The sequence below is a fragment of the Hermetia illucens genome, chromosome 5, assembly GCF_905115235.1.
Source record: "Hermetia illucens chromosome 5, iHerIll2.2.curated.20191125, whole genome shotgun sequence".
NCBI lineage: Eukaryota > Metazoa > Arthropoda > Insecta > Diptera > Stratiomyidae > Hermetia > Hermetia illucens.
Genome location: NC_051853.1, coordinates 98,593,048 through 98,665,136, shown reverse-complemented (window position 1 = coordinate 98,665,136; position 72,089 = coordinate 98,593,048). Strand labels below are relative to the sequence as shown.

The 72,089-nt window shown below is 44.1% G+C and overlaps 2 protein-coding genes across 2 annotated transcripts; both read left to right on the top strand.

Annotated features, from left to right (window-relative positions):
* Positions 1-35,866: 35,866 nt before the first annotated feature.
* LOC119658175 lies at positions 35,867-37,077 on the top strand. Its single transcript, XM_038065442.1, has 5 exons — positions 35,867-36,222; positions 36,282-36,450; positions 36,507-36,731; positions 36,863-36,987; positions 37,032-37,077. The coding sequence occupies exons 1-5, from the start codon at positions 35,867-35,869 to the stop codon at positions 37,075-37,077; spliced, it is 921 nt and encodes a 306-aa protein (XP_037921370.1).
* A 14,776-nt stretch (positions 37,078-51,853) lies between these two features.
* Positions 51,854-64,741, top strand: LOC119658414. Its single transcript, XM_038065810.1, has 4 exons — positions 51,854-52,330; positions 52,389-52,557; positions 63,893-64,201; positions 64,266-64,741. Exons 1-4 carry the CDS (start codon positions 51,975-51,977, stop codon positions 64,686-64,688), a joined length of 1,257 nt encoding a protein of 418 aa, XP_037921738.1. The 5' UTR covers positions 51,854-51,974; the 3' UTR covers positions 64,689-64,741.
* Positions 64,742-72,089: the final 7,348 nt, after the last annotated feature.

Below are 72,089 nucleotides of genomic sequence, written 5' to 3'. Positions count from 1 at the left end.
CTTTTCTTATAACTCTTCCGGCTCCGGACAAAGTTGAAGGGGTCCTCATCGATGATGACCTCAGGGAAGGCTTCAGGCGATCCCACGATGTCCATTGCGAGGGCTTCTTGTTGCTCCTGTTGTTGTTGTTGATGCTGTTCTTGATGTTGTTGATGCTGTTCTTGATGTTGCTGATGCTGTTCTTGCGGTTGTTGTTGTTGCTGCTGGTGTCTCCGTTGCTGCTGTACTGCTGGCGGCCCAGCGCGGACCGTCTCCTCCAGCGACGCTAGCTTCTGCTGCAGTTGCTTGATGAGCAGCTGCTGGCACTCCAATTGCTGTGCCATGGCCGCTCTTTCGCACTTCAGGTCTGCAATTTCCTTTTGCAGACCCAAAGCAACCTCGTTGACCTCGGGGCCCGTGCTCCCCTCTTCCTCGGAGGACATCTCGCCAGGGAGTATCACCTTACTCCTCTTGGCGGACATTCTGCCCCCAAGCCCGTCCTGCGTGGCTGTATATCGGTTGCTCTTGCTATCTGAAATAACAAAAGAATTTTGTAGTTAACTTTTCAGTTTTCTGTACAGTGTCTCACGATACTTCCTTTAGGTATCTTCCTCCACTCTGATAAATCACTTTTCACTTTTTCGTTTTTTCTTTTTTCCGAACACTCGGTGCAGTGATTTTATCACCGCGCACTGTAATTCACTTTTCTTCTCTTTGTTCTCTTCGTCACGTCTGTTCGCTTCGAAGTTTCGGAGCGAACTCAAACGACGGAACCTATGGCGCTCCTTTTATAAGTCGGCAATTTCCGCCGCCCACCAATACATAGAACGCTTATCACGGCTGGTTGCCATCCCCCTCCCCCCGGCTGGTGCGTACCGACAAATAGCGTCAACGAGTTCGAACGCAATGTGGTTGCCAGAACTCGCCAGCTCAAAAATTTCGTCGCAGATAGAGTGGTTAAAACTACGAACCTAATTCTTGCTATCTTTCCAGGATTCGCTTACCTCTGGAATCTGACTGATGCGTGTCCCATAGAAAGGCTCTAGCATTGAAATTACCCCTTACCAAGATGCACCCCTCCGTGCCTGAAACGGCGTTCCCTAGAGCATCAATCCTGCACCGAAAGACCGGTATAGCCTCATTCGGGGTTAAGGAAAGGCTAGCGAACGTTATCCCTAAACAGCAAATCCAGAAAAGCCATCCCCAAAACAAGATAGCAGCAGCATTCGATAAACCGAGATACCCTGAAGCTGACTCCTTGGATGGGTATTGCGGTGAACTGCCCTAATAACTCATGAGCGGTGCCAATCATGCCAGCCGTGTCATAACGCTTTTGAGTTCCCACCTGAAGACATGATACCGTCCGAGCCCTCAGTATGGGTAATGCTCTCACCAGACGCACCAAGAGAACAGAGAACGCAATCCTCTTTTTAGTTGCAGGTCTTAGCTTGATAACTTACATGACTACTTTTACGGAATGCTGTCTTCCTGTCGGGTCGCTGACATCTATATTTCAAGCACTGGCAATACCTGGTAGAGTTATCCGCATTCGTACCCTGCATACTACCTATTCATCTTTGATTATTCCGCTGTTAAGCAGTTTCCTCATATATTGCTTGGGAAGTTTCACCACAACGAGTTTTTTGCCTCGAGAATTCACAGAAATGATACCTATCCCGGCATTGGTTCCCTCCGGATATTCAGGCTTAGTGGCCTACTCCACTTCGACCTTTTATGGGAAAGAGTGAAGATCACAAATTTCCAAAATTGACATAGGCTCTAGAGAAAGCCCGGCAGACCTTTCTCCCAGTAGCCTCCTGACCACCCCAGGGACTTTGCCACGCTCCATTTCCGTATGGATGACACTTCCGCTCGACCGTTTTCTGGCTTCATCTTAAACGAATTTTATTAAGAACTTCCGAAAGTATCTTCTTCGTTTCCTCGTCTTTTCCGTTGATGATTTACCTTTCATAACCGCTTTGACCTTGGGCAGACGCTTTTGTGACTACTTGACTACTGACATGTCTTCATCTTTCCGCTTTTCCCCGATCCGTTTTCAGTGGGAAGTTGGCTTTTTCTGCTTTTCCCACGTCTTCCGATGCTCTCCATATACGCCAGCGGAAGAAAATGTGGTCCATGGGTTCCTCAAGTTCTTTCAGACCGTTTTCACGCGTTTGCTGACGTTTTTCTTAAGAAACGCTGCCGACAGCATGTGCTTTACCACTGTAGTGCATTCTTTAATAAGCATTTCGTCTTTAGTTCTGGCAAGGACAGTCGACTGAACTCTGGCTTGTATTCCAATCTATCTGCTAAGGTCTTGCGATTTTGTCTGGCTTTTTTGCCTCCCTTTCGATGAACGCTGCTGTGCACGACGCATTTTCGTGCTACACCCGAATGCACTCAATTCTTCCTCCTTCCTTGTGATGTCGTCGATTTTCTGAATTTCACTGCTTTTATTCTCCATGCAAACGAGCGGTAGGCAATAGTTAGGAACTCTTATACCCTCGGAACTCACCAATGGATCGGCTCTAACGACGAGAAGGCGAGAAGGTCTACCAATACCGATTTAATGCACACTACCCTACCAATGTCCCGGAGGGGCTGATTCATGATACATGCTACATAGGTTCACTTCACCCCATCAACGTCCGATGTGTCATACGCGGTTCATTCTTTACCGAGAAGCTTTCCCAAGGCTACTACCTTGAACGAATCCCTGCTAGCCAAGAGGTCAGGACTAATATTTCGCATAGCTTAGAAAGGCCGCTACTCATATCATGACGGATCTGTTAAAGATTGGAAACGACTATTTAGCGCATACGTCTATACGGAGGGTGCTTCAATTTTTTTTGTTAAATAGCTTTTGAGAATGGGTCCATGAGGTCCATCGGACAATATCCGACGAATCCCGCGTGATAACATGCCCATCCCAATCAATACTTTAGTTAGAGAAGGATAACTTTTTCGTGATCGAGCTTCTTAAGATTCCCGCGCGGAAAGTGGAAGAAGAAGAAGGCGGTTTTCGTGGGTAAGAACCCCATACCATTCAAAATTTTGAATTTCCAAAGAAGTGACAACTTTGACCTATTATAACCTTGTTAGTAATAGTGTTATTAACGTTTTAAATACTTCTTTATTTTTATCTTCTCTATGATCTAACGTACGAATGCGAAACTATGTTACTTTATTTTTATAATAATAATAAAAATGATAAAACAACAACACTATGTAGCAGCGCTCTAAAATCTAATCAGACGAGGAGTTGGTAGTTTTCTTTTCTTTTTTTACATCTTAATTTTTTAAATATGACATCTGTCATCACCTACTCTGCTCTTCACTCCTGTAGCGAGGTCTAACTTGAGTGGAGAGCGCCGGTGACGTCATCTGTCCGCCGGCATTCGCAACATTCGAAATAAATTTCGAATGCCACGCCACATCACGTCAAAGCTAAAACCAGCTTCGGAAAGTACTAACCGAGACCTTTTATTTTTATTTGCATGTGTATTGGACGTAACAGGATGTATAATAACTCACTGTATGCGTGAGCATTTACAGTTCCCACCTTTCCATCAAACTTACTGTCAATCGCTATTACAGTCTCCGAGAAAAATGCGTGTGACGGACAGACAGACAGACAGTTAACCGATTTTGTTTTACACAAAACCTTAAAAATAAAAGACAGACGTGCAGACAGACAATGAACCTATTTGAAGTTTTACACAAAACTTTAAAAATAAAAGGTAATGTATGGTTCATCTGTTGTGTATCAGCAAACTCGGAATTCAGTAAGTGGACCCTCCACCCTCAGTTCATTCAATATCAATTAATTTCTCATTAATTTTTAATGTATGTGTTTGGCCATTTTTCCAATCATATTTAATTGTTTACTAATTGTATGTGGTTAGTATCGGTTCAATTCAAGCCTGAAAAGCTGATAACAGAAGCCATATAGGCTGTGGTGAAGTGCTAATATCATACTCCACAGCAGAAGCAATTAATCTCATCTCAAACAGTTGGAAGAATCTTATCATATTGCGAGTATTTCAAATAGTACTGATTCCAGTGAAACAACAAAGCGGTAGAACTCAATCAATGTTTACAATATTTAAGCCAACATCAATGCTTCTTCACAATTTTCTAGTATTTGCCCAGCAGCTCAAATTATAATAGTATTCGTTTCGTTATTAAAATACGCCACAAGAATTGAGCTGATACCGATAATTTTATTTGCATTGTTTCAGTTTGCGTAGATAAATAACAATGGAGTCAAAAAAAATTCCTATTTCTAAATTAGAGATGAACGCTTTTGGGTAGATTGTTCGCTAGGAAATCGTATATTAAAAAAGTGTTTAGTCATTCATTTATTACATTTATTGAAACTTTTATAAGGTGCTGTATATGTATTGTCTAAAACTATCAATTTGACGAAACAATCAGATTGATAGATTACTGATTTCTCATATTCCAACGGTGTGTATGTGTATGAGGAGGGGCAAAGCCTCTGAGCACGCGGATTCTCGTGATCCATTGTAGACCCCCTGTCTAATGGAATATCCCGGATTCGTTTTTGTAAGGCAACCGGATGTGATACAACCCGCTACAGGTGGAATGCATCAGCACCAAAAATCTTATGTATGATGCTTCCATAGGCGAGGCACTCCCATCGAAAATATTCCGTCGATCGCGCTACAGGATGAGTACGTATCATCTTGAAGAAGCCCTATTCTGAACATATGCCCAGCAATTCAACTATGGCCACTCAGAATACCTGCGGTACTCCTGCAAGTCTTCCTGTTTTTCGACAGGATGCACTGTGTTTGTTTGGTTCTGACAATACAAGTTTGATGTGTTTAGCAGCATTGAGGCTCTGCTACCTACCATTATGGAAGGCCAATCGCATCATTAGCCAATTCTGCTGCCACCTTAATTGCTGGCTCCGGTCCGGCCATAAGACGATTTTCGATGTGATCAAGAACTTGGTCTCATTTTTATTCGAGAGGTAGATTCCTGGTCCAGAACCCTGTTCTGTTTTTGAGCTGTCGGTGTAGAAGACTTGAGTATATCCTCACACTGGTTTGTCCCAATTTTCTCTACGTACTAAACAGTTATATGAGGACGCGAGAATCTGAAAGTATTACGAAAGCTGGATTCAGTTCTCCTAATAACTCGTCCAATGCTTTGTGCCTCCACCTCGATTGTTTCTCCATAGATCCAGTCGAGTTCGTAATGAGCTGCTCTCATTGTAGTGCACTGAATAAATATGTAAGTCCAAGGTCTGCAAATTGAATAATGCATTTAGAGTTGCGCCGCATGTCATGCTCATGGCACCGTTAATACCCAAACACACTATTCTTTGCGACGTCGCTAGATTACAGCGAAAACTCTTTTGTTTCACTTTAACCCACCGGATAGCTGAGTGGTTAAAGCACAATGCATAGGGGAATATCGGCCTAACATATATCAACATCATATATCAACACCATGATCACAGAGCTTTTGGAAAACGCATACTCAAACGCCTCTTTAATGCCTACGAACACTCCCATCTCGCACTCTCCATTTAGAGTTGCGTCCCGTATCTGGTAAGAGTATTGGTTTTCATTTAATGGATGGAACCTTAGCGCCTCCTCGCGAATTCCGCCATGGAACTATTTTACCGCGTTGGTCTCGAGGAATTGGACAAGCCTCGTCAACGCACTCTAAAAGTGTACGATTTAGAGTTTCCAACTGAACTTCTATGGCCACCTTTCCCCAATCTGTTCTCCTAGGAGTCCTCCGCCTTTGTATTACAAACTGTTAGCCTGCAATAGTCAGACTAAATTCTAAGTAACGCTGAGCTGAGAATGAGACTTCATCTAGCACAAAGCAGTCTCTAATCAATTCTAACAACTTTGTAATGCAGATTATTAGGTCAAGAACTTCACTGCTTCTTGGCCACGCAAACATAGGAGCCATCTGAAGTGATATAATCAAATCGCTTTTTTCCGCTGGGATTGAATTTGTTAGTTCCGCTTGATTCGGCATACACTAACAGATTCCTTAGTTTAGTTTGGTTTACTGGGGGAAGCCGCAGCTCCGAGCACTCAGGCCATTGTTAGGCCCATTGAAGTATCCCTTTAAATCGCCTTTTCAATGGCTTCCCGCCGACGGTGTTCGCAGGCTAAAGCGAATCTGAGAACATTCTCCAGAGGCAGAGAGTGTGCAGATTCTTCATTGAAGAAAACCTTGCCAAGGTGTCACTCATCCAAACGGATTAAGTCACCCGCCCACCGTAACCTATTCAGCCGGATTTTATCCACAACAAGACGGTCATGGTATCGCTCATAGATTTCGTCATTGTGTAGGCTACGGAATCGTCCATCCTCATGTAGGGGGCCAAAAATTCTTCGGAAGATTCTTCTCTCGTACGCGGTCAAGAGTTCGCAATTTTTCTTGCTAAGAACCCAAGTTTCCAAGGAATACATAAGGACTGGCAAGATCATAGTCTTGTACAGTAAGAGCTTTGATCCTACGTCAGACGTTTCGAGTTGAAAAGTTTTTGTAAGCTGGAATAGGCTCTGTTGGCTGACAACAACCGTGCGCGGATTTCATCAACGTAGCTGTTATCGGTTGTGATTTTCGACCGCAGATAGGAGAAATTGTCAACGGTCTCAAAGTTGTATTCTCCTATCTTTCTTCTCCCCGTTTGACCAGTGCGGTTTCATGTTGTTGGTTGATTAGTTTGCGGTGCTAACGTTGCCACCATATATTTTGTTTTGCCTTCATTGATGTGCAGCCCAAGATCTCGCCCCAATTGCCGCCTGCTCGATCTGGATGACGGCAGTTTGTACGTCTTGGGTGGTTCTTCCCATGATGTCGATATCGTCAGCATAGGCCAGTAGCTGGGTGGACTTAAAGAGGATCGTACCTCTTGCATTTACCTCAGCATCTCGGATCACTTTCTCGAAGGCCAAGTTAAATAGGACGCATGATAGGGCATCCCCTTGTCGTAGACCGTTGTTGATGTCGAATGGTCTTGAGAGTGATCCTGCTGCTTTTATCTGACCTCGCATATTCAGGGTTAGCCTAGTCAGTCTTATTAATTTCGTCGGGATACCGGATTCTCTGGACCCTGGCAATGCTATCATAGGCGGCTTTAAAGTCGATGAATAGATGATGCAACTGTTGTCCATATTCCAACAGTTTTTCCATCGCTTGCCGCAGAGAGAAAATCTGATCCGTTGCTGATTTGGCTGGAGTAAAGCCTCTTTGGTATGGGCCAATGATGGCGTGGGCGTGAGCTATCCAGCCAAGCAAGATAGCAGAGAATATCTTATAGATGGTACTCAGCAACGTGATACCTTTATAATTGCTGCACTGTGTGATATCTACCTTTTTATGTATGAGACAGATAATGCCTCCTTGCAAATCGTCAGGCATTGATTCGTTGTCCCATAGCTTGAACCCAAGTTGATGAACCACTTGGTGTAACTGGTCGCCTCCATAATTGACCAATTCGGCTGTAATTCCATCGGCTCCTGGCGACTTATGATTTTTTAGCCGATGAATTGCACGGACTGTTTCTCCTAAACTTGGTGGTGACAGTATTTGTCCGTCATCTTCAGTTGGCGGGACCACCAACTCGCCGATGTTCTGGTTGTTCAGTAGTTCATCAAAGTACTCAACCCATCGCTCCAATATGCCCATTCGCTCGGAAATCAGATTTCCCTCTTTGTCTCGGCAGAATGAGCATCGAGGTATATAAGACTTCATCCTGCTGACTTGTTGGTAAAACTTCCGCGTCTGGTGCGATTGCTCCCTGTACTTTTCTAGTTCACATACCTGTTGGTTCTCCCAGGCTTCCTTTTTCCGTCTGTGAAGTCGCTTCTCCACTCGACGGAGTTCGTGATAAGTCTCTGCGCGTCCCCGCGTTCTTTGAGAATGCAACATTACTCGGTATGCGGCAATTTTCCGTTCCGTTGCTAGCTTACATTCATTGTCAAACCAGCCGTTCCGACTCCTTTGCGGCTGAGGCCAAGTATGATAACGTTCTTCAGGTGGCTGTGAAGATCATTTGTTGATGCTTCATCTCCAGAGCCTCTGTTCACTCTGGTGGTATATGGATGTATACATCCAGTATATCCGTTTTGGTAAAAGTCCCCAGGGTCATACCTAGCGCATTCCCGCAGCTGCAGAGCAATCTGCAGGATTTCTGATATTGTCCCTGGATATGGTGCTTCCACGTTAACTTGGAATCGAAATGTACTCCTAAGTACTTGACTTTTTGTGCCAGCTGGATTTCCGCCCCTGCTAAGGTGGGTAGCGTATAGCTGTCCCATCGGGCCTTCCTAATGAACATAACTAGTCCAGTCTTCCTAGCGTTCACCGTGAGTCCATTGCGGAGGCACCAACTCTGGATTTCATGCGGAGTTACAAGCGGTCACATACTGTATCCGCAAAGTTGGCGGTAGTTATTACTGCTGGGTCGTCCGCAAATGCTTGCGCGAAGGCTTTTTTGTCCTCCAGGAGCCACAGCAGGGTATCCTTTGCCAAGAGCCATAACAGTGGGGAGAGAACCCCTCCCTGTGGGCAAACCCTAAGATATCCTACTCCAATAGACTTCTGGCTATATGTGGATTTTTCTCCACTCTAGCTTGTGAAGGATCCAACTGATTAGCAGCGGTTGGATTCCATGCTGTCTTGCCGCATCACATGCTGTGAACGAGATATAATTGGAGTGCTATCTCCGTGGATTTGCCTTTCTGGTAGGCGTATATTAAATTACGCTACCGTGATCCGAAGAGTAAAGTTCGCGCTGTGACAGGTATATCAAATCCGGTTCTGCCACTGTCGGTGTTTTTTAATCAAACACCCTCTTATCACTTATCTTTGTTCTTGTACTTGAAATTATCACACGGGACACGCAAACGTTCAGCGCCCTACACACTGTTGTATTTAGATGATGCTTTCCTCTCATAAAAAAACTGGTCCCAATAAACTGATGAACTGCATTATGAAAGTAGTTCACGCATCAGTGAAACATGAGTGAAGTGTTCTCTGCGTCCACACCGTGATGCTGGGAATCAATATGTTTGTCCATCGCCTGTTCCCAGCCGCTGCTTAACGATTCCTCACTTTCGGCGTTTTTCATTTGCCGATCTGTCCGTCTGTCTGTCTATCACACCCGATTTGTTCGGAAACGACTACACTGATTGTCACGAAAATTGGTTAGAATCTGTGGTCTGTGCATCCCTTTATATACAGCAAGTGGCGCCATTTTGTGTTGAGTTTAAGGTGGGCTTTTTTTACAGAATATGCTGATGTGGGGTATCAAATCAAAGGGCTCAATTAGTACTTTTTGAAACTTTCCCATATTTGATCTCTGGACTGCAAATATGATCCTCGAAAAGTGTAAGAAGTTTCTTTTTTCTATTCGCTAGTGGAGAATTTTATTTTGCAAATACCGTCATTTGATGTCAAAGCTTTATTTCCCAGGACACCTGTAAAAGAGGCAATAACGTTTAAAGTTTGAAGAGTGGCTACTACGGTTTGGTTCGACACCAGAACAGAGGAGAAAGGCTAAACAATATGCTAGGTTGGCTTCCTTCTGCATGACTGAAAATTATTTCACATTCAGGGGAAAATATTTCAAGACAACCTCAGGTGTAGCGATGGGCAACCCTCTCTCCCTACTCGTCAGTTAAATCTTTATGACATCACTGGTGGAGAAAATGGAGCAGGATGCATTATTGCCAAGTATATGGTTGAGGTACGTGGATGACATTTTGGCAGTGCTCCCCCAAGTATCCACAATATGTTACATAACATCAACACGCTGCACCCTAAAATAACCTTCACTCATGAGATTGATGTTAATAACCAATTACCTTTCTTAGATATTTTGAATAAACGTGAAAACGGAAAATTCTCTTTTTCTATTTACAGGAAACCTACCAGCACCCAACGGATAATCCTAGTCACTTCGTCCCATAGTTACCAGCATAAAATGGCAGCTTATGGCACGATGATCCACCGTCTTCTAGCAATCCTACTCACAAAGAAAGACTACCAGAGCGAAAAACTCTACATTATGGACACTGCAAGGAAGAACGGGTACACCAGCACTACATAGTAATCTCACTACACTGTACACCCAACAATCGAGTGTCACCTTTTCAAATCTGTCCAACCATATAAAACGGACATTGGAAAGGTCCGATATACAACTGGTAGGGTCAAGTCGTATCTACCAGCTAAAATCCCAACTGGCTAGAGAAAAGGTATATAAAATCTCCTGCTCATATTGCCCGAAGGTGTATATCGGACAAACGAAAAGGCTGGTAACTACTAGATTTAGGGAGCATACAACCTACAAAATCTATGGTGGCTAAACATATGATGGAATGCGGCCATAAAATAAGCGCCGACGATTTGAAAGTGTTAAAATGTTAATTAAATATTTCTTCTTTTTCAGAATTTAGATATAAGTCCTTAAAAAACTAATAAAATTATTATAATTCAGCCATAATTAGAATAGTATTATAGATTTAGATTAGTATAAATATAGCTAATAAACCCACTGATAAGCAGACTTGTTAGCATTAATGATGGGAACAAGTGGTTCCCGAAATATCCGTATTTGCAAAATAAAATTCTCTACTAGCGCAAAACACGTTTTATTATTTCAAAATGTTATCACAGAGATTGTGTCACTTGTGCAGGAAGATAGTTCTCCTACTGCTCGACAGTAGCCAGATCGTGAAGAAATGAGGAAATGGATTGATGCTCCGTTTCCTCGCGACCAGGTACTGTCAGTAACATCATGAGACCGCTCCTTGCCGCAGTCGTCAAAAATACATAGAAATCAACGGTATCGAAGAGCGCAGGCAATTTCAGAAGCCAATTAGAAACCGCATTGAATAGTCAAAGGTCGTAGTCGAAATACTTATCCGTTGCGCGAAAGAAATTAAAAATATTTTTATTCAAAGATGTAACGAATACCACAGAGCAACAAGGCATATGTGTGGTAATGTAATAGATTTCTCCATGATATAATTTTTCTATTATAAATGTCATTTAAAAAATTTTAATTCTTCAATTAGCCACCTATTTTTCCTCCAGGCTTTTCCTATTGTATTTAACATAATATTTTTTTCTGAAAATATTTTCTTTTGAGGATGATGGGGTCCTAAGTCCGCATCCCTCGTTTGGGGTTTAGCACCCAAACAAAAAATGTCAGGCGATGACGGCTTTACGGTCTAGACCTGCCTTAACAAGGAACTCCAGACACCCCGGTTTTGCCCCGAGGTCCACTAATTCGATATCTCTAAAAGCTGTCTGGCGTCCTGATCTACGCCATAGCTCCATCTCAGGGAGGGTCTGCCTCGTTTTCTTTTTCAACCATAGATATTGCCCTTATAGACTTTCCGGGCTGGATCATCCACATCCCTACGGACCCGCCCATCGTAACCTGTTGAACCGGGCGGTATCGCTCATAGATTTCATCCTTAAGTCATGTAGGGGGCCAACAATTCTTCGGAGGATTCTTCTCTCGAGCGCGACCAAGAGTTCGCAACTTTTTTTGCTAAGAACCCAAGTCTCCAAGGAATACATAAGAACTGGCAATGTTTAAGCGATTTCGCCGGATTTTCTCCAGCAGCCGCATCTTTGGAGCTAGCCCCATGAAACCCAGTCTGCTTGCGCATTTAACCTCTTCCGTCGTTACATCACATGCTATGCAAATGGCCTGTTTGGACATAGCGAGATTCTTTTCCGCCATTGCATCAGCATGTTACTTACCAAATGGTATATTTGGCCTCGACATGACTTTCTTCCGTGTCATCAATTCGCAGCGCAACAGCAGGTGTCGATTTGTCGCCAGCAAGAAAATTTATAATAATAAACAAGTGTTATTGTGTTGTGTACAAGAACACTTTCAAACCAATGTGTAAACACGGAAGGGTCAAGCATAGGTGACTTAAAGAATAGCATTACTTTTAATTTTTAGTAGTCAAAAGGCCTCTGAACAGAGCTAAAGTGTTCTAACCGGGAACACTTTATTTCGCGCGGTAATTTCTTTAACTCACTTATAGAATTAATTAGTGAAATTGTTAAAAAGAAAAAAGTAGAATATTGTGTTTAGTAATAAAAGGTTTGTTGAAGTGGAAACGCAAGTGTTTTCTTTAACTAAATCCAAGCCAATCAACGTAAGTATAATTCCTAACCTTTTAACCTTTTCTGTTCCAGTAGTTTTTGATTACCCCATCGTTCCGAAGTTAAGTTTCGGCAGCCCGGAACGAGAGCAACCCCGGTCCTCTAATTAAAAATCCAGGAGCTAGTGCGCGAGCTTGGCCAACGCCCAAGCAGGGTAGCCCACTGGAAGAGGCCGTTTAGGATATCGCTGAAACAGCTGGTCCGTCGAGCCGGATTACGATCCAAAGTAAGTTTTTACATAAAATTAATATTATAAAAATAATTTCTCTTGTGAAAAAAAAATATATAAAGTGCGGGAAATTATAGTGATTGTGTTTCGTCTACACAATATAAAACAGTACTTGAACGTCATCGTTGGTGTGCATTGTTTTTTGTGTTGTTGATACGTGGGCGCGTTCAACCCGAGGCAAAGTCCTTATAGTGTTGCGCCTCCCACGTTTCTCAAACGACACTCTAACATCGTTGGTGTGCATTTTTATTATTGTTGTTGTTACGTGGGCGCGTTCAGACCAAAGGAAAGGTCCTTATAGTGTTGCGCCTCCCACGTTATCTGTGTGTCGTTCATACACACTGTCCGTGCCAAACGGAAATATTTAAATCAATTAATTGACCACCAGTTGAAATAGAACCAAAAAATGGAGATCCAGGAGATCATTGAAGCTCAGCAAAAGCGGGTTTTGAAAATTGAAGAGGTTCGCGAGACGCTATGCAAACTGCGGCAGGAGAAGCGAACTAAGGAACGCTTTGAAACCGCGTGGAGTGAGGTCCGTCAGATCTATTTAGGGTTCATTGCAGAACATAAACGGCTTCTATTATTGAATCCCTCGTCAGGTTTAATATATTTTCGAGAGAATAAGCTGGGACTCATGCAATCAGTTTTATTGAAAGCAAAGGAGTTCGTTGAGAGACAAACAGAGGTCGACCCGTTAACTTTGGGGCCAGTTAGGGAACAAGTCCCTAAACTACCGCCAGTGACTCAAAATTATATAGATCCCGGTGAAGGAAGTTCGAGTAGGGGGGCCGTCCCAAGACAAGTTGAAACAGAGTTATTAGAACGAGACTTGGGCCTAGACGTCAACGACAGACTTCAAGGTGAAGCGACAGCTAGGAATCTGCCCAGGAGTTCAAGCAGGTGTGAAGTTGCGTTCGGAGGGGCGTGGGGGGCCTGTTATAAGGATAGACAAAATTATCCAACGTGGAGAGACGAACCGCGTACATCTAATCTTGGGCCCTTCCCCACCCAACTACGACCGAACTATTTATTAGATATCAGTCAATACGAACCATTCAAAAGCCTCTTTAACTCTGTATACGATGGTTCTGAAATCGGTTTTGCGGAGAGCTTAATGATGCTTCAGAGCAAGTTAAGAGGCGATGCAAAACGTGTAATCGACCATTTAGGTATATACGGAGAGAATTACCAACAAGCATGGGTTCTTCTTGACCGAAGGTACAGTAATCGTCGGGCCTTAATAGAAAAGGAAATTCAGGCGTTAGTTGACTTACCTCAGATAAACCAAAGGGAGGCTAGATCGCTGGGAAGAGCATTGGATACCATGCGTTCCGCAGTTCAGAACCTACGGAAAGCAGGATTCAATGCAGATGAAGGTATTCCATTCATTCCGTTCGTCCTGACGAGGAAAATAGATATGACAACTCGGAGGGAGTTCGACTTAACGTTACGAGATCCAAAAATGCCCGTTACGATAAACGACATCGACCAATTCCTAGAAAATAGATATGTGGTCATGTCCCGCGGTTGGGATGGTCTAAGTGGGATATCCAAGGCGGAGGATCTTGGGAATAAGAGAAAAACCCAGAAGGAGATAGCCTTGCTCTCCAAGTCGGATGGTGAAAAGAGAAACTGGATTAAATGCTTCTTATGTATGGGGAAGCACTTCACAGCCCAGTGTTCTCAATTCATTGAAAGTGCTGACAAGGAGAAACTGCTCCGCCGTTATCATGTTTGCATTTACTGTCTCTCCCACAAATATATCAGGGGGGAAGCGTACAATAAACGCAAGAATCTCCAGTTAAGTTTCGGCAGCCCGGAACGAGAGCAACCCCGGTCCTCTAATTAAAAATCCAGGAGCTAGTGCGCGAGCTTGGCCAACGCCCAAGCAGTGTAGCCCACTGGAAGAGGCCGTTTAGGATATCGCCGAAACAGGCAAGATCACAGTCTTATACAGTAAGAGCTTTGACCCTATGGTGAGACGATTCGAGCGGAACAGCTTTTGTAGGCTGAAATAGGTTCTATTGGCTGTTAACAAACGTGCGCGGATTTCATCGTCATAGCTATTATCGGTTGTGATTTTCGACCCTAGATAGGAGAAATTATCAACGGTCTCAAAGTTGTAGTCTCCTATCTTTATTCTTCCCGTTTGACCAGTGTGGTTTGATGTTGTTGGTTGGTTGGTTTTCGGTGCTGACGTTTGCATCATATACTTTGTCTTACCTTCATTCATGTGCAGTCCGAAATTTCGCGCCGCCTGCTCAATCTGGATGAAGGCAGTTTGTACGTCTCGGGTGGTTCTTCCCATGATGTCGATATCGACAGCATAGGTCAGTAGTTGGGTGGACTTAAAGAGGATCGTAGCTCTTGCATTTACTCACTTTCACACTTCACTTGCATCACTTTCTCGAGGGCCAGGTCAAAGATGATACATGATAGGGCATTCCCTTGTCGTAGACCCTTGTTGATGTAGAATGCTCTTCAGAGTGATCCTGCTGCCTTCATCTGGCCTCGCATATTGGTCAAGGTCAGCCAGGTCAGTCTTATCAATTTCGTCGGGATACTGAATTCTCTCAGGGCCATGTACAGTTTTACCCTGGCTATGCTACCATAGGCGGATTTAAAGTCGATGAAGGGATGATGCAACTGATGTTCATATCCCAACAGTTTTTCCATCGCTTGTGTAGAGAGAAAATCTTATCTGTTGCTGAATCGCCTGGAGTGAACCCTCTTTGATATGGGCCAATGATGTTCTGGACGTAGGGGGCTATCCATCCTAGCAAAATAGCGGAGAATATATTATAGATGGTACTCAGCAAAGTGATACCTCTATAATTGCTGAATTGTGTGATATCTCCCTTTTTATGTATGAGACAGATAATGCCTCGTTACCAATCGTCAGGCATTGATTCGCTGTCCCATACCTTGAGCACAAGTTGATGAACCACTTGGTGTAACTGGTCGCCTCCATATTTAACCAATTCGGCTGTAATTCCAGCGGCTCCTGGCGACTTATAATTTTTAAGCCGATGAATTGCACGGACTGTTATTTCTATACTTGGTGGTGGCAGTATTTGTCCGTCGTCTTCAGTTGGCCGGATTTCCGACTCGCCGATGTTCTGGTTGTTCAATAGTTCATCAAAGTACTCAACCCATCGCTCCAATATGCCCATTCTGTCGGAAATAACATTTTCCTCTTTGCCTCGGTAGGATGAAAATCGAGGTGTGTAAGGCTTCATCCTGCAGACTTGTTTGTAAAACTTGCGCGCCTGGTGCGATTTGTCCCTGTACTTTTCGAGTTCGCACACCTGTTGATTCTCCCAGGCTTCCTTTTTCCGTCTGTGAAGTCACTTCTACGCTCGCCGGAATTCGTGATAAATCTTTAATGTTGTTTACTGTCACTTTTGTTTGATTGGATTTCAATCGCCAAACTTTCGCAATTGATAATGTTCTAGATTGACTTATATTTTTAACTTGTTTTCCGAATTCCGTTTCAACAACTTTAAGAAAATTTCAGTATCGTCTGGGCATTCACAGTTATTACGATTCTTTACACCCTTCTGATCAAACTCAGTAAATTCATATTTATGTGTATAAAAACAACTTGGAAATCACTTTTGTATATATGGGTTCTCAATATATTCCGTTATATTCATTTTCCACATTTCATGTTCCTAATATTAATTAACGCTACTTTATAACATTATCATTATTATTATTATTCAATTTAGAAACTTCAGTCGAAGGATTACACGTCTTACTTTTGCGAGTTTAACTATACGGTGAACAGTGAATGGTTTTTTAGTTGGCCGCGTGTGTCTCCCGGTGGTTGCGACAGAAGAGACCGGCTTATTTCCATGCGGTATTTTCCTGTCCCAATTAATGGCACTTTGTCACCGCTAGTCCTCCAGTTCCGTGGCGAGTTCTAAAAAGTAGAGAGTTCGGCGCGCCATCTATTTGTTCGCATTCGCAGCATTCGAAATAAATTTCGAATGCTGCGAATTCTGCCGCGCCACAAGTCTCCGCGGGGCCCGCGTTCTTTGGGATATGCAATATTACTTGGTACGCAACATCCTTCTGTTCCGTTGGTAGCTTAGATGTATCGTCAAACCAGCCGTTCCGACTCTTTTTGCAGCTGGGGCCAAGTATGTTTATGGCAGTATTTATGATAACGTTCTTGAGGTGGTTGTAAAGATCATTTGTTAATAATTTATCTCTAGGATGTCTGTTGTCCGGATAGCTCAGTGGTTAGAGCACTAGGTTATCATACGGAAAGCCGCGGTTCAAATCTCGCTGGTGGCAGCGGGATTGGTATCGTGACTTGACATCGGATAACCAGTCGACTCAGCTGTGAATGAGTACCTGAGTCAAATCAAATCTCGGGCGAGCGCAATGCTGACCACATTGACTATTTTTTTTTTATTTGGGGTAGGGTAGGTGAATGCATTTACGCACACCTCAACATCGTCAGAGAGCTAACCTGGAACCGTTTGTCATATTACTTCGGGCCAGCCCCCGAACTCTCCCGCCTTGCGGAGCCTTGAAATCAGGGAATTCCTTCCACCAACGGGAGGGAGGAGGAGGAAGGGAACTGTCAGTTCAAGGAGCCCCCTGCCATCCGGCTCCTCCAACGGTCGAGTTCTATCTTCTTAGCAACGAAAAGGGCCCGAACGTAATGGGCAACACGGTTCCACCTGTCAGCAGTCCTCAGCATCTCTTCCACAATGTTGTCTGTAGAGAGATCCCCTGTGTTTAAATAGAGCTGCTGACAAACCCCATCCCACCTTCCACAAGAAAAAAAAGTGTGGTAGGCATCGTCCACAACTCCATTGCAACACACAATCCGGAGAACGCGCCTTTCCAATCTTGTGCAGCACACAGCACACACAGCAAACTTCCATGCCCACTTAAAAATTGGGTAAGGAAATAATCAGTCTCACCATGCTTCCGATTCAGCCACACACCTAAGTTGCCGATGAGCCGCGCAGTCCATCCGCCTCTAGTTTCATTTTGCCAAGAGAGCTGCCAATCATCTAGAGTGTATTGCCGTTCTTCGCGAGCAACCACCTCCCTTGGCTCATTTCCCTTGCGCTTGTATATGGCCTGACGCTCCCTAGCAAGAAGGGCAACGGAGATAACTCCTGCGATCACCATCACAGCCGGTTCAGAAACTGTGCGGTACGCAGACGCCACCCGTAAAGCTCCCCGTCTCTGTACTTGCGCGAGGCGTCTACGATATACCTCCTTGTTAAGAGCGCCGTAGAGCAGGGCAGACTGCGTTGAGCTCATCAGGAGACGTCGCCTACTAGACGTAGGACCCCCAATGTTTGCCATTAGCCTACTTAACGCCGAAACTCCAGCCACAGCCTTGTTCGCTGCTGCTTGGATTTGCTCAGAAAAGCTCATCTTTGACCCAATAGTCAACCCGAGATACTTTACCGCTGATTTTGACTCGATTATCGACTCGCCGAACGATATGGGACGCAGGGTCGGAATTCTCTTTTTAGTCAGTATGACTACTTCGGTTTTTTCCAGTGCAAGGTTGAAACCATGAGTAGTCATCCATCCGCTCACCCGTCGCATCAATATGCCGAGTCTGCTTTGCGCCTGTTCGACAGTGCGTCCAGCAACCAGCGCCAACTCTTTTATAGAGAAAAGTGGACAGTCCTCTGCGCTCTCCGCACCGACGTCACCATCCCATACGGGGTGCGCAGGGAAGAGTGCCCTCACAATGCGGTCCATCTGCTCGGCCTTAAGTGACCAGGGTTTCCGCAGAGCCCCGATTTTTCGGGTTACAAGTTTGTAACCGAGTCCCCACGGATCCCCATTCACCTCGTCGATCAGATCTTGCCAGCAGCGAGCTTTGCTCTTGTTTATTGCGCTGCGGAGTTTCCTTTTGGCTGATTTGTACTCCATCATTATGGTACATGACTCCCCCCCGGTCGCCTAGACGTTGTGTTAAGCGGCGGAGCCTGTGACACTCCTTCCGGAGCTCTGCGATTTACACTGTCCACCAATACATGGAAGGTTTGCCGCGCCTCGATGTCTTCCTGGGCATGGAGGCTCCGCAGACCGCCGTTATCAGGTTCATAACTGAATTTACGACAGTTTCAGCCGCGGCGCCACCGCCCCCAGGAGTACCCTCTAGCGTGGCCCCACCTGTTCCCGCTCCGTTGTCTTCGGGTTTGATTTTGTAACGGATTTCGCTTAGTCTTAGTCGCAAAAGTCTTGCCTTCGTCGGCTTAATAAGCAAAGCTGGCGGTCTAGTCCTCCTTCGTCTCCCCACCTTTTCTTTTGGCACTCCGTCCTTCGTGTCCGCCTTAGTTTTAGGCAGAGGTTTTTCTCATGGCGCGACGTGTTGTTGTCTTTTGATCCTCTTCGCCTTGTTCTTTTCAGCCCTAGAGAGTACCTGAGCGAAGTCTCCTTCAGATGTCCCTTCCTCCTTTCGCTTTTTACCAAGTTCGCTCTGCAATGGGCTGTCAGCGATCCGTTTGTTACTCGTGGTGTTCCCCTCGGGAAGCGCGGTTGTTTCTGCTTCCTGCGGATTTTGTCTTACTTTCCATGTTCGCCTATAGTATGAAATTCTGTCCAGGAGCTCTTCCAGTTCCATTAGCCCGTTTTTCACCCCCTTACCGACGTTTTTCTGGAGGAACGTCGAAGATCGCATGTGCTTCACAACTGCCGTGCATTTTTTAATAAGTCTTTCCTCTTCAGCTTGCGCCAGAGTAATCGACAGTCCTCCCACTCGGCTTATATTCGAAACCATTTTATTACCACATTGCCTATTACAGTGTTATGTAGTGTACCGTTACGGTCTTGAATCAAGTGCTCTAACACACTTCAAGGCCCTGATCCAATATGGATTGTTGCGCCAACGATTATCATTATTATTATCTCTGTTGACTGCGGTTATTGCGGCATCCATTTCCCTCTTATAGGTGTTGCTTAGGGCTGTGTTTTGGATGGCTTCTGTATTCACTCTCACCTGATTGTCAGAGGGGATTGTAGGTGGTGTCGTAATTCGAGCTCGGAGCACCATGCCAACGAGATAGTGGTCCGAGTCTATATTGGCTCCTCTATATGTTCTGACATTCATCAAGGCTGAGAGGTGGCGGCGTTCAATCAACACGTGGTCAATTTGGTTGAAAGTGGTCCCGTCTGGAGAGGCCCACGTATGTTTGTGAACCGCTTTCCGCGCACACCAGGTACTTCCAACAACCATTTCGTGTGACACTGCTAATTGAATAATCCGCAGTCCGTTATCATTTGTGTTTTGGTGTAAGCCATGGGAGTCAACGTATCACCTGAATACGGGCTCCTTCCCTACTTGGCTGTTAAAATCCCCAAGTATGATTTTGATATCATATCTGGGATAGACTTCGAGGGTTTGTTCTACTGCCTCGTAGAAGGTATCCTTCTCCGACTCTGCAGTCTCCTCTGTAGGGGCGTGAACGTTTATGAGGCTTATATTTACAAATTTGCCTTGCAAACGTAGAGTGCATAGCCGTTCGCTTATGTTTTCAGGGTCAGTAACAGCAAGTTTCATTTTTTGACTGTCTAAGGAACCTACTTCGAGCACATGGTTTACTGGCTGGCCACTATAATATATGTTGACTCTTTTCCAGGAAACCGGTTCCTGTCCAACGCATCTCCTGTAACGCTGTTACATCAGCCCTATATTGGGACAGGGTATCGGCTACGTTCCATGAGAAAATGCGCAAATTGTTATTCCTTTGTCATTGCCGGGTTCTTCGTTATGTTTTCTGTCCAGTCCGAGGCGCTTGTTGTGGCTTCGTAACAAGTTGTTTTCCGTGTAGGGTTATCAATCCTACCCAACCCCCAACCTGAAGGACCAGTTGGTACAATTTGTTCCGTTTTTGGGCGCGAGAGACTCGCTTTCATCCTTCTCCGTCTGCAGCTTTTCGTTAGGAAAGAGCTCCCAGCGGTCACCACGTGGAAATGGAGATAGGGTTTGGTAGTAGAGCTGTTGGTGTTGGTTCAGCAGGCGTTTCCCCAGGTTTTATGCACCATCGTGGGTACCAATCCACGTTTCGCCCTGGGACCTATACTACCCTTTAACCAAAAAAAATCATGTAAACCCAATTCGATGAATTCAGCAATGCGTCCTAATGCGTTACTACAACCGGAGAAAAAAATTAGGTACTTATTGATTATTTCCAAATTCCTCAGGTAGTGGATTAATTTCCTTTACATATTTTCAATTATTATAATGTCAAATTTCTTCTACCTGAAATTCGAAAATTAGAAGCAACTGCAAATCCGAAATTTAATAATCATTATACTCATTTAAGTCAATGAAAGGAGCCTTAATTCGTTAGGTGCCGAATCACCCGAAGTTGATATATGTTCCAAATTATCCCACTTAAACACAATTAATACAACTCATCACTCCCTATAAGGCTCAAAATTCCTGTCACATCCAATCAGTTGCTCAAGTCATTACTAACTTGGAAGATACACAGAAACCTAAATTTCCATTATGATTCTGTGCAATACGTAGTCATAGTACTCAAACATCTGGTTAGTTCTTTTAGTTTATCTGCCATTCTAGATTGTTTAATAAAAGTCCACTCGGTTTATTCCAATCGTTAGTAAATGATGCAACGTGGAGAGTGGCAATCTAGAATTATTGAATTATTTAGACACACGCTTCCAACTGTTCGCCGGAATATATTATATGCAAATAGGGTGTATGCCTTCATGTATGCGTTTGACCGCTTATCACATCTCTGATCATCGCATTAACCATTTTCATATTAGGCAAATGTTGACTTCTAAAAAGTTTCCAACGCAGAGTATCTGAGCAGTTGACGTGAGCGCGAATATAGTATAACATTTAACATTTACAAGATATTAGATAATACTGAAGTTCATTATTAGAGGCTTGTTTTGTTTTGTTTTATTTGTTTGTGTTAAAATCATTTTTATTTTTAAGAAATAGGTAACAATAGTATATAGATTGGAAAAATGAACAATAAAAAACAATCTTTTAAAATAACAAAAATAACTTAAATCTAATGGCCACTGTGGGCTCTCAAAATTTTTGGATAACGATTTACAGACAGAGAAGAGAAACAGTAAGAAATGAAAATCTAATTTTACAATAAGTTGTCGGGAAGTGGTCAAAAACCCGACACAATTCACTTGGCCTTAGTGGCAAATAAAGAAATATAAAAGTAATAATAAATATTTGATCGCTTGAAAAGATACTTTTAACTTAAATTATTGTTCTTAAAACTATCATAATTATATATTTTATATTACACATTTTTTCTTTTTTTTACAATAACATACATACAAAAAAAAAAGAAAACAAAGAATAATAACGTATGTATTTATAAGTTACAACTGGAGACAAAATCAGCAACCGTTCAATGTATACATATTTACAAAGCCCCACCAAGAAACAAATGGCAGAACTGAGCACGGCCACCGCTAACCGGCATCCCGCAGCCACCAGTACCAAGATTTCTCTTTTTCATCCCGCTTAATGTCAATTGCTCTCGCTCTGGAGTATCTCCAGTCGAATCCCGGAGCCCCCACTGTCAAATTCGGGGGGTATTCTATCCTTTTGGCCGTGGCCCGTCTATGTATATGATACATAACCGGATCACCGGCAGAATCAAGAATTAGACCATTCCTGTCAAGATACACGAACGCTTCGGGAGGAATGAAGCCTGTCGTGAGAGTTTTCTCGAAATACCCATCATTTGGGTAGAACGGCTGCGAAACCCAAGGGTTCTCACCATGCGAAGCAGATCGCACTATATGATTCCGAATCAATCTGACGATAACTGTGTCGGTTCTTGGCACAGCAGCAGCTGCATACATCACTTCATTAGTTATATAGTGCTCATAGTTTGACGAAGCCGTCCTATTAAGCCCCGTGCAGGCACGCAGACATTTCCTTTCAAAGATCCTTATTTTCTCCATTTGGCTAGCACTCAAATTAAACCAGATAACACACCCGTAGGTAAGCACCGGTCTAACCAAAGTAAGATAGCAAATAATCTTAACCTTCCGGCTAAGATGTGGAGCATAAAAGAGACTTCGAAGAGACATGAATGCCTTACGAGCGCTTTCTAGCGCGACTTTAACGTGCTCGTTAAATTGGAAACGCTCGTCAAGACGCACACCCAGGTATCTAACGCACTTCTTATGAGGAATGCGCTCAGAACTATTCTCGTTCGCGACAATGTGGAAATCTCTCCAATTCCTTTTCAAGCATACGCCAAGGAATTCCGAAACAGAATCGTTTCACACTTTTGCGCATTGATTTTCATCCGCCAACTGTTCGTGAAGAACTTAATATCATTGAACATCTTCTGAAGTTCGACTTGCACCTCAGTTACCTTCTTGTGCGCCGTGTAGGCTATCAGATCGTCAGCAAAGGCAACCAACGACCTTTTAGGAGATTTATTAAAATCGAAAAAATTGAGCAATTCGTCGGCAAATACCGCAAAAGGTGTAGGCGCAGTCACTGTCCCTTCCATTCAGAACATGAAATTCTCTGCTAGTAGTGAAATTTCCGTCCGTAATGACAAAGCACTTGCCATACAGCATACTACACATCATCGCTACGAGGTGACTGGGAAACTCATTCTTCAGGAGCCTGAAAATCAGTCCATCCAACCAGACGGTATCAAAGGCTTTCTCCATGTCTATAAGGCAAGCGCCTACGCACTCACCATTGTTAATCCGCCAGCAAATATCAGACGTTACCTTCGTTATTGCATGTATTGTCGAATGTCCAGATCGAAATCCGAATTGCGCGTTCGGCAATAATTCCTTCTTCTTTATATGCCCGTTCAAGGCTTTCAATACCAAAACCTCAAACACCTTGCTGATGTTAGGCAGCAAACTGATTGGGCGGTAGCTTTGAGGGCTGGATGAATCCTTCCCTCTCTTTAAAATCGGGGATACTCGGGCTTTCTTCCATTGTCCTGGAAAGAAGGAATTGTTCAATAAATTATTGAACAAAATGCAATAATTACGAATGGCAATGTCTGGTAAATGCCTGAGGACCACGTTGGGAATGCCATCCATACCGGATGATCTCTTATTGTTTACTCTTCTGAATATGGAAGTTAACTCAACACATGAGACAAAGTAATCAAGCAGATTATCACTCGGTATGAGATCAGCGTGCAACGCAGAGCTAAATTGGAGAACTGTGGTGCCGTTCAGGCTATATTTGAAATTGTGGACATCTCGTTCTACAATTTCCGAAAGTCGCGTTGGCTCTAAGTCCGTTCTGGGCCGATGCACCGATTCAAAGTGCTCCCCTATAAGTTCGAGTTTCAGAGCATCATCCATCACGATGTAATTGCCTTGCGCATCAGCAGTTACACTATTCGTGTCTATACCTGAGTCAATGAGGTGTTGTATCTCGCTGCCACCGACTTTAATTCTCGGCACAGTTATTCGTGACTTCTTCCGGAATAACGTATTTATCTTAGTAAACATGGAATTTGGATCGCTTGGTGAGATACCCTTTAACTTCTCCCGCCACTGGGAGTTCACTTCATTTACGTAATGTTGACGGATAAGATCCCGCGCGATCTTTAGAAGTGATTTGAACTCAACCAATATGGGATTATGATAGTCCCCATATCTCCGATAGATTTTGTTGACGCGAGTGAGCTGAAGGCTTTTCACTTTTTTCAACCGTTTTATGGCTGCAGTTTCATATCCTTCCATATTATTGCGAGGTTTAATCTTAGGGACGACTTGTTCAATTGTTTCCAGCGTCAAGTTCTCCAGCTTGAGAAGATACTGAAGTATTTCCTCGTTGCTCAAGTGCCTGTCACCTGGTGCAATTGTACTATCGTGTTCCCCATCAAGAGGTGGGCATTCCTCTCGATATCCCCGAATTTCTGGAATTTCTTCCAATTTGTTTGTTTAAAGTTCAGCCTGTGGACGCCACTGTCCATCGGCAGAAGGCGAACTCTTCGTCCATCAAACAGAACTTCAATAAGAATAGCGTTATGATCGCTATCGTAAGGAAGAGTTTGTAGTTTCCGTTGAGAATTCCTAAAATTAAAGTTCAAGCGCGCGTCAGCAATGCACAAATCCAGATAGGAATTTGCCCTGGGCCAGGTTGGACTCTCTGACCCATATAATTCGCATTTATACTCTATCTGGTATTGCTCTATCCAAGATTTGAGGAATACCCCTCTGGGATTGTTTGTGGCGTTTAGCCACGAGGTATGCTTAGCATTCAAGTCGCCAGCTATAGTATAGTAATTATGCAGCCTATTCAGTTCCAGTATCGTAAACAGAGAATGGAATTCCTCCTTGAACTTGGCTCGGTTGTTTCCCACTGCGTAGACTGACAGAATGTATAAATTCCCTCCTCTAGGCAGTGAAAAAAGAATACATGAGACTTCGATACACTCAAAGGTTTCAAATTCAGGCCTATTAATATGCCTGAAACGATAATGGCGACCCACAAGTATTCCGGTACCACCTCCCCCATCACAATTTCGTCTATCGTTCCTCACGAATTCAAAATCCTTGTATGTTATCGAATGCCTCGGATTGAGGTGGGTTTCTGAAATCAAGACTATGTCAGGCTGTTGTCTGGCAGCGAAATCAAGGAGCTCCGCTCTTCGATGGATTCCTACGATGGAATTCACATTACTCGCGATGATCCGGAGACCATCCAGTGGTACCGCTGTGACTGCAGACCTAGCAGCGGACATGCTGTTTGTGTAAATATTCTGTTATGCTATTTATTTTTGTATTGTGTACGTGTAGCGTATGCTGCATGTTTTCACACATGGTTAGTATTTTATTGAGGATAGTGTTCATCCCGCCACTTGCGTCTTGTTGGGGCTTCTTAGTTCCCCCTTGTCGAACTACTTCTGCAAATGGGATCCCCGAGACGATTGGTGCCGAAGGGACGGTACCGTCCAACGCCGCTGACACCTTCGTTCTTTGGGCCGATCTCGGTGCTTGCTGCCTTGTGACCTTAACATTGCGGTATGCAGGACATCCACGGTACGAAGCCGGATGCCCTCCGCTTCCGCAGTCAACACAGAAAGTTTTTTCCTTGCCATCTGCTTCAGTCAGCGAACATTCAGCTGCGGTATGGTCTTTCCCGCACTTTACACATCGTAAGGTCATTCGACAGTTCACTGCCGAGTGACCATAGCGCTGGCATCTTCGACACTGGACAGTTCCACCCCTTAGCAGGCGCTCAAAACGAATGGCCTGGTAATTAAGCGACCTGATGCCGATCAGATCGCTTCCCCGGCTCTCCAGCTTATCTGCACGAGGAAGTGCGGCAGGATTCGTTTTTCCAAAACGGACCTCCTCGTACTAAACCGTGACACTGAGAGGAACTTAATCTCAGTTCCCGTCTCCCGGAGCATTTTGAGCACCTCATCGGGCTCTTCCTCCGCATCCAAGCCTTTCAGAAGGAAGGTTTGCACCTTCTCTTCCTTTGGAGTGTAGGTGAAGTGAGGAGCCTTCACTCGCTCGAGGACCTCCCGTGCTTTTTTGTAATCTGCAATTTTATTGCATTTGACTTGGGCTCTCTCGGCCCCCGTCTTTTTAATAACAAAATTTGAGAGCCCCGCACTCCTATTAAGTAGAGTGGCTAAATCTCTACCACCTAATTTATAAACATTAATGGGGGGCACCCTTTCCCCCTTTTCTTTATTTCGGGTGCTAATTGTATCCCCAGTCGGACCATTTTTTAAATTTTCACTCGTACTTGCATTATTTTTAATTTTTTGGAAACATAGACCAAAAACTCACCCAATTTTCCATCTTCACTATTGCAACTTGCCTGGTTAGCATCCTCTTCAGGGACATTTCCATCGCCACCGTTGTCGCCGACTCTCGTATCGTCTGCTTTACTGCTCTCTATGTCTTCCATACGGACAGATTCGCTGTCGAGAACTTGTTCGCCCTCAAGGCAGCCCGGTTCCTCCATGATTGCAAAAGTAGTAGAAGATAGCTTAACCTTTTTTCTGGCTACCTTTGGAGACGGCGGGCCCGCCTCCCCTGCCATTAGCTGCTCTGTAAGTTTTTCATTTTTTTTTTATCAATGTTGTCATTTGCTTTTTCAAATCTTCGAGTGTCTTCGCCAGCTCGCCATTTCTTCTTTCAAGATTGGCTATTCTCACTTTGGCTATTTTCAAGTCTGGATCCTCCTCGTTGCGGACTCCACGACCGATCCGAGTGCCCCTAGGCTTTATGGTGGGGGGCCGGTCTGGTCCGCCACCCGCCGGCGGCTCGCCGCTCATTCCCTCCAAGCCAAAAAAACGAATTTTTTCTCAAAACTTTTTAAGGAAAAGTAACTTAGATAATAACTCAAAAGTAAATTAGTTTCAATTAAGTTTTAAATTATATATTATTAATTAAGTAATATAAATATCTTTTTATATTCTTGATAAAAGTTAATTTAATTTCAATTTTAAATTATTTTTATTAATAATATCAATTTGTAGACACGTCCGTTCTCTACAAATGTCAGCCTGCTATCATTATTAGAGGCTAAGCAGTTACAATTTTACAGTGAGTGGCAACTTTATCCATTGCTTCAATTTATTGGCAATTAAGTTAAGTAAATTTAATAACAGTGATGACTGTAAGGACGGAGGTATTCTCCCGGGTTACATGATAGACTCCTGAATCGGTAAACTGGCTGGATATTGACTTGTTTTCAAAATTCACCCCTACATCGGTCAAAATTTTACGCCATTACTTTCCTGGGACGCTTCTTGATGTTCAATCAATATCCTTTCATCCCCACCAAATATTTGAAACATAATGTAAATAGTGCAATAGTGTTCTATGGCGCATGCAGTTTTACTCATAATTAACAAATTCTAGTCCGCTGTATGCTATGGTGCATGTTTATAATTCGCAAAGCTTTGGAAAATAATTTGCAATATTCAGCCAAAACTATTGACATGGTGTAATAATAGAGTGAAACCAATTTGTTGATAAAATGAATAAATGTGAAAAGTAAGAGGGGTCCGTCGTTACTTAAAACTCTAATGTCGGGTCCACACGTTCGACACTTGCCGCAAACTCCACGTCTCTACGAACGTCTGGCTTGATTTTGGGGGCCACATATCGCCACCCACACGCTTACAAGTGCGATAGCGCAAGCTTCGCCCCAAAAAAAGAACATTCGCTCGATTTAAATGCAGGTTTGTACATCATTGTCCCCTCCATGATACCAATATCGTCGGAATAGTTCAATGTGTCCGCATAACTGAGTGGTTAGAGCACCAGACTGTCGTACGAAAGATCGCGGTTCAAATCTCACTGGTGGCAGTCGGATTTGTATCGTGATCTGACGTAGCTGAGTCAAATCAGGGTAATAATCTCGGACGAGTGCAATGCTGACCAAATTGCCTCCTATAGGTTACTGTAATTCTGTAGTGTACCGTTACCGTCTTGAATGAAGTGCTCTAATGCACTTCAAGGCCCGGATGCAATTGGATTGTTGCTCCAACGATTATCATTATAGTCCAGCAGTTGGGTGGACTCTGGCATTTACAAAAGCATCAAGGACAACTTTTTCCGGGACCAAATTGAGGAGGATGCATCATCATCAACGGCGCAACAACCGGTATCCGGTCTAGGTCTGCCTTAATAAGGAATTCCAGACATCCCGGTTATGCGCGAAGGTCCACCAATTCCATATCCCTTAAAGCTGTCTAGCGTCCTGGCCTACGCCATCACTCCATCTTAGGCAGGGTCTGCCTCGTCTTCTTTTCCTACCATAGATATTGCCCTAATAGAATTTCCGGGCTGGATCATCCTCATCCCTACGGATTACATGAAACGCCCACCGTAACCTGTTGAGCCGGGTGGTATCACTCAAAGCTTTCATCCTTAAGTCGGCTACGGAATCGTCCATCCTCATGTAGAGGGCCGCAAATTCTATGGAAGATTCTTCTTTTGGAGGCGGGCAAGAGTTCGCAACTTTTTTTGGTAAGAACCAAGTCTCCGAGGAATACATGAGGACTGGCAAGATCATAGTCTTATACAGTAAGAGCTTTGACCCTATGGTGAGAGGTTTCGAGCAGAACAGCTTTTATAAGCTGAAATAGGCTCTGTTGGCTGGAAACAACAGTGGGCGGATTTCATCGTCATAGCTGTTATCGATTGTGATTTTCGACCCTAGATAGGAAAAATTATCAACGGTCTTCTATCTTTATTGTTTTCGTTTGACCAGTGCGATTCAATGTTGTGCTTTCCTTGGTTTTTGGCGCTGACGTTTTCACCGTATACTTCGTCTTGCCTTCATTTATCTACAACCCGAGATCTCGGGCCGCCTGCTCGATCTGAATGAAGGTAGACTTTACATCCTCGGACTGTTCGTCATTATCGTCAATATCATCAGCGTAGGCCGGCAGTTGGTTGGACTTGAAGAGTTTGTCGTAGAGAGAAAATTTGATCTGTTGCTGATTTGCTTGGACTGAACCCTAGTATAGGCCAATGATGTTCTGGACGTATGGTGCTATTCGGTCTAGCAAGATAGCGGAAAATATCTTATAGATGGTACTGTGGCGCAACAGGATTCGCGACATTCGAAATTTATTTTGAATGTTGCGAATGCCAGCAGATAAATGACGCCACCGGCGCTCTCCACGCTTTAAAATCAGTTTACTGTCTATCTGTCTGTCCGTCTGTCTGTCTGTCTGTCCGTCCGTCCGTCTGTCTGTCTGTCTGTCTGTCTGTCCGTCCGTCACAGGCATTTATAGCGATTGACACCAAATTTGGTAGAAAGGTGGCAACTGTGAACGTTCACGCATACAGTGAATTACATCCTTTTACGTCGAATTTACGGGGGGGAGGGGGCCCATACATGCAAAAGGGGGGTATAAAATTTTGTTTCATCAAATATATTTATGTGGGGTATCAAATTAAAGGTCTCGATTAGTACTTGTCAAAGCCGATCTTAGTTTTGACATTCGTTGGAAGAGTGGGGAGTGCGGGGGGTTGAAAGTGATCACTTCTTTAAGAGGGCCATTCTCAGAAACTACCAAACCGAAAAATCTGAAAAAGTCAGGAGGCTGCCACTATATGATGCCTGGGCTCCGAAATACCTTCCATGCCGATATCTGTTTAAATAATAGTATATTACTACAATTTTTTGTAATTGGTTAGAAACCCCCCTTAAGTTCATCCTAGTACCATGAAATTTTGCAGTGATATAGGCTATAATATAGAGCAAAGTTTGGTGGAAATCGCACTATTACTAACAAAGTTATAATACCTCAAATTTGCTGCTTCTTTCAAAATTGAAGATTTTGAATGTCAATATCACCCGAAAGTGGCTACTCTCACATAATATATGGATATATTACGTGCTACGTACTAAGAAATACACAAAACCTTTCGTACCTGAAGCGTCCATCTTCCGGTTTCCCGACTTGTTTAGAACTCACCACAGGAGTGAAGAGCCGGCGCTGGTTTAGAGACGGAGGGACCGCATGGAGAAGAACCGGTCTCTCCTACTCCAGCCGTCGTGCGATGTGCACGTAGTCTTTTGTATTTTTAGTTGAATTTGCTTTTCTAAAATTTTCTTGTGAATTTTGCGTCTTATAAACAGAATTTCTCTTTTGACGTGATTTGCCGTGTGTTTCTTCATTACCTAAACTTCTTTGTTATTTTAACTGGACAAACATCTACGTTTGTCTGGACCGACAAGCTGAACAACGGTAAAGTACTCAGCAACGTGATACCTCTATATGTACTGCACTGTGTGATATATCCCTTTTTTGTATGGGATAGATAATGCCTCATTGCCAGTCGCCAGGCTTGATTCGGGGTCCCGCACCTTAAACATCAGTTGATGAATCACTTGTTATAGTTGGTCGCTTCCATATTTAACCAATTCGGCTGTAATTCCATCGGTTCCTGGCGACTTATGTTTTTTAAACCGGTGTATTGCACGGACTTTTCCTTCTATGCTTGGTGGAGCAGTTCATCAACATACTCACCCATCGCTCCAATATGCCCATTCTGTCGGAAGTCAGATTTCCCTCTTTGTCTCGGCAGGATGAGCATCGAGGTGTATAAAGTTTCATCTTGCTGACTTGTTGGTAAAACTTCCGAGCCTGGTGTAGTTACCCCATGTACTTTTCGAGTTCACAAACTTGTTGATTCTCCCAGACTTCCTTTTTCCGTCTGTTAAGTCGCTTCTCCGCATCATTCATCCGTTCCTTTGCTAGTTTACATTCATCGTCGAACCAGCCGTTCCGAATTTTTTTGCGACTAGGGCCAAGTATGTTTGTGCCCGTGTCAATGATAACGCTCCTCAGGTAGTTGTGATGATCATTTGTTGATGCTTCATCTCCAAGGAATCTATCAGCTGCTGTTATTGTAATATCCATTTCCCTCTTATAGGTTTTACGGAGGGCTGTGTTGTGAATGGCTTCAGTGTTAACTCTCAACTGATTGTCAAAGGGGATTGTAAGTGGCGTTGTAATTCGAGATCGGAGCACCATGCCAACGAGATAGTGATCCGAGTCTAGCCCCCTATATGTTCTCACATTCATCAAGGCTGAGAAGGTGGCGGCGGTACTTCGAAGAACCATGTCGTACTGCTAACTGAATGATCAGCAGTCCATTATCATTGAGCAAGCGAAATCTCGGGAAGTTTGACGTAGTGTGCGTCTTGACAAAAGGGAATTCTCTATTGCACTATTCAGTGAAGCAGAAAATGCTGCAGAGGGCAATGATTTCAGAAGTGACTACCTCATCAAGAGATCTTGCATGTGGTCGCAAATGTTTCGATGGTCCCATCAAGAAGGTTAAAGGTCGACCTATCATCCATGATGACGGGCAACGGAAAGGGTGAAAAGAACACTTCACCGCGGTTCTTATCAGTATCACATTCGCTAAAATCCCGCCTCCTCTAAATGAAGTGGCTAGTCACTGTAACATGTGAATATGGACTATTTCTCCAAGCAGAAGAGAAATCATGTTGACCATCAATACACTCAAACGAAGTGAAGTCGCAGTGCTTGATGGTCTCCGCACAGAGTTTGATATCGCTGCACCTGCAGTGACTCCAGATCTGCTACTTCCACTCATACAGAAATCTTGGGAATCCAAGCTTTGTACTGATGAGTGGGGTAAGTTGCTCCCGAAATATATATACACTGTAAAGAAAAATTGTAGTTTGGAGTAAGCTACTGGTCTATCAATTTTAGACTTAACTACAAATAGAAGATAATATCTAACCTCTTAGAAATCCGTGACCTTTCCCAGTGGTGATATCAAACAAGAGAACCAATTCTGAGTGTGACAGTTAGAGGGGTTTTGCGTGTTTCCTACCTTTGCAAACATAATAGGTAAACTAATCCTGGAACGCACCAAAGGACATATCGAACGTTTGATCGGCAGAGAGTATACTTTTTTTCGCTTTGGATCCTCCTGCATTGACCACATGCACCCTAGGGATCATTTTGCAACAGTGCGCGGAGTATAAATTTTCGCTTCAGCTCTTCTCCGTTGATTTCAGAAAAGTTTTCGACAGCGTCAACATGTGTCTCTCCATTCGTTGTGCTCCACGCAGAAGGGAGCAGAGTTCCAGGATAACATCATCTCACCGATATTATTGGGTTGGAGAAATTTGACGCTTTATTCAACATATCTAAAATTATTCGATTTAAGTCAAATATGCGCCGTTTTGTTTACAAACTTGTTGTCATTTAGGAGACAATTTTATTAGCCCCCCTTATTTGCAAAAACTCAGACGGCCAGTTTTCGCAAGCCTCTTTTGAGGCCAACTTAGTAGCACCAACAGCATTTTGCATGGACCGCAAGAAATGATAATCACTTGGTCCCAACTCCGAACTATACGATGGGTGCGATAGGACATCCCATCCGAGCTCCCGTAGCTTCTGGCGGGTCATCAAAGATATGTGAGGGCGAGCGTTGTCCTGGTAGAACACCATCCCTATTGACCAAACCTTCTGCCGCTTCTGGTCAATCGCCTGCTTCAAACGGTCGAGTTGCTCACAGTAGAGGACCGAATTGAGGGTCTGGCCATAGTTGAGCAGCTCATAGTGTATGATTCCCTCCCAATCCCACCAAACACACAACAAAACTTTTCTGGCCGTCAATCCGGGCTTGGCGATGGTTTGGGCCGGCTCGTCGATTTCGACCAGGATCTTTTTTGTTTGAGATTGTCGTACGTGATCCACTTTTCATCACCAGTCACCATCCGCTTCAAAAATGGGTCGAATTCGTTCCGTTTCAGCAGTGCATCGCAGACGTTGATTCGGTTCGAGAGATTTTTTTGCATCAACTCGTGTGGCACCCGAACATCCAGTTTTTTTTGGAATCCAATCTTCTGCAATACCCAGTTCCTGGCCAATCGAGCGAATGCTCACATGCCGGTCTACTTGGATGATTTCGACGAATTTATCGGTTTCTATGACAATTGGCCTACCAGTACGGGATATAGCTTCGACATCCACTACACCAAAACAAAATCGATCGAACCAACGCTGTGCTGTGCAAATCGTTACAGTATCGGGCCCATAAACTTCACAAATTTTTTCGGCCGCCTTCGTTGCATTTTTACCTCTCAGGTAGTAAAAACGTAAAGTATGATGAATTTCTTGCTTGGTGGACCCCATCTTTGACGCGCTATAACTTAAGACTGAAACATACGATTACAACACTGTCAAAGAGGCACTTGTGGCGCAGATTGTCGTCTTCAGATCGCCGTATGGTATGACCCGATGCGATAAGTACAACACAAGATATGTTTAAGTGTCGCCATCTATTGACAAAATACGACATTTCTTTTTCCCCAACCCAATATTTCTTCTTGCTACCGGTGACGTTCTGCTTGCTTGTCCGGGGGACATGGAAGGGTTCGGTAGACACGCTGATGATATCTGCTTGATCTGTCATCGAGTAATAGAGTTTGGCCAAATGGCTCGGAATTTGAAAAGAGAGGCAAATAGAATTGGACTAAAGATAAACACCAACAAAATGAATGTTCTTAGTTTGACGGGTCATCGCACTCTCATCATTGTTATTGGGAATAAGAACTAGTGGGAATAGATTCTTTCGAAGAAATATTTTCCTCATCGATCCCCACTCTCAGGCGCAATTAGACCTTTGATCTATGATTTTGCACTATTTGCACCAGAAAATGTTAACCTTTTGTGGAGTAAGTTTATTGAACCGAGCGATGGAATATTGTGACTTGTAGTTAAGTACCTTGAATTGGATAAGTTGGATTTGATGGTGACACCTGAAAAATATTTGGCTGCGCGATGTCTTGCGCTGCTCGTAGTATAAATGCGTCGAATATACCCGATATTCAATTCGACGTGGTACTGAAATTTTATCTCTTAGCAAGTACTAATTTGACGTGAATGAAACAACCTTGATCTACTATAACTTTGTTAATAATAGTACGATTTCCACCAAACCTTCTAGTATGATGCTTCCTATCAAAACCGAAGAGGGGTTCGGAGTGAATTTTTAAAATATAAACATATAAACAACAACATATGCTCGGACCACCATATTTTTTCAGATTTTTCGGTTGGGTAGTTTCTGAGAATGAGTCCTTGAAGTAAGTGCCCTTTCCTGGACCCCCCTTTGCAATCAGTGTTAAAACTAATATCTGGTTCATTTTTCTTTTAAGTATATGGGGTCCCCTTAAGTTTCACGTGCTGCAATTTAGGTTCACAGTTCCCACCTTCTCACCAAATTTGGTGTAGTTTGCTTCTGATAAAAGTGCGTGCGCCAGACGGACGGACAAACAGAAAGAGAGTGAATCGATTTTAATAAGGTTTTGTTGAAAAGGGATTTGAATCGATGTTGAGTGAAAGGTTCTTGCCGTCGGAACATATTTTCGGAGTCCTCTTCATTCTGTTCCCGCGAAGGACCATCATTTGGCAACTCTAAGCATTGAGAAATAATTGCCACTTGGCAAAGTATCGGTAAAGTTGGTTCAATTATGAGTTCAGACGCGCTTTTCCACATACTTTATCCTCGGTAGAGGTGTAAAGTATAAGTTCATCGGAATATTGGAAGATCTCAAAAGGATTGTAGTTAAGAGCGGGCTTGACAATATCCGCAGATGAAGAGCGATAACAGGGTTGTAGAAAGAACGGATCCTTGTGAGATTCTAACAGGATTGTCTTAGGGAGAGGAAAGCTGTTGCCGAACTTTCACTTGAGATTGCCGACCATCTAGGAAGCTAGAGATTAGTTTGCTTGTTTTCTTCGGTTGGATCGGGTTGATTAGAGGTGGAAGACCCGTTTTTGACGTTCTTTCCGGCCATAATTCAGACAAAGTTAGGCCACTTGCGAAAGTCGGCGGGGTAATAGCTTGCATCGCAGTTAACGCACTTGGACTTTCGCCCAGTGTATTAGAGCACACACCTCACTCATGTATGTAGTTAAATTTGAAGCAACCATGGTGGAGATGGTAGTTTGACGCCGCATGACCGACTTCCTGGCAGTTTTTACACTGCAGAATCTATTTGCTCATGATCCGACCAAAGCGAACCAAAGTACGGTTTATTGCCTTACTTAAGGTGAGATTGTCGATCTTCAAAGACACCTCAAATGTGATTAGCCATAGGTTGATTCTACCATTTTCTTGCTACCTCTCCGTTGTCAAGACATGTTTCACAGAAAGCATGGTGGGTATGCCTTTGATCTTCAGTTCCCCAGTGCTCTCCTGTGCGAGATAACTGTGGTCTAGGCCACGAATGATAAGAGACGTCCATAAGTGTTTGACTTCGCCTGATTCCTCACGAGAAGATTCTGTGCTACTGTGTAGTTATCTTTGTTCTTGAAAAGTATTTGATTTGAAGGTCCAGATCATCATCAGGAATTTCTTGCTGACTAAATTGAAGCTAGCATGTTGCTTAGCTCTAAGATTGGAGGAATTTTGGTAAGGACGAATTTTGGTTTTAGTCAGCAGTTTTAAATTGGGTTATATACCAAGCTTTGTCTACAAATCCAATTGTGCTTTCCTTTTATCGTCACTCCTCAATCTAAACCGAAAGACGCTTTCCTTAATATCGTGAAAAAATCCATACCAACAGGAAGCTCTACTTCTACTTTAGCGGTAGCGGTTTTCCCACTACCGTAACTGATAAGCTACATGCATTAAAACATCCACACCTAAAATACTTTCAGCTTAAAGTAAGTATTTCGAAGATCCGGAAATTTATCCTTTATTTGGAATTCTTTCGGTGTGCCCAAATTTTTAAGGTCTTATTTGGTCCTAATTAGGGAAGCACCATTTCGAGGCTTCATCCATACTTTAACATGCTCAAATAAATTCGAAGTAAATTTCTAGTCTGTGTTTGATAATTTTATCTTGTTGTTTGTCGTACAATTTTCCCATATTTGCTAACGAGTAGCTCCTCAAAGTCAATCGAACATGCAAACTCCTTAACAAAATAAATTCTCGTCTATCCTCTAGATGTCTCACGAAACCTGCAAGGAATTCATTCCGCCAAGCTACTTGAGCAGAAAATTTTTCAAAAGAAGTCTAGAAAAGGGACTAGCAATTGAAGGAATTGAGATCGTTGATTTCCAAATGACACCTGGAAGCCAACCGGGTGATAATTATACGAGTACGATTTATCGTGCCAGAGTCATATACAATCATGTGCAGTCGAGAAGTAACAAAATCTCTCTCGTTATAAAAAGTATTCCAATAGACGAGGCTCACTCTGTCATCGAAGAATTTGGGATAGTGGATAAAGAAATTAATGTCTACAAAGAGCTATTACCTAAACTTTCCAAAATACTGGGAACTACTGTAGTAGCACCAAAGTGAGTATCACTCTCCAAATATTCCATCAGCAAGAAATTAACTTCTTAACTTTGAAAAGGTTCTATGATGTTTTCGCAGAATCTCACCGGAACTTAGTCTTTCAAGATATGAAACCTCTAGGATTCATCGCTGCTGATCGGGAGATTGGACTTGACGAGCACCACTTGGAGGTGGCCTTAAAGAAAATCGCAGTGTTTCACGCTGCGTCAATCGAACTTTTGAGGAAGGTAAAGGGACTCACTGCTTCAGACATCATTCTAATTCAAAACTACTGTTAATATAGGAACCAACAATTGAACAGCACTTTCGTGAAGGAACTTTTGCTGAGGCTGCAATCGTAAATCCGATTTTCCAAATGTCTTTTCGGGATAGCATGAAATTAGCGGCAGGAATATTGAGCAAGATGCCAGGATACGAAAGATTTAGTGACAAGCTGATGAAAATATATGAAAATTTCGTCGGAATTGCTTTGAAAATGGTAAAACCCGATCCGCAAAATGATATCAAAGTATTGAATGGGTCAATAACTTCCTTTTCAAATATGACGAACAAACAAAACGACCGGTAGACATTGTATTCGTAAGTTTCAAAAGTGGTTAACACTTTCTTTCCGTTTATTTCTGAATTTTCCAAAACCAGGTCGACTACCAAGGGACCTTCTTCAATAGTCTGGGAATCGATTTGAACTACATTTTCATAACGAGTGCCCAGGTGGATCTGCTCAAACGGAAAGTGGAACTAGTGGAAAAATATTACTATCCCATGTTTGTTGAGACCTTGGAAAATTTGCAAATCAAATCAATTCCAGCGATCCAGGATGTCATCAAGCAGTTGTGGCAGCGGGAAATATTTAGTGTGTACTGCCTTTTCGGCATTTTGCTGCTGGTAGCAATGATCGAGAGGAATCGAAAACAAATGATTTCAGCCAATTTTTCGATAAGGAGAAAGCTTACCAGAAGACGTTGGTAGGAATGTCTAGTAAGCGGTTCACCGAGACAATGAAATACACAATGGAATATTAAGAAACCAAAATCGACGAAACAATAAGCAAATACTGAAATATTACTTTTGGATTTATTGCCCCCTGCGAGCTTTCTTTTAACTTATAGTCCTTGTTGTTATTATTTCATCATTCAATCAAAGATAATATATACATATATGTATAAAACATACATACAAGAACGATCAAAACAATCTAATCAAATGTTTCACTAGGAAAATATGAATTCATTTCTTTATTATTATACATTTTGCAATTCTTTATTATTGCCACATAGCTTATCGAAGGTTATCTGCTTCCGTCGGAACCGGGATGGCTGTCTGGAACATATGCTCCAAAAGAATTCTTGTAGGAGTTTGAAGATAATAGTTCCCCCATCGCGAGCAGAGCTCCCTGTGAGCTCTAGTGTTAATAATCAATGTGTGATCCGCGGTGTTTCTAGCGAACTGATTTAAAGAAATTAAAACATAACACCGTCTCCGCCGCTAGTACTGATTATTTTATTAAGCAAATATCGATATTTCGGGAATAACTTGTTCCTTTCTTCGGTGCCAAAACCAACGTAGACACCATGTTGAACACTATTAACGCCAGACTCCAGTTCATCACATATACCCAAAACATGGAGGAAAACGACAAAGTTATGCGCTCCAATGGGTACCCCTCATTCGACATTTACCGAAAACCGACGAGCACCCAACGGACTATCCCTAGCACTTCGTTCTACAATTACCAACAAAAAGAGACTCGACGCAATACACCGACTCCTAACTACCCCGCTCTCACCAAAAAACTTTTGTGAGGAGATAGGATACATCATGGATACGACCAATAAGAATGGCTACGATAGTATGTTGATAAAATCCATGATAACCAAGTCGAAAAATCGGAAGATGGACGTTTCACGTACAAAAGGTTTTGTGTATTTCTTATATAAAGACATTTGAGTGTGCATTTGTCCCATTAGTACGTAGCACGTAATATATGCATAGATTATCTGAGAGTATCCACTTTCGGGTGATATTGACATTCATAGTCTTCAATTTGCAAACAAACGACAACTTTGACCTATTATAACTTTGATAGTAATAGTGTAATTTGCATCAAACTTGGTAGGATCATGCTCTATGTTGTAGCCATTTTGCGGTGCTAAGATGAGCTTATGGAGGGTTTTGCAGCCAATTACTAAAAATTATAACATAATATTGGCGCAACAATCCATATTGGAGAGGGCCTTGAAGTGTATTAGAGCACTTTATTCAAGACCGTAACGGTCCACGGGATTACAGAACCCTGTAGGAGGCAATGTGGTCAGCATTGCGCTCGCCCGAGATTATTACCCTGATTTAACTCAGGTACTCATTCACAGCTGAGTCGACTGGTATCCGACGTCAAATCACGATACAAATCCCACTGCCACCACTAAGATTTTAACCGCGACTTTCCGTACGACAGCCTTGCGTTCCAAATACTCAGTTATGCGGTCACTGAAAATTATAGTAATATACTCTTGTTAACTGTATTTGAACAGATATCGGTATGGAAGGTAATTCGGAGCCCACGTACCATATAGTGGCAACCTCCTGATTTTTTCAGATTTTTCGGCTGGGTAGTTTCTGAGAATGGATCCGTTAAAGAAATCACTTTCGACCCCTCGCACTCGCACATTGCCCACAAATGTCAAAGCTAAAGAACTAATTGAGACCTTTCATTTGATACTCCACACGACTACATTTGATGTAAAAAAAAAACTACACCCCCATTTGCATGTATAAAAGATGTAAAAGGATGTAACTCACTGTATGCATGAGCGTTCACAGTTCCCACCTTTCCACCAAAAAGAAAAATGCGTGTGACGGACAGACAGGCAACCTGAAGATACTCCCTTAAATTCCGATTTTGGTAACTGCAACTCCCCCTTATTTAGGTTTCTATAAGATATTATAATTAATCAATTTACAAGTAAAATATCCTTTAGTATATAAGTTTTAATTTTGTTCACATCAACCACTGTAGTGTTAAGTTGGGCTGTACAACTAGAGCGCTGTGCCCCTTAGTTGAAAGCATGCATTGTATTGCCTAATATGCTATAAAAATTATTTTGATTCTTGAGTAGCTCCACCAATATGAATTAGAAGTGAATCTGGAACAACACATGCCAGGGATTTAATACTGAAATTTCAAAGTGCGACAATGTGAACACAATATTGCCATCGGTTCAATGAGGACTATTCAATGCATTGTAATCATAGTTTTCATTTTAATTGAATACTTTTTTATTGGGGGGAAAAAGTGCTTTTACACCGAGCAAAACTAGAATCTCATGCTGCCTAATCTTTCCGCTTTTCAACCACTTTGAAGCTCTTTTCCACGACATATTTGCTATAATAATCACCGATAGCACTGACTTCTGGTAGTAGCCATTTCGCAATATTGTAAGTGCGGGAATTAGTATCCGCGATAATATTCCGTGTTTCGTTATCATTTTTGTGTACTTTGGCAGAGAGGGCGGCTATGTTCTTGGCACGGGCAGTGCCTTCCCTTAATGTTATCTCCATTCTTTTAGTCGACTCTGGTAGAGGATTTGTTCTTAGCTTGAAGAAGTTAACATTATATAATTCTTTGAGTGATGCGCTGACCTTGCCAAGAACATAGTCGCATTACGCATGCTTAATCCCTCCTTGCCTAGGTTTTTTTTGGGAGTAGTTGGAGTCCTGCAACAGTACGCTGTCAGAATACCAACTAAACACCCTCCTATCATCAAGGAAGTAGCCTGGAATAATTTGACAAATTACTTCAGTGTAACCCTCCCGCTCTCCTGGCTCTGGAAGCCTTCAAGTTAAGGAATCCTTTTCACCAACGGGAAGGGAGGAAGGGAGTTGTTATTCAGCCCGTCCGGGAGCCGGTCTCAACCTTCTTCGGAATAAGAAGAGCCCAAACATAATACGAAACAAAACTCCAGCTGCCAAAGCTCTTCAGAATCTCTCTGAAAATGTTGTCTGGAGAGAGCTCTCCCGTATCTGCTTAAAGCTGTTGACGAAAGCCGTACCTCCTTTCACAAGGCAAAAAGTTGTGTTCAGCGTCATCCGCCACTCCACTGCAGAGCACCAAATCAGGAGATCGCGCCTTCCCAATCCTGTGCAGGTAAGACTGAAAACCTCCATGCCCGCTTAAAAGCTGGGTAAGGAAGTAATCAATCTCACTGTGTGTTCGGTTCAGCCACGCATCTAAATTGTCGATAAGTGCGCAGTCTGTCTGCCTCTTAGCTCATTTTGCAAAGAGAAGGGCCTCAATATTCGCCATTACTCGACTCAAGGCCGAGACTCTTACTTTGATTTGCTCAAAGAAGCTCATCTTCGAGTCAAGCATTAAACTAAGGTATTGAACAGCTGATTTTAACTCTATAGTCAACTCGCCAATCTCTTCTTGGTCAAGATGACTACTTTAGTTTCTTCCTACGCAAGGTTTGAACCTTGAGCAGCCATCCATTCTCTTACCCGTCGCATCAATATGCCAAGTCCGCTTTGTGACTGTTCAACAGTGCGCCCGCAACGAGCGCCGCAACGTCATCTGGATAACTGAATAGACGCGACTCTTCAGGCATATCGAGTTTCAGGAGACTATGGTAGGAAACGTTCCAGAGGTCCAGCCCTAGGATGGATTCCTGTGCTACTCCCGACGTGATTTCCATCCTCCTCTGGCCCTCTAGCGTGTCATAGAGCAAGGAGGGGTCTTTTAGATAATCCCTCAATATCCGCAAGAGATAACTAAGCACATGGAATGAGTTTTCTAATGTGTGTTGCATATCTGTCCATCTTACGGAATTGAAGGCATTTCTGACATTAAGCGTTATGAGGAGCACTATCGGTCGAGATCAGCGACAGTGTGCCCCGGCTCGATGAGCAGCGTCTACGATCTCCATAACAGCATCCACTGTGGATCTCCCTTTTCTGAACCCGAACTGCCTTGGAGATAAGTTCCGAGCAGCGCGGATTGCTTCAGCGAGTCTACTCCTGATGAGGTTTTCGAGTACTTTCCCGTCCACGTCAAGCATACACAGCGGTCCGTATGCAGACAGCAATAGCTCGGGGTTTCCTTTTCCCTTGCTGATCAGCATGAGTCTGGTCACCTTGCAGCGACCCTGCCCCCTGTTCGCCTCTAAGCAAGCGTTGAACGCCCCAAACAGCAACTCTTGCCGTTGGTAGAACACCAGTTTGTCAACTTCCGACGGGATATCATCAAGGCTCAGCACCTGTTTTTCAGGGTGAGAACCACCTCTTCGAGCTCCCTCATTGTGAATAGAAGGAAATCCTCGACGCTTTCCGCGCTATTCACATCAACCCCTACAGAATGTCTGTGGAATAATGTCCGTACAATGCGGTCCATTTGGTCGGTACTTAGTATGCAAGACTTCCACTGAACCCCGATTTTGCGGGTGGCAAGCTTATAGCCAAGTCCCCACGGGTCCTCATTCACCTCGTTGATCAGGTCCTGCCAGCCGCAAGTTTTTGCTTTTATTTATCCCACTGCAGAATCTCATTTTTGCTGATTTATATACCGCCTTTCTAGCGTATTTCTCCGCGTTGGCGTGTAAACGTTGTGCAAACAGCGGAGCTTATGCCACTCGCTTCGTAAGTCGGCAATTTCTGCCGTCCATCAGTATTAGCTGCAATGCTACCACTCCCCGCGGTGCCCTCCAGCACGACTCTGCCTGTTCCAAAAGCTTCGACGAACTTGTGATGTTCACCCTCACGACATTCCACAGGCAGGGAGAGCGTCGGGTTGGTGCACGACGGCAAGTAGTGTCAACCACTTCGAACGCGGTGCACTAGCCACCCGTCCACCGATGATGCCAGAGATTCCGACGCAAAAGTGATGTCTGGAACGCTTCTTTCGCCGGCTGGACGCCAAAATGTTGGCGTGGATCCAGTGTTTAAACCTGCAAGCCCGTTCTCGCAGCCATTTCCAGAATCTGTTTCCCTCTGGCTTTCGCTTTCATTGCAGGTCTTCGCTTGGTGACCTATCTGACCGCACCTCCGGCATGCTGTCCGCCTGTCCTGCGCAACTTAGTAATGTGTGTCCATAGTCCAGACACTTGTAGCACTTGATGGGATTATCCGCATTCGTACCCTGAATACTATCCATCCAATTTAGATTTTCCCGCTGCCAAGTAGTTTCCTCGCATATTGCTCGGGGACTTCCACCACGGCGGGTTTATGGACTCGAACATTTACAGACGTTGTCCCTACCCGGCATTGGATACCTCTGGACATTCATGCTTTACGGCGTTCTCCGCTTCGATCGTTTCTGTAAGGCATCTCCCCCAGTAACCCTCAACCGCTTCGCGAACGTACTCTTGCCAGCCGTTTTGGGACCCAGCTCGACAAGGACTCCGCCACCCTTCGTTTTCCGTATGGGAGACACCTCTGCTCCGTTGTCTTTGTAGCGGATTTCTCTAAGGACTTCCGCAAATGTCTTGCCTCCAGTCGGCTTAATGAGCAGAGCCGACGGTTTAGTCCTTCTTCGTTTCCTCGTCCTCTCTGCTACATACTTTCGGTTTGTACCCTTCTTTTCTTTGGACAGAGGGGTCTCTGATGGCGAAGTCAGTTGTTTCTGCTTGGAACTACTTGGATAAAGACTTCTTCAAACACGTCTTCCTTATTCCGCTTTTTCCGCATTTCGCTTTGCAGTGCGATCCGTTTGGTGCTTGCCGTGTTCTCAGCGGGAAGTGCGCCTGTTTCTGCTTTCCACGCATCTTCCGCTGCTCTCCACGTTCCTCCAGTACCATCAATCTATTTTTGACGCCTCTGCTGACGTTCTTCTAGAGGAACGTTGCCAACCGCATACGCTTCGCCACTGCCGCGCATTTTCTGATGAACCTTTCCTCTTCGGCTCTAACTAGAACGGTCAACTGCATTTCCACTCGATGCTTGTCCGAATACACCTGCTTAGGACTAGCCATTCTGATCAGGTTTTTATCCCGGAACAGGGACACTATGGGGTGTTAGAGTTGCCGTCTCCGCCCGGTCAGTGCCGCCACTTGGTAAGGCTTCCTCTTTATTTGAGCGTCACGGTATAACATCGGTATCGTCTCTTTCGCTGATCACTGCAGTTTATGACGCATTTTTGTGCTGCTCTTCCTCCTTCCCTGCTATTTCGTCGATTATTTTTGCTTGTGTAGATTTATTCTCCATGGAAAATTCACCAGCACATCGTGTACAAGGGAACGGCCGTAATAGTCAGGAACTGGTGTACCCTCTGGAACACATCCACTACTGCAATTGCCTGAGGTCTGGCCTGCGCCTAACTGATCCCGTAATTCATTTACGCATCGACGCTCGCTAAGGGCATCGTGCTCTATCAATACCGGTTCAATGCACACCACCCGACCATGGTCCCGAAGGGGCTGGCTCCTAATACATGCCACAACTACCACCTTGGCAGAGCTTGGCTCACATCACTACATCTACGTCGACAATCAGTTGTCGACGGCTTTGGAGAGCCTTAGTATGTCCCGGCGTGCATCGGTCATTCGTAGTTTGCTCTTCACCGCGAAACTTTCCATAGGCTTATTATTATGCCAACTAGAGGGGTCAGAACGACTTGCTCGGGCAACTTGGGGACACCATCCCCCGTATCATAAGCGACCCCTGCGGGAGGTTTAGAATACAATCCAAAGTACACAAAAATGGTAACGAAACACCGGAAGTTATCGCGGATACTAATCTACAATATTGCGGTATCACTACTACCAGAAGTCAACGCTATCGGTGGTTACCGTAGTAAATATGCCTTGAAAGACAGTTTCCTTAACAATGGCATACTCAAAGGATTATGACTGGGAAAATATCTATATAATTCTATTTTGTTTTGGGCGCCGTCCTTCTTAGACCGATGCAAGCATACTGACAATTTTAAATGTTTGAAATTTGTATCGTGATTGGTTGTCAGATTTCGGTCGATTCGGCTGTGAATGAGAATCTGAGTCAAATCAGGGTAATAATCACGGGCAAGCCCAATAATGACCACATTGTCTTCGAAAGTCTAACGCTTCACGGCCCAGATCTAGTTAGATTCTCACAGCAACGATTATTATTTTTTTTTTTTAAAGCTCGTCGTTTTGAATGAATCGACATATCGAAAAAACCTTACGCAGTTCTCCCGCTACTTATATGTATAATCGAAAAAGAATTTCCTTTCTTCCAATTGAAGAAAAGCTGTGTAGCTGCCATCTGTTGCATTATTTTAAACAATTCGAGAAATCGAAAGCTGTACCCTTAAGGTATGAAAGGTTTTGTGTATTTCTTTTATAAAAACATTCGAGTGGACATATGTCTCATTAATACCTAGCATGTAATATATGCATATATTATTAAATAATTGACAAATTGAAAATAAAATCAAAACTTTTAAAAATGAAAAGGGTAATCGTAAAACTAAAGAAGTAAAATGAAGACTTAAAAAAAAACCAATCGAATAAATAAAATAAAGAAATTACTTATAAGAAAAAGCCTTCTTTCCCTTGCAGAGCTCTTAAAGGATTGGCTCAAAAGTCTTGGCGTATTCAAATTGCGTTGGTTATTTTTTTTTGTGTGCTAAGATTTAACGAATGAGATCTTATTCAGAAATGAATGAAATTTCCAACTAAGTTTGAATAAATGACAAAAGAAAACGGGCGCCAAATAAAGTGGTGTCAATGATCGCCTCACGTTTGTCTAAACTCTGACGTTTCCGATGACTACGGCTGCATCATTTTGATGTCCTATGGTTCAAGCATTACCCACGTGAATTTGGAGTTTGGGCGTTCGAAAAAGATGCATCCCATCCTCATCGTAGTAGCAAACTCACCATTCGACGGATGATCAGTTGGTGAAGATTTAAACCTTTCGATTCCTGATAAATTTTGAAAGTATCTTGAAAACTGATTAGTACATCTCCACTTACTATCGTCAGCGACGTAGGAATACGAGCAGACAGTAGGAGTAATTTGCGCCAACGAACTGCACCATTTACACCCCTCACGAATATCTCGACTTCCTTTCACGGCAAATGAAACAAGGCAATCAACTCCTTCATTTAAATTCCTATATTCCAATTTCCGAAAATGAGACAGAAAATCGGACGCTTCAAGGATACCTTTTGACTAGGCAGTAACAGTGAGCCGCAATTGTTCATTTGAAATTCCTTAACAGTCCCATTGAACGATTTATTTTAACGTCATCATCTTGTGTTATATAGGAGATGGTTATAGCAATTGACACCAAATTCGGTGGAAAGGTGGGAACTGTGAGTGTACACGACTACAGTTGCTTATATTATTCTACATCGAATTTAGGGGGCGGGGGTCCCCATACATCCAAAAGGAGGGTGTAAATTTTCTTCACCAAATATAGTAATGGAGTATCAAATGAAAGGTATTGGTTAGTAGCCGGTCTTAGTTTTGACATTTGTTGGAAAGGTGGGGAGTGCCGAGGGTTGAAAGTGATCATTTCTTAAACGAACTCATTTTCGAAAAAATCAGGAAGCTGCCAGTATATGGTGTCAAAGCTCCGAAATACCTTCCCCCGATATCTGTTCAAAAAAGTCAATAATATTATATTAGCACAATTTTTAGTAATTGGCAGCAAAACCCCCTTTATTTCATCCTAGAACGACGAAATTTTGTAGCATTTTAGGCTATAACATAGAACATGATCCAAGTTTGGTGGAAATTAATTATTAATAACAAAATTGTAATAGTTCGCAGTTGTCGATTCTTTCCAAATTCAAGACTTTTACCGTTAATATCACACTAAAGGCATATTCTCCCATAATATATGCCTATATTACGTGCTAGGTACTAATGGAACAAATGCACACTCAAATGGCTTTATAAAAGAAATATAGAAATAATATGAAACCTGAGGCGTTAAGTTTCTGGTTTCCGGACTTGTTTCTACTGTCCAAAATGCAGAAATATTAACTATACTAATCTTTGCTTAACTTTTTTTACGCCTCTTCACTATTAAAATGCAATTACACCACTGAAGTTCCAAATTCGACTCCTCGGATCAGCTGACTACCGGTACACCACCTTCAGCTGCACAATGTAACGCTAACGCAATAGATGCCTCTAATTATGCCAACAAAATCAATTCGTATTTGCATGCAATTTTCTTTAAGCGGAAACATGCGTTGGGAATACCTGTAGAAATATGCAGCATGAGCTGGTCTATGTTAAAGCAACAATAAAATCGTTGTTTAGGATAATGTGGGATCCTAAGTCCACATCCACTTGATGTTGGACCGGACCAAATGGAGAGCAACTTATTCTCACATTATTTGGTCCACGGACCCTTCGTTTGGGGGATAACTAGACTAATGGTTTCGTCCGGGGCAGAAGCAACTCATCAGACGCTGCCTCACTTCTGGGAGCAGCGTGACCGAAAGTGGCAACAGGTGGAAAACACTGCTGCATATATTCGCAAAAACCCGACAATAATAATAATCGTTGGCACAACAATCCATATTGGATCAGGGCCTTGAAGTGTGTTAGAGCACTTCATTCAAGACCTTAACGGTACACTACACAACACTGTAGGAGGCAATGTGGTCAGCATTACGCTCGCCCGAGATTATTACCCTGATTTGACTCAGGTACTCATTCACAGCTGAGTCGACTGGTATCCGACGTCAAATCGCGATACAAATCCCACTGCCGCCAACGAGATTTGAACCGCGTCCTTCTGTACGACAGCCTTGTGCTCTAACCACTCAGCTATCCGGACAAGGGTGCGAATTATATCCATGTTTAAATGCTAATAGTTTGAGCCTAAGCTAGGCTAGAGCTAGATTACCATTATTTACATCACAAATTGCTCATCCAGGATTTGAAAATAAAGTTCGAAGTGTGGCCAGTGTAACGAAACCGCTTCGCGTCTCTGTCGGTGCCTATCAAAGAAACGCCCTCTCACCACTGTTTTTTGTTCTTGTTATGAGCACCGTCACGTGGAACATCCAACGTCCAGCTCCATATACACTGCTTTACGCTGATGATGTTTTCCTGGTGTCGCATAGCAAAAGGGATCTCGAGAAACTTAGCCAAAAATTGAATGATCGGCTCATGCAACGTGGTCTCAGATTGAATCGGATTAAAACTGAATCTTTGACGACCGATCCCCATGAAACGGCCACTATGATTTTCAATGACGGTGATCTCCCAAGAAGTGAGTGATTTAAATATTTCGAGTCAATGTTATCAACCAATGGAGAACTGCGTTGTGAAATTGCTTCACGCATTAGTGCAAACCAGATAAAGTGGCGGACCACAACTGGTGTTTTCTGTGATCGACATATCAACGAACGTTTCATATCTAATATTTATCGCAATATGGTCCGTCCTGTCGCCATCTATGGTTTCGAGTGTTGACCGACTATAAAAGAAAATGAACGGCGGCGTTGAAAACGAAAATGTTGCCTTAGACTACTGGCGTGATACGCCTTGATCACATCCGAAACAAAGATATTCGCGATCGATATGGGGTTGCACCAATCGTGGAAAAAATGCGAGAAACGCGAAGGCTAACTCGCTTGCCAAGATTGGTCTAAACATCAAAGTCGATGGTAAGTGACTAAAAGGCCGGCCCAAACAATGGTGGCTTAATACGCTGGATTGTGATTTGAAGGCCTCGCAACTACATACAGATCAGGCCTTTGATCAAATGGGGAAACCGACTATGACGAACTGACCCCGCTTGTGAATGGGAAAAAGGATAAAGAAAAATAAGAATATCGCGCGAATTTATTCCATCTTAAGCCATTCATAACTACATATGAGTGGAATTATGTCCCATGTATGAAGAAACCGCTTTTTCCTAGTCCTTTTTAATATCAGTTTTAGATTAACTTCAACATTCAAAAATAATGTTCAAGATTTTCACTTGAATATAATTCGCACTCATGTCGTGCTTGTGATTATACATAAAGGAGCTATTACCACCTGCAGCCACTTTCGGTCATACTGCTCCTAGGGCAGAGGTAAGGCAGCATCTGATGAGTTGCCTCTGCCCTGGACGAAGCCGTCATTCACTTTTTCTGAATTTTCTTTTATTACATTTGTGTAAATTGCTTTCGCACAATTTCGATTTTAACTATAATACAGGGTGCGGCAGCATAACTTCCTTCTTTAAAATGCGCGCCACTCAGTTAGTTGATGTCATAGCGGAGCGCTAGTGGTCTCGTTCAAGAGGGGATACTGTAAAGTTTTGTCCCGACACGGTTCAGTCGCCATCATGCGTTGGAATAGTGAGGACGTTTCTTTGCCGTTGAGGTTTACTTTTCAAGCGGATGTTCGGTTATTGCAGCACAGCGTGCATTTCGGAATCGCTTTAATTTAGCCCCGTTGGCTCCCGTCCCAGACCGCAAATCAATTGTTACATGGGTCACTACATTCAGACAAACTGCAAGTGCGACAAAAGGAAGAACTGGAGTCCCTCGGCCCGTTAGATCACCTGAGAACATTGAAGCAGTGAGAGCGTCAATGTTGCGTTCGCCAGGGTTTTCTGCGCGCAAACACACATCTGCCCTTGGACTATCCGATCGTTCTGTGAGAAGAATTCTTCGTGATGATCTTCATTTTCATCCATATAAGATGGCGATAGTGCAGGAACTTTCAGAACATGACTTCAATTCTCGGATGAACGCGTGTGAGCTTCTTCTTGATGTCGTTCCCGAGGGTGCTATTGTTTTTTTTAGCGTTGAAGCCCATTTTCATTTATGTGGGTCGGTTAACAAACAAAACATGCGCTACTGGGCTGACACCAACCCCCAAGAATTGCATCAAAAGCCTTTGCATTCACCCAAAGTCACAGTGTGGTGTGCAATTTCCTCAGCTGGAATTATTGGTCCCTGGTTTTTTGAGGAAAATGAGGTTACAGTGACAGCGAATTCGGACCGGTATGTAAACATGCTACAGAATTTCTTTTTCCCACGGCTAGAAAATTTGGATTTGGGGGACACTTGGTTCCAACAAGACGGTGCAACAGCACACACTTCAAAAGCATCGATGGCTGTTTTGAGGGAACACTTTCCAGAGCGCCTTATCTTAATTAGAGGCGATTTGGAATGGCCGGCACGCTCTCACGATCTGTCCCCTTGTGATTTTTTTCTATGGGGTTTTTTGAAATCCCGTGTTTATGTGAACCGTCCAAGAACCCTACAAGATTTGAAAACCAACATCCAAGAAGAAATTGCCAACATAACACCTGCTATGCTAACAAGAGTCATGACAAACGCCAGAAATCGGTTTACGCAATGTATGGAGAACCTAACAGATTTGATCTTAAAAATAATGTAAATAAAAACTTTCGACATGTACCTACATTATAAAAAATAAATAAATATTTTCCGATGCATACAATAGTTTTTATTGAGTTTTGAAAAAAGGAAGTTATGCTGCCGCACCCTGTATAATACAAGTACATGCTATCAAGGTTCCTCGCTTAAGGAAACGCAAAACCTTTCATACCTGATGCATCCACCGTCCGGTTTCCCGAGTTGTTCACATAAAAAAATCAGGAAAGACATAAATGCATATTTTAACAGTCATAAAATTACGGCTTTGTGACTTAATACACAAATTCTTGGAAAATAAGGTTCCATCTACAATTTCGCCTAGCAACACACCACCTAATACTCGATTTATCCAAAGCGTAGACAGCAAGACAAGCATCCAAACTATTTCCGCAACCTTTAGAAATCTTGCTGTAAGCCCAAAGCTCTCAACAGACAAAATTTCGACTACATGCATACATCATTAATAAATTCTTCTTCTATTTTTAGCCACACAGTCGAAACCACAGTTAGATACTAGACACCTACCACACCCCCCTTGCCCCTCAAGGGGGGAATCAATGCGAGTACGCACGATTTCAAATTGTTTTGCCCTTGAGCATGAGCGAGATGTAACGAAAATCCGATCAGCTGTGTTTGACATATCGCCCGGACTTGCCAATGTATTGGTGAGATCGGCACGTTTTTGCTTATGGATAAGTGAATATGTGAAACAACTTTTTGCTAAATGAGTGAGCACGCCGTAGTACCAGATTAGCAAAAGCTCACCGATCTCTCTCTTACCAATACGATTTGACGAAGATTATGCCTTTTTCTTGTTTAGCGTCTCTGATGTGTACAGATAAGCTTCTGCAAGTGGGGTCATTTTAGTAAGGGTACTGCCTATAGTGGATCTACTGTGGCGTCATCTGCGAGAGTAAACACTAGGTTTTTTCCTCAGGGTTGTGGGCGACCTTACAGATTGAAGTTTTCACTCAAAAGTAATGTTACTTTCATGTTTGTCATGTTTGATCCTAAAGTGCGATTGAAAACAACTATTTCATCGCGGTATGAGTTACCAGACCGCCCCCCTGTCGCCCCTCACGCGAAAAGCTAAAAACTTCACCAGAACAGGTGGGCCGCTCACGCAGAAACATTACCAAGCGAATTAAGGGAGATTACTAAAATCCTCTTTGTGATTGAGAATTCACGAAAAATGGCTTAAGAGTAAAAGCGAATAAGGTCGCCTAGTTAAAGTGAATATGCCTTGGTTTTTGATAATATTCAATCCGCTACCTGTAATACAGACCGACCGGCTTGCCCTGGCACTGATTTTTTAATAATTTTTTTTTTCCAAAGAAGGGTTTTCAATCCTTTCTTTTTAAATAATTAGTATAAATAATTCCTTTATAACCTTTGGTTCATATTGTATATCGATACATTGAACATGCTGACATCTGGCATTCACCTCTAATGGTAATTCTCCCACCACTACCTCTTACTACCAGTAGGTGCAGAGTCTACCAATTCTATTTCCAGGAAAAACTTGATTACAAAACAAATATCTAACCTGAGTTAGAATCTTTTGCCGGAGAGCAACTCTAGTTGTTGTTTGGTAGTTACGCAAGATAGTCAATGATTTCGAAAAATTTATAAATAGTTTGCAGAGAGGCAAGAAGATTTCCGGTCTTTGTGTGATGATCATGAATGTTCGTGGACGTGGTACAACATATTCGGTTCCATCAGTTCTGTTGCGCTGAAGGCCTTCTCTGACTTGATCTCGTAGTTGGTAATTGTTAACTTTTGGGAACTGGTAAGTTCTTCCAGCGATCTAACTCGATTCAATAGTTCCATCCTTCTGTGAAATTTAAATCTTTTGAACATCCTTTCCCTCACATCCAATTATCCGACTAAACCATTGAAACTCAACTTCACTTTGCTACGGTCGGCATGAATATTCTTGAATGTAAATTTTGAATTGCGCAAACAAAATTCTTATGCATAATTATGCTATCAAGACGAGAAGCCAATAGCGAATGGATTTACCGCTTCTGTAATCACAATCAAACAATGAAATCTTCCCAAGCAATAGCTACAAATTTAAAGCTACCAATGCCAATCTCCTAGAATGATGTGTCTTTATAGTGACGAATGTGCTTGAAAGGATTAATTACGACGGACAGCCGATATAGCAGCCCAAGCGTGTGGTTCACTCCATTGACTACTTTAACTAGCCGCATTTTATTGGTGGATTTGTAATCAGCACTATCGAGGTTGATAAGATTTTGGAACATTTCGCAACGTTGGCCAATGGTTTATTCTGTATCGTTACAGTAACTTTTCAACCCGCTTGAAGACAGGTCCCAACTCTCTTTGTTGAAGCAGCAATAGATTGCGAGCTATCAATTTGATTCAATTCAATCTTTCGTTCCAGTTAAAGTGATGGGTTCTGAAGCTGAAGCCGATTTTGTTGTCCCGGACCACTTGACCAGGGAGGTGTTCCGGAAGTGCATTGAAAAAGACCTCAATGTGGATAATATTCAAATCGTCCACTTCGAAATAACTCCCGGGAGCAGCCCCGGCGACAACTACACAAGCAAAATATATAGATGCAAAGTCTTATATAACCAACCGCACACTGAGGACAAGACAATCCATTTTCTTGCTAAAAGTACGATTGTTATCCACCTTAGCGACGATTTTAGTCTGAGCGGGATCATAGAGAGAGAAATGAATGTTTACCAAGAACTGCTGCCAAAGTTGTGCAAATTTCTAGGAGGGACAATTGTAGCCCCGAAGTGAGTTCTATGGTAGTTTAAGAGATCATGTTTAAATCTATTATTGTATGTGATGCAGGTGCTATGACATCTTCACCGAACCAAATCGGTGCTTTATTTTCGAGGACTTGAAAGTATTAGGATACACTTGCGCCGACCGGATAAGCGGACTGAATGCAGACCATTTGAAGGTAGTGTTGAATAAAATCGCGAAATTCCATGCAGCGTCGATGAAATTACTTAAAGAAGTAAGTACTTACTAATAATTCCACTATAAGATTATGGATCCCCCACACAATTAAGAACGGAACATATTGAAACCGTTCAAAAATAATTAAATGTAGAGTTTTATCCAACACCATATACGCATCCCAACATCATCTTTGTCTTCGCTTTACAACTCTTAATTCTAATCAAAATTATGAAATGAGGGGTGAAATATTTAGTTTAGCAGAAGCGGTTACGAGTGCATTGGTACTGTCCCAAAAATACCTTATAACTTCCCTGCAGTTCATCCCACCTCGACGGACTGTTTCACTGGACAATGTAATCATGATCTGCATTTCATTAGATTCGATAAGGACCACAGAGCCTATCTAAATGAAGCACTTCAGAAATAATGGAAGCACATTAAATGTTTGAGCACTCATTTCCGAGGCAATGTGAATATTGGGAATAGCTCTCAGTCACTTCTACGGGCGCAACATTTAGTCATCATCATCATCAATGGCTCAACAACCGATATCCGACCTATACCCGCGTTAATAATGAACTCCAAACATCCCGGTGCGCCGAGGTCCACCAATTCGATATTCTTAAAACGAGTCTGGCGTCCTGACCACAGTAAATCTACTATAGGCAGTACCCACACTAAAATGATCCCACTTGCGAATGTTCTTGCAGAAGCTTATCTGTATGTACACATCAGAGACGCTAAACAAGGAAAAGGCATAATCTTCGTCAAATCGTATTGGTAAGAGAGAGATCGGTCAGCCTTCGCTATTCTGGTACTACTGCCATGCTCACCCATATAGCAAAAAGTTGTTTCATGTATTCACTTATACATAAGTACTCGCACTGATTTCCCCCCTTGAGGGGCAAGGGGGAGTGTGGTAGCTGTCTAGTATCTAACTCCATATGAGGCAGGGTCTGCCACGTTTCCTTTTTTCGACTTTCCGGCTGGATCATCCTCACCCATACGGATTAAGTGACCCACCGCAACCTGTTGAGCCGTATTTTATACACAACCAGACCCTCGTGGTATCGCGGTCAAAGGTACACAATTTTTCCTACTAAGCACTCCGGTCTCCCACGAATACATGAGAGATCATTGTCATGTGTACAAGACAGATGCGGAAAAGTGTAGCCTATGTGCCATCGTTATCGATTTGCCACAAATGAATTCCTTTCGGGGCTTCCCGGAAAGCCTGCACTTCTTCTTTTTCTTCAGCCTTTAAAGCGGGGGTCGGCTCGTGGTAATCGATTTCGCCATTTTGTTTTATCAGAAGGCTGATCTGGATGCAATCAAATCCCCTTTCCACTTTCAAATCCCCATCCACCGTATTAAGTCACCGTTGTTTCGGCCGGCCTATTGATCATTTACCATCGATTTCGATGTTCAGACCAAGTGAATCCTCGTTAACGCGAATTACATGACCCCAACATCGAAGACGACTCTCTCCCAATTTTCCACGACCGGTGCAACCCCATTTCGATCACGGATATCCCCGGATCAAACCAAAGCGTGTCACGCCACTAGTCCAACGCAACATCTACGCCTCCATTACTGCAAAACGTCGTTCATTGTCTTTTACAGTCAGCCAACACTCAGAACCATAGAGGGTGGCAGGGCGGACGCGGCCAGTACGATCGTTACGCTGTTTTATCGGTGGATTGATTCGCAAGACAACAATCAACGACCAATGTTGAGGTGCGATGGTCTCATAGGGAACGGCTTTGCAATCTGTGGTAAAATCGGTGGTAAAATGTCGGCGTTTTATGAGAATATAGTCGCCCTCCAAACTCCTTTCCCCGATGGCACCTGTTACTGTCTGCGTTTTCACCCACATAACCATTAAGGCCACCTACTATAATGATGTAGTCATAAGCAAGCACGTTGCAGGTCTTTGCATCGAGAAATTGCCAGAATGAATGAATAGTCCGATCAGCTGATATAATGGTGAGCTTCATCAGCCGGTCATCAAATCCTTTGACTTCTTAATGACGCTTAATGAAACCATCTGAGATGGCAATGCCAACACCGTATTGAGTGTGTGGGCTACCAAAATAGAGAAGTTTATAGCCATTTTTACTACGATCGCGTTCTATGTCGCAGCTTTTGACACCAGACACCGGGTTCCTTGTAGAGCGCAGATATCGATGCGCCTTTTCTCAAGGTCTCTTGCGATTTCTTCCAGTCTGGGTGTCAATATTTAGCGTGGAAACACGTATTTGTTTTGCCAAGAATCCTTGCCCATGCAAATGTCACAAGCATATGTGGGGAATGGCATAATGGTCCATTGAACCCCTAAATGTCCTCCTGAAAAGATAGCATAGAGAACATCATCGATAACAAGAAGAAAACATATTGGCGACAAGATGTTACCTGACCGACAAAGTTCATGTTCCCCTAAAAATTAACCGCAATGCCCAGATAACAACTATTAATTTTTGCGGAATGCAGTAACCATTTTACCCATGGGAACTGTGCCGTCTCCGGATGTAGCACACTTGAACCATGGTAAAGAACAGGTCCTATCTTTTCAGAACTTATGTGTGTCGCTGGTGGATGGTAATTCTGCTAACGGCAAACAAGCGCCGCAATTGTAGACCAGTGTTGAGAGTAGGCTATCGGAGATAGTCAATGAGCATCTTCTGGAAGGCAAAGGCAAAAAAGGGGGTATCATTCCCTGTCTCAAATCCTCCCAAGTGGTTCCTGGGCTCCACGTTATAGCATGCAAAGACCAATTCTCCTGATACTTTCTCGGTTCGAAGGTCGCTGAGATCAGCGACGCCTCAGAGGGAGTAAAACTCGAAGTCATCCCATATTACGAGATCCCCAGCAAACCGGCCGTTCGTATCTGGTTCCCGAAAATCCGCATCGACAAGGACAAGCTCGTCCAATCGCTGCGCACTCAAGGACTCACGATTTCCATAGTCAACTGGCTGATTATGAAGGAAGAGGAACGCCAGTCAAATATCCAACCTGGAGTACCTGGAGCGAATAGCAAAGTACGCAAGCAAATCACGCAGAACTCGCTAGTCCCTGATGGTCTTCCTCCTAGAACAAGATATCGACGTCGCATTCATACACATTCCAAAATAAATATTATAATTTATTTCACAGTACAAGAGACACTGATCGGGACAGACCTAGAGCATGTATCCTCGCCGAGAAGAGCCTACACGCTTTTCTGGGTCCGTACCTGAATGTCACCGACGTGGTCGTCAAACTGGAGCTAGCGGGGCCAGAGAATGTGTATATTTCCTTACATGGCTCACCACCGATCAGTTTCACCAGAAGAATTGCAACCCTTGCACTTGAAATCTCAAATGCGAAAGCCAATAAGATTGGCACGACAGACGAATTGGAGTCAAGGGTCGCGGCTCTGGAAAAAGCATTCGAAGCGGTCTTTAAAGTCTCGTACCCTGCCAATTACAACAAGAAGACACTGTCATTAAGGTAGAATGAAGATCTATTCAGCCTCAAGAAGCTGAAAAGAAGAAATTCCAGTGCAGTGGACTATTGTCAGAACATTGAAAGCGGCTGTCCAAGGAACATAGGAGCCCATGCATGCAGCCGGCCCAGCCGTACGAGACTATCAAATCGGCAACTACCGAGGCTAAAATCGACTGGGCTAAAAACAGCTTTTCTGCATATTACTCTCCGAACCCAGATGGACAGGCACTATGTCCTACTACAGAAGCAGCAAGAAAGGGTTGTGCCCTGGCTTACCGAAATTTACCAGAGCTGGATCCACATTCTAGGACAGGCGTGCGCATTGTTTTCATATAGGAACCCCGAAGGCGCGACTATGAATCCGCGAAAGACTTCCGACCAATAAACGCCACCTCTTTCGCGTTGAAGTTTCTAGAGCGCGGACTCTAGCTTACGGAGAGAACGCCTACCTCTCCATTGCTACACGCCTACCTCAAAGCAATTTCACAGAAACCGGCTTCCAAGAGGTACTGGCCCCGTTGATTGGTCACTGGAATACAAACAGTACACTCTAGCTATATTCCTGGATAAATGGATACTATCCATGTGTCCGGATAGCTGAGTGGTTAGAGCACAAGGCTGTCGTACGGAAGGTTGCGGTTCAAATCTCGCTGGTGGCAGCGGGATTTGTATCGTGATTTAACGTCGGATACCAGTCGACTCAGCTGTGAATGAGTACCTGAGTGAAATCAGGGAAATAATCTCGGGCGAACGTAATGCTGGCCACATTGCCTCTTTTAGTGTTCTGTAGTGTACCGCTACGGTCTTGAATGAAATGCTCTAACACACTTCAAAGCCCTGATCCAATATGGATTGTTCTGCCAACGATTATTATGATATTATCCCTGCTAAGGCCTAGGATAATCCAGTCTGATCTTAACCAGAACTGTGAGTAAAGGTAGTTCTGAAATCGTTTTGCAACAGGTTCTCTCACCAAAGCAATCAAAAATTCACAGCTTCTAATGCATCACACTTCTAAATATTAACCATGATGTCGGAACTAAATGTGAATTCTTAATAACCAACCAAAAGGGAAATCACTATCTCAGTGGGGTATCCGATGCTTGACGTGACTGTGACTGCTCCTTGAGCCATTCAGGCCACTCATACCCTGGTCACGCATCCCGTCTTCTTTTCCTAGCTTGGGACCATCGTTAGAGGGAGTTGTGCGATTTCACATATGCTTCTCCATGTGACCTAAAGGACGAAACAAGATCACATTCCTTACGCACTGAAATTTTCATCTAAGAATTTTTGAAAATTTAAATAAAACACTCGATTTGCTTAGTTTTCACACAACTTATGCTATTTCGATTCCTATTTGCTTATTACTGGCCGTTGTTGATGTTGCGCACGTCTATCCTTCTTGGTGGTTGAGACAGAAGAGACCGGCTTATTTCCATGCGGTCTTTCCCTGTCCCAACCAACGGCACTTTCTCACCGCTAGTCCTCCACTCCCGTGGCGAGTTCTAAAAAAGTGTAGAGTTCCGCGCCATCTATTTGTCCGCATTCGCAACATTCGAAATAAATTTCGAATGCTGCGAATCCTGCCGCGCCACAGAGTCAATCCACGATTTCTGCTTTTGCTGCTGCACTATTTCGTTCATATTACGTGAGAGAAGAATGATTTAATTTCTTTGCGGCGATATCATCTTGCTTTTAATTAGCCGGTATGTGTACAACCCCAAATATTTTGGCTTCTGCTCAATCTACACGAAAGCCTTTTCTACATAGTCTCCTTGTAAGTCTACAAACTTCTCTCGGCGATGCTCCCATCTCTTTAACCCGTCCAAATAGTACTCGGCGTCTTTCTCTGCAAAATAATTGTTTACGAAGGTGATGGCCTCCTCTTAGACGAAAATCTTTGGTCTCCAAGCGCAATTTTTAGATTAGGGAACAAAAAGAAGTTGCTTCGGGCTAGATCTGGTGAATAAGGAGGGTGGTCAAGCAGTTCAAACCGTAATTTGTGGATTTTCGCCATGGCAACCACAAAGGTGTGAGACGTCGCATTATCTTGATGAAACAGATTTTTTTTTCTCCACATGTGGCCGTTTTTCTGCAATTTCTGCGTTTAGCTTGTCAAGTAATGATACGTCCTGTAATGGTTTTTCCCGTTTGGAGATAATCGATTAAGATAACTCCATGGCTATCCCAAAAAATAATCGCCAATCGAACAAACACTTTTTGGCTTTGTTGAAGCCGATTCCCCCTTCGCAGTTCACTGTTTTGACTGTCTTTTTGTTTCGGGCGTATAATGGTGTATCCAAATTTCGCCTACAGTAATTAATGTTGATAGACCAGCAGCTTACTTCAAACTGCAATTTTATTTTGTAGTGTATATATATATATATATTTCGAGAGCAACTTCCCCCTTCATCAGTGCAAAGCTACTTGGCTAAGTAGTAGGTAAGTAAATGTATATATATATATACACTATAAAATAAAATTGTAGTTTGCAGTAAGCTGCTGGTCTATCAATTTTTGAATTAACTACAAATAGAGGACAATATCTAACATCTTAGTAATTAATGTATGCCAAAACTCTGATCTATTGCGCCTAAACTTTGCCAATAATGTTCATTCGAGCACGTTTTTGGTCTAACCTGAGCAAAAGTGGCACCCAACGCGCGGACAGCTTTCTCATGCCTAAATCTTCATTCAACATGTGACAAACACGTTCTTTTGACATATTCATAGCTTCTGCTATCGCTTTCACTGTAATTCGGCGGTCGATTAACACCATTTGGTGAACTTTAGCAATGTTATCATCAGTGGTTACAATTTTGGGACGTGCCTAACATTCATCGTCCCCCAAGCTTGCACAGCCACATTTGTGTTAACCTGCCCAAAATTTCACGGTGGTAAATGATGATGAAGAGTCCCCGTACACAGCGTCCAACACATCTTTAATTTGTGTAGGCGTATTGCCTTTGAAAAACAAATATTTAATGACAGCTCTATTTTTTCCATTTGCACAAAAACACATCGACTCACTTAAACGATTGTCAAACAAAAACTACGCGTCCAAAATGGCTGGAATTTTGGCGAGTATCAGTCAAAAGATTCGCAACCACATTAATAATAATAATAATAGTCCCAAGCCCGGTTGTGAAAGGACGAGGGATGGATAGCTTCAGTCTGAATGGCTGTACGCCACCGCAGCGTCTCAGGGGGTAGGTGAGGAAAGTGCAGGAACTTTGCAGTCTTGCAGATTACTCACTAAGGAAGCTATCTACACACCTGGCAGCTAGGGATAAAATGCACCACCAAAAATGAGAAGAAGGAGAAATTTAAGGTCCGGTACGGATAACCGGCGGGAGTCGTCTGACTTGGTGACTGGGTCGGGCTCTCGTAATGGACAGCACGGCGTCGAAACCGCTAGTCGTGGGGCGGTTCAACGTCTAGGTGCCACGACGACCAGGAGCATAGCTCCGCCTGCTGCAGCTGTTTCGCCACAATCTGTGGCGACCACTTCAGCAGGTTCGCGTAGGAAGCGGATGAAATGGACTGAAGAAATGAACCTCTTCATCATCCGCTCTTACTACGAAATAACGGCGGGGGCGGGTACAACATCTTACCGCCCCTTGTTGCACCAGAGATTCGTCGAGCGTTTCCCGCAATTCGCGCACGTGACTGTGCAGCGAGTCGCAGACCAGCACCGCTTTATTACTCGCAGCGACACAATCCCGGCCACCATCAGGGAACATGTTCTACTTGAAGTCATCGCGGAAACTGGTGACCGAGAGTCGATGGGGGCAGAGGCGGCGGCATCAACAACACCACGCCGCACTGTAGGTAACAGGTTCAGTACTCGCCGAAGCACTCTTCTCCACCGTCCAGCTGAGGTTTCCGCTGAGGTTCGGGACGAATTCCAAAGAGCGTGTATAGAATTCTCGGATATGGATCCTTTGCATAGACCAGGTATTCCCAGGCTCTATGCATCTCCAGCAACTCCGGGAATTCTATCTCAAATCAATGATGAGATTGTATCTCGACTGCGTGCTGATATGTCGCTGCTGCAACTACAATCACTTGTGTATTGTGGTGCAGTTGCGGCTATCAGATTGCACGCTCAGAAGATTCGCTTTCGCGTTATTGGTTTGAGTGACAAAAGAGATCCACCATGGAAAATTCGTCTGGAACGTCGGCGGGACTCACTAAGGCAGGACATTGCTAGACTGATTCAGATCAGCACTGGCAATGCCAGCCGACGGGTGAGAAATAAAGTGCAGAGGGTTTACCGGAACTATGCCATCCCCTGTGAGACACCCGTAGTTGAAATTCTGGACACACTAAAACAGAAACTTTCTGTTATTTGCAGTCGGTTACGACGGTATGGCGAAAGTTATTCCAGACGTGTCCAGAATGCAACATACGCGAGGAACCAGCGGAGCTTTTTCAGATCTCTCAACGAATCCCAACAGAGCGCCCAGACAATACAGTTCTCGGTGACGGAAGCGAAAGAGTATTGGAGTGGACTTTGGGGGTTACCTGCCCAGCATGCTGAGTGGATCACCGCCGAAGGCACCCGCCATGCCAATACACCTGGCATGAATTTCGCGGATGTTACCGAAGAGGAAGTTCGACGAGCCATAAACAGCTCGAAGAACTGGAGGAGCCCAGGTCTGGATCGGGTGCAGAATTTCTGGTATAAGAAATTTACCAGTGTACACAGTCGGTTGGCACGCAGTATAAATGAGGTCATGAGTCGGCCGGAGGAATTTCCACCTTTCCTCACTGCGGGGATTACCTACCTTATCCCTAAGAAGGACACGGTGCAGGATCCCGCAGACACAAGACCGATCACTTGCTTACCCACCCTCTACAAATTCATCACGTCCATTATTAGTGGAAGGATCAATGGGCACCTCGAGACCAACAACATTCTGTCCGAGGAGCAGAAGGGCTGCCGAGTTGGGTCAAGGGGTTGCAAAGAGCAACCCATTATCGACTCGGTAGTTGTAGGACAAGCAACTAGAGGTCAAAGAAACCTCTTCAGTTGCTATATCGATTATGCCAAGGCTTTTGATAGCGTTCCGCGTACCTGGCTAATCGAAATCCTACATCTGTATCGCATTGATCCGAAACTAATAAAGTTTTTGGCGACAGTCATGGAAGGGCGGGATACCACCTTATCGGTGCGTACATGTGAGGGTGCTAATACCTCAGAGCCCATCCGTATACGGAGGGGCATCTTCCAGGGGGATTCATTGAGTCCTCTTTGGTTTTGTATGGCACTGAACCCCCTTTCATGGCTACTGAATGATGCTAGAGGGCATGGTTTTGCAATAAAGTATGGCCTACGTGCTAAGTGCGAACTGACACACTTGATGTACCTAGATGACATCAAGCTGTATGCTGGTACTGACAACCATCTTAGAAGTCTGTTGTTGCGGATGGAGTTTGGATTAGACAAGTGTCGAATCCAAGCCATCCGCAAAGGTCATCACGAGCCGCATGCCGGACATAGCATTGGTGACCTCCACATCGAAGCCATGACCGAGACAGACTTCTACAAGTACCTAGGAATTCTGTAAGCAACCCATGCTCGAGTTGGTGATCTGAAGGAAGCTCTGCTGTCTGAATTCCTGCGACGTGTAAAGCTGGTGCTGAAATCGCATCTCTCGGGGAAGAATAAAATAAGCGCATTGAATGTATTCGCTATCCCTTCACTGGCTTATTCATTCGGAATATTTCCGTGGACGAAGACCGATCTGGAAAACGTCCAGTGGCGGATACGGACAACTATGTCCAAATTCCGAATGCATAACCCAAAGTCTGCCGTGGAGCGGATGAACCTGCCTCGGGACATCGGAGGTAGGGGCGTGGTTGACGTGGCGGCACAACATCATCGCCAAGTCGACTCACTGCGCGCTTATTTTTACAGTAAAGAGCAGGCGAGCCCCTTGCATGCGGCTGTCTGTAAGGCAGACTGTGGACTGACTCCACTTAACTTGAAGGATCGATCTTTCAACCCTCTGAGTGGGGTGAAGTCGCACCAGGAGCGGATCGAGGAATGGAAGTCGAAGGCAATGCACGGTAAACACGTGAATTGTCTTTGGCAGCCATTTGTCGATTTGCATCTGTCGAACAGATGGCTGTGTGCTGGGGAGCTCTTTGCTGAGACGGAGGGGTTCATGTGTGCCATTCAGGATGGCGTGGTCGCCACCCGAGCTTATAAAAAGCTCATCATGAAAGAACGGGTGGAAACGACGAAATTTGGCGTCTCGAACGGGTGGTTGTAGTTCCCATAATATTGTCAGCTACAGGTATTGTACCTAAATCCCTGACGGCTTCCCTTGATGTCCTGGGACTTTCGCACAGTCTGGTTCAAACCATACAGAAGTACACCATTCTGCATACGTGCTCGATGTTGCGGGGAGTACTCGACGGATTCTCCCACTAACCTACCACCGGCCACCACCACCAGTGCCCCTTTAGTTTTTAAGTAGGTAGGATCGTCCGAGCCTAAATGCTTGGCACTTAGTCCTAATATTAGGTAAAATCCGGCATCTGCCGAGATTGTGATAACTCGGAAATAATATTGGATCAGGGCCTCAAATTGTGTTAGAGCACTTCATTCAAGATCATAACGGTACACTACAGTATGCTGTAGGATTCAATGTGGTCAGTATTGCACTCGCCCGAGATTATTACCCTGATTTAACTCAGGTACTTATTCACAGCTGAGTCTACTGGCATCTGACGTCAAGTTGCCACCAGTAACATTCGAACCACGACCTTCCATACGACAGCCCAGCGCTCTAACCACTTGAGCCATCCGGACAAGCAACCACATTCCCTAGCTTTCATTGACGAGTGCTGCCATCTTCACGGTGAGGTCGAAAATTTTTAAGACCACCAATGCCAAGTTAAAGAGGATACTTAATTCTACCGTGAATGCTACCGTTAGTAATCAGGCTACTTTGACAAAGGTTCTATAGTAATGTTGGCCTGATCAAGCTGACCAGTCTTGTTGGCATGTTGCATTCTCTCAGATCTGGTTTGGTCTGGGTGGGTAGTTTACAACAAGTTCTATTTGTGCAAAGGCAATATGAATACACATTCCCTTTCTCTGCAGTTAGGTGTCATCGTTGTTTACAGGCAATTACCATGTGGTTTCGATACCATTGTCGCATGCGAGTCAAGTCGGTTGAGAGGTGCATTTGGTATCATAAGAACCGAAGTATACCCATCGTCTTCTTCTAGAACCGTTGTTCAATGCGTCATTGAGAATAATCATGCCAATGTCATTAGCATCCGGCGTCAGAAGCCCTCTTTCCTCAAATTCAGCCGTAGGTCGTGTTGCACGGGTGATCGTTCAGAAATTCTAACAAGTTTTCCTGATTAGCTTTCGTGTGACAGAGGCTTGAATCAAACGCCTTATCTATATGGAGGAAAGCAACCTAAAAAGCCGATGTTTCTCCATGACTAGTCAAACGACGTGGGTTTGCTTTGCCTGTGCTTCCACTGCCTTGGTTGACGATCATTTCAGTCAAATCTCAGATGCGCAAGAATCTTCATTTTCTGGGATAACAGACGAAAATGTCTGTAGTCTAAACCCCCTGCTTGACTGTCCTTTTTCTTGAAAATTGATTGTGTTGCACAGTCTTATCAATTAAATTTCCATCTTCCCCGATCACGCGATTGAGAAATTCACTGAGCGAAGATGGGCTCTAATTTCTTGCTTTTCAGAGCGTAGTTGTAATATCATCAAGCCTTGTTGCTTCCCAGTTTTCGCTTGTTTGATTACCTTTATTACTTCTGTGCCGCAGTCGCATTTCAGCAGTCCTTACAGTTATAAATGAAAAAATTGTTCCGTTGATATTAGAATTCTGTGTTTTCTGTTCTGTTTTTTATAACAGGAACCGTCAATCGAAGCAGCATATCCTATAGGATTCATCAATGAAATATCAATGAAAGAACCAGTCTTCCAAGGATTTTACAAAAGCAATTTGAAATTGGCAGCGGAAATAGTGAACACAATTCCAGGATATGAACGTTTTAGTGCGAAACTAATGAAAGTCCACGATAATTTCGTAGATATCGCTTTAAAAATGATGAGACTCGATCCTGTAAAAGACACAAAAGTAATGAATCATGGCGATCTATGGGTAAATAACTTCTTATTAAAATATAATGAACAGACGAAGGAACCAACGGATGTAATCTTTGTAAGTTTAGAACTTCTAGTTGAATTCTGCAATAGATGAAACCCTTGTTTTGGACAATTTTCAGGTCGATTATCAGGGAACGTTTGTCAATAGTCCTGCGATTGATATCAATTATTTATTTAGCACAAGCGCACAATTGGATCCCCTTCGCCAGAAGCTGGAGTTGATTGAAAAAGATTATTATCCAGTTTTTGTGAACGAACTACAAAGATTAGAAGTAAAGTCGGTGCCTTCCTTGGAGGATATATTGGGACAAATTAGATCACGGGAGATGTTCAGTATTATTAATCTTTTCGCAATTCTACCCTTGGTATCTATAAATAGAGAAGAGTCCAAAACAAGCGACTTCACCCAATTTCTAGATGCAGATAAATCTAAACGAAAAACGTTAATTGGAATGTATACTGATCGATTTATGGAAGCTATGAAATTCACTTTGAACAACTTAGAAGATGTAATTGATGAAACAATAAATGAATATTCTTGATTTACAGCAGTGTATTATCATGTATATGGAATAAAAAATTGGTTGATACGAGAGTGAATCGTTTAAATCTTTATAATTCAAAACAAATATACTTTTAAGCGTTGATGACCACCAAATTAATTGAACTGGAATTGTATGTTTGTTTTAGAAGGGATTCCATTGGAAGTGTCTATTTTTTTTTTATGGATGGAGGTGGAAATCTTAGAAACACGCTGCTGCGCCAGGTTGCAGCAGTGTGTGGGATTCGCACCCACTAAAACCACTCCCACTCTTCCGCCCCTCCCTGCGGGACCACCGTGAAGTATTACTTCGCGGGGGAGGTTCTGGTTCGCTATACCAGCTCGTCCATGTCACGTCTCCGTCGCGCCGCCTTCCGAGCTCGATCCAACTCCAGGAGTTTTGTCTGCACCACGGCTACTGCCTCATTTACTGCCATCCAGTTTTCCTCCGACTTCAGCATCTCTTCCACCAGATTCGAGGGCTCGATGTCCGCCCCTAAGATGCTATTCAACCTCCTTTTCTGCTACAGAAAGCTGGGACAATGGAACATAACGTGCTCCGGGTCCTCGGGTGTAGCACCGCATTCAGGACAGTTGGGAGACTCGTCCAACTCGAAGCGATGCAAGTACTTCCTATAGCCACCGTGTCCCGTAAAGAACTGTGTCAGGTGGTAATTCAATTCTCCGTGCTTTCGGTTGACCCATTTCTCGATACACGGGATCAATGTATGGGTCCACCGACCCTTGTCGGAGTTATCCCATCGTTGTTGCCACTTGCCACACAACTCTCTCCTGATGGCTTTTCGGAAATCCGCATTCACCTCGACTGGATTTGCCTTCCGTTTTTCGTAGAGCCAGTGTGCCTCGCCCGCTAGAAGATCTATAGGGATCATTCCTGCGATGACACACACTGCCTCCGTCGACGCCGTCCTAAATGCGCTGCACACCCTTAGCGCAATTGGCCGGTATTTCGAACTTATCTTCCTCCGGTTGACAGCGTGGTTCAACGCTCCCACCCAGACAAGGGCCGCGTATAGCAGGATTGACCTCACCACTCCCGCGATGAGTGACCTGCGACTATACTTCGGCCCTCCCACGTTAGGCATCATCCTTGCAAGGGATGAGCTGGAATTTGCTGCTCTCTCGCGCATAATCCAAGTGTCCCTTGAAACTCAACTTAGCATCGATCATCACCCCCAGGTATTTGACAACCGATTTTGAGACGACCTCACGATTACCAACCTGGATGGTAACCGTGTTGTTCTTCCTACGGTTGGTAAGGAGGATCGCCTCCGTCTTTTCGTCCGCCAGATCCAGCTTGGCCATTCGTAACCATGACTTGATGGTGTGAATGGCTTCATTTGCATAAAGCTCCACGTCCTCGGGATGTTTTGCAATTGCAACTACCGCCAGGTCGTCCGCAAAACCAATCAGCGTTGTCTCCTCCGGCACGCGAAGGCCAAGCACTCCGTCGTACATTATGTTCCACAGCAGCGGTCCCAATACAGAACCTTGAGGCACACCTGCTGTCACAATGTACTCCTTCGGCCCGTCGTCCGTCTCGTACCAGAGAAGTCTGTCCGAAAAGTAACTCTCGATGAGCCGAGCCAAGTAGCTAGGAACACTCAGTTTGGCCAAAGCGCCCTTAATCCAGCCTCAGTTGACTGAGTTAAAAGCATTTTTGACGTCCAGCGTCACCAGAGCACAGCATTTGCCCACGGCCATTGCATTTCGAGCCATTTCCACGACCTTTGGTACTGCATCGACCGTAAAACGGGCTCGCCGAAACCCATATTGCCGCTCCGAAAGACCACCCGCAAGCTCGATGAACGGGAGCAGCCTGTTGTATATCACCCTCTCCAACATCTTCCCCATGGTGTCTAAGAGACAAATGGGGTGATATGAAGAGGGCACGCCGGGTGGTTTCCGAGGCTTCGGTAGCAACACCAGCTTCTGCCTCTTCCACTGGGCGGGAAACAATCCTTCCGCCATGCACGATTCGAATGTGCTTGCGAACCACCTTGGTCTGGCCTTGACCGCCACTTTCAGAGCCCTGTTCGGAATTCCGTCCAATCCCGGAGCCTTACTGTTCCCAATACGTCTGCAGATTTCCCAAAGTTCCTCTTCGGTAACATCAGGGATCGTGAAGACGCCCTGATGAGCTGCCAGTTGGGGTTCTCTTTCGTCCTGCTCCTGCTGCGGGAAAAGAATTGTAATTATTTGGACCAAGAGCCGTGGGCATGTCACTTCAGGTGATTTTCGCCCTCGGATCTTCTTCATTACAACTTGATAGGCTGTACCCCACGGATTCTTATTAGCCTCCATGCAGAGTTTCTGGTAGCATTCCCGCTTGCTTCTCCGAATGGCCTTCTTAAGGTTGCTTCGCAGATCCCTGTATTCCTCCTCACGCTCCTGGTGCTCCGGCCTTCCCCTTGTCCTGTGGGAAAGTCTCCTCGCTCGGAGACAAGAGGATCTCAAGGCAGCGATCTCCGTGTTCCACCAGTAGTTTGGCCTCTTGCCATGGTGCAAACGTCGTCGTGGCATCGTAGCGTCGCATGCTTCGGTTACACGCTGAGACAGCTGTGTGACCCTTTCCACCGCTGTTCCATCCGGATCATGGGCTCCCTCCAATGCGGCCAGGAATGTCTCCTCGTCGAAAGCTCCGATAGACCAGCCAACCGCCTTAGCCTTTCCACCTCCAGAGCGTCGTTGACTGGTTCCCCGGCTCCCAATGCGGAGGAAGATGGCCTGGTGGTCACTATGGGTGTAGTGCTCACTCACTTGCCAAGCCATCTCCCTCACCAGTGAAGTGCTAACAAATGTCAGGTCAACGATCGAACCCGACCCTCTTCCTTGAAAGGTGGGCACGCATTCAACGTTGGCCAGCACGATGTCCAGCTCCGCAAATGACTCCAACAGAATTTGACCTCTGGTGTTCGTCGATCGGCTTCCCCACTCCAGGGACCACGCGTTGATATCGCCCGCAATGATTTTAGGGCTGTGGTCTCTAGCGTCCAACACCAGACTGTCTAACATCTCCTCATATTGTGCTAAGATTGCACTAGGAGGAGCGTAGCAGCTGTAAATATGGACACCGTTGACCTTCGCCCTTACAAAACCCGCTGCCGGGGGGGCCATGACTTCCTGAATGGCCTGTCTTCCGCACGCCCAGATTGCGGCGTTGCCAGACGCATACACCGCCCAAGTCGCACCGCCATGGTTTCTGTACGGCTCGCAAATAACCGCGACATCCACACGAGGTCCTTAGCTGCCTCACACTGATTGAGATTGATTTGTATCAACCTCATTTGCCTGTGCAGTTCAGCTCCCTCCTATATACCGGACATCTGCTGCTTCCCGCAACATGCCGGTCGTCCACGCCCTCTTTCCCACTACATAGCATACACCGTAGATCTCCGGTGCAATCTTTGATGAGGTGGCCCTCTTCCCCACACTTCCTGCAACTCCTCGACCTATCATGCTGGCTAGTGCATGCCGCCGCAAAATGGCCGAAATCGAGGCATCTCAAGCATCTCTTTACAGATATTTGCTCAATGAGCCTGCATTCGACCCAACCTACTCTTACCTTGCCCACGGTAATTAACTTAATAGCTGATTCCGCCGGCAAACTAATAATAGCGGTCTGTGTGCCGCCATATGGCTTCTTCATCCTTTTTATGGCACTCTGGTCTATATCGCTAAGGTTGAACTGTTGCTTTAGCGCAGCACAGATGTCCTCCCGTGAGGTGACCTCATCTAGGTCCTTGCATTCAACCACTATCTCCTGTTTCCGAGCTCTTACCTCAGCTTCCTCTCCTAGTACACTTTCCACCTTCTCGCGGAAGTTATCGGCCGACTTGTCGGCGGATCTACTTAACTCCAGCATCAGATCCCCTCTCTGTGTTCGCGTGATACGGCTCACACTATCCCCCAAATCCTTCAATTCCGGGTCTGTCTTCACCTTTCGGAGGATGTAGGTATTGGACATATTTCCCTTCTTGGAAATAATTATTATTTCCGGGCGGAGCTTCTTTTTGTCCTTTTTCCTCTTGTTGCTCACCTTAGTCCATTGTTCGGGCCTCCGGGCGTTGGTTTCTTCCACTTTTGTAGGTGTTGTGGCTGCAATCGTGAGATTACCGACTTTCGCGGGTACTCTCGCCGGCTCCGCCTTCTTTGGTGAAGAGGCTTTTTTCTTCTTCGGGACTTACTGTGGTCCAGGAGGCTCGCTGGTACTGTCTCCAGCCCGTTTTCCTGTCTTCCCGCCTGCCTTATCATGGGGAGGGTTCACCTGCGTTTCCCTTGTGACCTTGCCAACTGACGCTTGGGAATTCTTTTCTTCGAGTGCCTTGATATAAGAGAATTTAATGCCTCTTATCAAGGCTCGAATATTTTGGTGGATATTCCGCCTCTCCTTGATGAACTCGCACAGTTCATTTATTCGTTCTCCGAGTGTAACGAACGCCATTCCGGTATGTTCCCTTTTGCTTTTGCGCCTTGCGCCACAAGGAATGATGTCGATTAAGGGACAATATTGTTTCTTTTAGAGTCCCGCGACGAATCTCGACTACCAAAAAGAACCATTGTTCTCGGTGGTGATCTCCCAAGCTTCGAACTGCTCCTAAAAGGATCCGGTGTGAACCTAATTTCCACTCCACCATTATCTCTTGTAGCATTAAATGCCACAGTAGCCAAGTTTCCCCCTACTGAGGCACTGCGGTCGTTGGATATCGACGGCCGGGAGCCCGCTTGCTCACTCCCAAAAACCGCCGGCACTGGGTTCCTGAAGCCCTGCACCATAAACAACTACTTTTCTCCTCTTCCATATTTGGTTTAATTTCTGGGTGTCCTTCCCATAGCCAATTTTTATCCACGGGTGGGCGTTTACTTGCCACCTACCCGGCCTGCGCATAAGCATGCCCATACACGCACATCTCCGGATGCGTGCATTCGCCGAGCATTCCCTTATCCGCACGAAGGGACGCGCCTGATGGGAGATTTGGCAACTCCGCACAGGATGTCTATGTCTATGTCTATTATTAGAATATGTATGTCTGGCTTTTTTTTCTGAGGAATGAGAAGTTTCCGGAAGACACTGGCCTGGACACGCCAGCGTGTGGGATTGTTACTCACTAAAACCACCCCCGACTCCACTTAAGCCCCGTGGAACAATAAAGTATTACATCACGAGGCGGAGTCAGCTCACTTTAATTTAGTCACCTTTCATCTCTACGCGGCGTACGTATCGAATCTATCCAGAGCAAACTGCGAAATGCCTTTCGCAGAGACTAGAAAACCGCACGGATAGATGCGACCATGGAGTTAATCGCGTCCCAATCTTCCTGACCTGCGAGCACCTTTCCTAGACTCTCCCCTAGGTTCTTCCTTTCTTCCACAAATCTTGGACAGTGGAAGAATACATACTCTAGGTCCTTTCGAACTCCATTGCAGTTTGGACAATCGGGTGAGGAGTTTAAAGCTGCTGCTGGGTATCCTCCATGACATGGCGGTATTCTCCATGCCGCGTGAGAAACTGGGTAAGATTGAAATTAATCTCCGCGTGCCGCCTCTCCAACAATTCGTTGATGGCAGGGATGAGCTTATGTGCCCTTACCGTAGCTATGAGCAGCCTGGAAGCATGCTGTCGCCCTCCCACGCTCGTCATCATCCTTGCCAGGGCCACACTTGCGTGGATGCTTTGTCATAAGCACACTGCACGTGTATTTGATGACAGGCTTAGAAGAGATGATATGATTCCCAATTTGAATACGGACATAATTTCTTTTACGCCGCATCAGACCAAAACTCTCTAGCCAACCCTTAATAGCATTGATCGCGTCACATGAGCATGACTCAGCATCGTCGAGATCCTTTGCGACCACAACCAGCGCTATATTGTCGGCGTAATCCACCACCGGGAAGATGAAGTACATCGTTGTACATGATGTTCCACAACAGTGGGCCGATTACGGAGCCTTGTAGGACACCCGCAGAGGCAACGTATTCTTGCTTCCCGTGTTAGGTTCCAACTGGCCGAATTGAATGCATTTCTCACGTCCAGGGTCACCACCACGCAATATTTGCTAGCACTACCCCTTTCCTGGATTGCATCTTCGGCCAAGCCAGATCGACCATTGATGCATCAAAATGGTGGCCAGTAACCATTTTAATGGCATCAATGTTTGATCTGGCTTTACGGAACTCATACTGCCGGTCCGACAGGCCTTCATCGCTTTCAAGAACCGGAAGTGATATATTGTAAATTACTCGCTCTAGCATTCTCCCCGCAGTTTCCAAAAGACAAATAGGTCCTACAGACTCATCTAGAGGTTTACCAGCTTAACGCAGTAGTACTAACTTCTTTGCATTCCGTGATGCAGGAAATATCCCCTCGGACATGCACGCTTCGAACAACTCAGCGGACATGTCCGGTCTGGATTCCACGGAAACTTAAGGGCCCTATTCGGTACGCCATCCAAACCCGCAGCTTTGCTATCCCCTATTCTAGCGCAGATATCCAGCAGCTCGTTACTGGTAACTGGCGGTATCGCCATCACATTCAGGAGTCGCTGGAAGCTGTCAGTGCCCTCCTCTTGCTGGGAGAATAACCCCTGGATAATTTATAACAAAAATTGAGGGCACGTGATTTCCGGAGATGAACAACCTCTGAATCGTCCCATCAATATTCAACTGGCGCTTACGTCCGCTTCCCAACAGAGCTCTTTAAAGCATTCCCTCTTGCTCCGTTGGATGCCGAGCTTGAGGGTTTTGCGGGCTTTCTTACAGGCACACACTTTCCCTTGGTCGATTCTGCCTACCGTCCTTTTAGCCGTTCTTTTGGTTGGGCTGCAAGCTGATCGAAGGCTGGCCAGTTCAGTATTCCACCAGTAGTTTACTTATTTTTACTTTTCGAAACTGGTCCCACATTTAATATCGGGTGGAACGTAGTGGAGTGAGGACTCAAAATACGACCCTCAAAAAGTGTAACCGATCTAGTTCTCAGAACCTATCCAACCCAAAAAACTGAAAATAATCACAATATCTAATCGAAATCTAGGCCTCAAAATACATTCGTTCCGATATGTGCAGAAATAAAGTTAATAATAATACATTAGCATATTTTAGAAATTTAACCGGAAACCACCTTAAGTTCGTGCTAGAACTACAAAACGGCGCTGGCATAAGGGATAACATATGTCATAACTTTGGGAAATTTAAAGGAAATTCAGTTATTATTAACAAAATTATAGAAGGTGAAACTTTTACATTTTATATGAATTTCGTGCATTCTAAAATATGTATGACGTCATTAAAGGACAAGAATTGAAGCCAAGACTGTACATCTGTTTCTTCAAGAAACCCAAGGCTTATGGATTAGGTATAGCAGATTAATGGTCAGTTAAAG

Coding starts and splice junctions, on each gene's coding strand:
- LOC119658175 (XM_038065442.1), top strand. CDS start 35,867: ATGTCTCACGAAACCTGCAAGGAATTCATTCCGCCAAGCTACTTGAGC. Junction 36,223..36,281: donor ACTACTGTAGTAGCACCAAA/GTGAGTATCACT, acceptor AACTTTGAAAAG/GTTCTATGATGTTTTCGCAG. Junction 36,451..36,506: donor CAATCGAACTTTTGAGGAAG/GTAAAGGGACTC, acceptor CTGTTAATATAG/GAACCAACAATTGAACAGCA.
- LOC119658414 (XM_038065810.1), top strand. CDS start 51,975: ATGGGTTCTGAAGCTGAAGCCGATTTTGTTGTCCCGGACCACTTGACC. Junction 52,558..63,892: donor CGATGAAATTACTTAAAGAA/GTAAGTACTTAC, acceptor TTTTTATAACAG/GAACCGTCAATCGAAGCAGC. Junction 64,202..64,265: donor AACCAACGGATGTAATCTTT/GTAAGTTTAGAA, acceptor GACAATTTTCAG/GTCGATTATCAGGGAACGTT.